The sequence below is a fragment of the Xenopus tropicalis genome, chromosome 3, assembly GCF_000004195.4.
Source record: "Xenopus tropicalis strain Nigerian chromosome 3, UCB_Xtro_10.0, whole genome shotgun sequence".
Taxonomy (NCBI): domain Eukaryota; kingdom Metazoa; phylum Chordata; class Amphibia; order Anura; family Pipidae; genus Xenopus; species Xenopus tropicalis.
In genome coordinates this window covers 21069192-21131121 of record NC_030679.2, presented here as the reverse complement: position 1 = coordinate 21131121, position 61930 = coordinate 21069192, and the positions used below count along the sequence as shown (strand labels likewise).

General features: G+C 39.6%; 1 protein-coding gene across 1 annotated transcript; it reads left to right on the top strand.

Moving 5' to 3' along the window:
* Positions 1-11837: 11837 nt before the first annotated feature.
* slc6a7 (solute carrier family 6 member 7) lies at positions 11838-61278 on the top strand. The gene is made up of 14 exons (XM_002940085.5): positions 11838-12131; positions 19708-19891; positions 20664-20795; positions 22301-22535; positions 23422-23560; positions 25720-25854; positions 26947-27050; positions 27749-27873; positions 39957-40069; positions 40159-40290; positions 43813-43912; positions 44993-45093; positions 55120-55287; positions 59098-61278. Exons 1-14 carry the CDS (start codon positions 12099-12101, stop codon positions 59299-59301), a joined length of 1905 nt encoding a protein of 634 aa, XP_002940131.3. The 5' UTR covers positions 11838-12098; the 3' UTR covers positions 59302-61278.
* The last annotated feature ends 652 nt before the right edge of the window (positions 61279-61930 follow it).

Here is a 61930-nt window from a genome sequence, read left to right as displayed (position 1 = left end):
TTGCAAAATGTCAGCCGACTTAATTATTATTTGTGTTTCAGAAACACATAAGGGGAAGCTAAAAATAAAGGGATAGTACCCATTGATATAAAAACAACTAGTAATGAGCAAATCTGCCCTGTTTCGCTTTGCCAAAATATTTGCAAATTCAAAAAGCCAAAGGACATTTTTTCATGGCGACTTTTTCAAACCACACAACTTTTTTTTGTGAGCACATTAAAGTCCATGGGCATTTTATGCCAAAACCTGGTGAAAATTTAACTTATCACTAATTACAACATGACATTTTCAACAACATTTTTCACAGCATTGTACATAAGGGTTAATAACAAACAGCCATCTACCTCACAAATATTGTCATATTGTGATATCTCCTATTTTTAGGAATCTTTTAGTAACCAAAAAAACGAATATGTCTTAAAGGAGAACTAAAGCCTAAAAATGAATATGGGTAGTCACATTTTATATACTGAACTTACTGCACCAGCCTTTAAACATTAATGATCCAGGCCTTCAAAGTTAAGACAAGAGCACTACATCTTATTTCTTGTTAGAAGTGTCAGTGACACGCACATGCTCAGTGTGTTCCGGGTGGCTGTTAAGAAGCTAAGCTTAGGGGTTGTCACAAATGATCAAGCAGAAAGTAAGCATTTTAAGCTTTAGTTCTCCTTTAAAGGTAAGTTCACATTTAAATCCAATCCAAAGCACAGCTGAAGGCCATAGGTCAAACAACTTAATTTATAGGACCCTGTTCTTTATATAATGTTTGCCCTGACCTCCACAACTACTAAAGACAGACCTGCTTTCATCTCTCATACTCCCAACCCAAGGAGAACCAATGGACCAATTAACCAATTCAGTACCAATGTAATGCCTCTCAAATAATGAGCTGTAATAGTCGTATTCTACAATATGTTATAAAAGGCACACAAATGCCTAGGTCTAGTAACCTATAGCAACCAATAAAATATTTACTTTTAAACAGTTGACTATTATATTGTACCAGCTGACTTGTTGCAATAGGTAAATAGATCAGTGGTAAACTTAGCACCTTTTTGTTACATAACCCTATTCTCTGTAAATTCCCCTTCCAAAATGGTTGTGCCCTAGACAGTAGCCTCTGCATTATTCATGTACTATACATTATTCTGGCCCTGGTAACCTATTAGCCTATGGCTTCCTGCTTTAGAGGTAGGTAAATGGTGTTGGATCTCAGTGCTTTGTGGCCTGTAGCCCAGTACCCAGCACCTTCTGACAGGCTTTGGTTGAAATGAGATGCTGGCAGATGGAGATCAGCAACAGTTGAACTAGATCTCAGCAACAGCTGAAGCACTACTGTACAGGCACTAGGGTTACAAGCATAGAGAAGCATTTATTAGATAAGCTATTCTTTTTCAGCTTGAGACAATGTTTGGATATAGCCTTCCTCTCATAAGCAATGCTGGGTAATAGATTTAAATGGTTGATCTGGACCAGTGATCCCCAACCAGTGGCTTGTGAGCAACACATTACTCACTGCTCCCAGTGGCATCAAACAACATGCCTGTTTTTTAATTTCTGGCTTGAAACAACTTTTGAAGCATAAAGAACACAAGAGAGCCTCCTGAAGCTGGCAGTCCACTTGCACTAAATAATTCCTTATTTAGCACCCCTCAGAAATATTTTTTAATGCTCGTGTAGCTCCCAAGTACTTTTTATATTTAAATGTGGCCAGTGGTTACTGAACCAATCACAAAACATTTATGACATTTTAGGTTGCCCCTAAACATATATAAAACTGCTGTGCCCAAATGCAATATAAGTAAGGCATTGAAAGTATAAACACTCAGTCTCTGGTCAGTTGGTGCTGGGAGCTGTAGTTTAATTCATGAGTCATGGGAGGGACACTTTTATATAAGGTATGACTGTAGCATACATCCCGGCTATACTTTCCCCTCTCTTCATACCTGCAGCTAGTGCTCTGTTCTTCCCTTTCCCACTCCAAATCCAGCCATTTTTCTTAACAAAAGTTAAAATGGCAACTAATGTACAATTTGTTTGCATGAGGATTGGGACAGGTGGGATGTGAGCACTGGTGAACAAAAAAAAAGAAAAGGAAAGAAGGCAAAGAACAAGGTCAAATGCTAAACTGTTGGGATTCTGATCAGTTTCCCAGAACCTCATCTAATCAGTATTTATGGCTCTTAACAAACTGAATATCTCAGTGCCATAAACATAAAACATTCCAAGATATTGCTGGGAGCAGCTGGCAGAGGGGAGAACATCCCATAATAGATAACGGTAAGTCCCTGCAGGTGGATCTCTCAGCTGGCCTCTAGGAAACAAAATGTTTCTATTGATATCCTGATATACGTAAGTAACAAAAAGAATAGCCATGATGATAAAAAGAGTAAAAATGGCACAAACAATTAAAAGCAACTATATTGGGGGTACATTCCTTAATTATTAGAGCAAGATGAGAACTGAAACTCTATTTATTATTGCTGGCCAACTTGTGGTTGGGACTAGTGATGAGCGAATCTGTCCCATTTTGCTTTGCCAATAAATTTGCGAATCTTTCAAAAGATTTGCGAAACAACGAAAATGTCACGCGGAAAAAAATTGTCGCCCGCGACTATTCTTTTGACACCCGCGACTATTCTTGTGAAATTTTTGGTCAAGCAGCGAATTTTTTCATCCGTTTTGCAAAACAATCCACTAATGGCGAAACACGGAAATTCGCCGTGAATCCATGCCTGGCAAAACATTTCGCCCATCACTAGTTGGGACGTCAAACTTACGTAACAAAAATAGCGAGTCCCATCTCATTTGCCTCGGGCCACACCCTGCTTGTGAAACTGTGTAAAAAGGGAATATTTGCTATGGCCTCAATCCAATGTATTTCACCATATACAGTATAATATATATTTTTTTATATAAAGAAATGTTGCATGTTTAATGGTCACATGTTTGGCACTGATTTTTGCAAATTCTTTCTATCTTGCACTTTGCCCCTGTTGGGCAGTAGGGGCAATGTTTTATTGGTGTGCTTGGATGATGATATTTCAGTTTACTACATGGCCTGGAGGCTAATTGTGCTTTTCATAATAAAAAAATATATATTGGTGGCTTGCTGGCGGAATTAGAAGACATGGTGCCCAGAGAGAGGAATTGTACAATGCTCCTTAGGACCCTGTCTATGGACGCATCAATTCTAGAGGGGGACCTGGCCAGTCATAGCAACCTAGGAATGGGATGATCATTAGTTGTGGAAGGCCTGGGGCTACACCTTAAGCAAGCTAGCATTTTGGCCCCATATATGGACCAGTTGCTGAAACAGTGTGGAGGTGGCAAGTCAGAAGTTAAAATCAGCCCTAGTATAGCTAACATTATACAGTAGACCTTCAGCTTTTGGTGGCTTACAGCTCCAAAACCCCCAGACAGCCTTTAGGGGACATGCATAATCCAGATCACATTTAAAAGGGGTCTCCGTCCTAGCAAAAAATTACATTCTAAGCAACTTTCCAATATATAGTAAACATTTTCAAAGTTTATTCCTTTCTGTTTTCTGGTTCTGACCCTTGAAACACATAGCTGAAGTCAGGGGTGCTGCTACCATGGGAAACTCACCTTGGGCGGCAGGGCCCCCAAAGTTACCAGGGGCGGCAAAAAGGCGTTCCTGATAACTTTAGGAGCAGAATTTCTGTTTACTAAAATGGAAATTCGGCTCTGATAATGTAGAGAGTGCAATTGCGCTCTCTACACTGGGGATGCAGCCCCCCCTGACCCCCTTCAGTGCTGTAGAGGTAAGCACCAGGGGGCGAGGGGGGGTTAGGATGGCTCAGGGGCTGAAAATGCCCAACTGAAGTTTGTTTTTCATGCAGTTCTGTTGGTTTCTTCTGCTTTGTTGTTTCAGGAGTCAGAACCAGCAGAACAGAGAATATATAGATATACAGGTATGGGACCTGTTATCCAGAATGCTCGGGACCTGGAGTTTTCCGGATAAGGGATCTTTCCATAATTTGGATTTCCATAACTTAAGTCTGCTAAAAATCATTTAAATATTGAATAAACCTAATAGGCTTGTTTTGCCTCAAATAAGGATTAATTATATTTTAGTTGGGATCAAGTACAGATACTGTTTTATTATTACAGAGAAAAGGGAATCATTTAACCATTAAATAAACCCAATAGGACTGTTCTGCCCCCAATAAGGGGTAATTATATCTTAGTTAGGATCAAGTACAGGTACTTTTTTATTATTACAGGGAAAAGGGAATCATTTAACCATTAAATAAACCCAATAGGGCTGTTCTGCCCCCAATAATGGGTAATTATAACTTAGTTGGGATCAAGTACAGGTACTGTTTTATTATTACAGAGAAAAGGGAATCATTTAACCATTAAATAAACCCAATAGGGCTGTTCTGCCCCCAATAAGGGGTAATTATATCTTAGTTGGGATCAAGTACAGGTACTGTTTTATTATTAGAGAGAAAAAGGAAATCATTTTTAAAAATTAGTATTATTTGCTTATAATGGAGTCTATGGGAAGTGACCTTTCCGTAATTTGGAACTTTCTGGATAATGGATTTCCGGATAAGGGATCCCATACCTGTACCAAACATACTGCTTTCTGTAAATACATTAAAAAATAACTTCTGTGCCCCCTCTGTTGGCATCCAGGGGAATAACAACAGAGACAACAGATGCAATTGGATTATAGCATTATCTCATTAATGTAGAATTAGTGGATATGTTTATATAAAGAGTTGTTATATATTTTTTTCTTCACAAGCGACAAAGGAGACAGACTTGTCATTTATTTCCTTCAGTTAAACAAGGAGCCAAGAACCGTGGCACAAGGGCAGGGGAATATCACAGTGAACAGTTGGTGCTGCTGATAAACTATCTGCCCCTTTGCTGTTTAAACAATCAGGGCAAAGGTCCATCAATTTGCATGATCTTCACGAGGTGTGTGACAGCAAAGGCTGCTGGGAAAAGCAATAAATATATTTACACTAATCCTCTCTTTTTCATCTCCACCCACAGAAAAATACCCAGGTCATTCTGGGAGGGGGTGGAAGGTTGACTTTAACCTACCAGTCACCAGAAACACCTGACGTTACCTGCGATTAGCATCAGGGACCTTTTATCAGGTTTGCATGATTGCCAATGACCTGCTGCTGAGATACCTCAAGCCTATCACTCATGAACTCAGTCGGTCAGGCTTCCTTGGGGAGGAGATATAAACAACCAAGGCTACACGCCTCAGTCACTGTTGGGTGGCATCTATCAAGCAATTACTTAGTTCAACTCCATAAACTCAAGTGGATTGCCCTCCTAATCAGGTCCTTTAAATTGAGCTGGATTATAAAAGTGTGCTTGACAGGGATAATAGACACAGGTATAGGCACTGATTGTTGTGTTTATTGTTTTTTAAACACTAAAGCTCAGTGCGTCATGCCTTGTGTTTCCACGGGCGGCCGGTAGATAAACTGCAATATGCAATAATAAATATAGGTGAGAAGAATTAGGCCTGGGATCGTATCAGTCGGTGACTCCCTGCTCACTCGCCTCTATCATGCTTATCTTTTCTCTTTTACAGCGATGCTGATACTGTCTGTCTGTATGTAAGCCATTCTACTTAACCCCTGACTGATATAAACACAGTGAGCAATGGGCTATAAGGTGCAGGATAATACATACTGTTAAATAATCACTGGGGGTGCCAAAATACTAGGTACCCCCAGTTATTGTAGTCATTTACACGAGACCCCAAGCTGGTTAGTTGAAAGGTGCATCAGCCCAGGGTCCTACTGTAGGAGCACAAAGCTATCACCTTCTACTTTTTTGACCTTCTCTACGTTCTGGGCCTTGTGTCCGGGACACAAAAACCTTTAAATTTGTCTTTGGCTGAACTTAGAAGCAAACATCTGGCTTTTTAATCTACTGTAAATGTGCACCGGGCCAGGGCCACAGCTAGATAGAAGCATAAAAAGATTGCTATGTGGTACTCCTATAGAAGTACACTGGGCTGGTGTAGTTGGAACACTGGCCTTGGGTATAGGTAAGTGATTATAATCACTGGGGAATGCCTAATGTTTGTCAACCCCCCCAGTGATTATACCTTTCCTCTATTAAATGAGAACTAAAGCCTTACTCTACCAGCAGAGAGGTTCAACAGCCCCATGACAGGAATAACCAGGATGTCCAAGGAGATTGCCATCTTGGATATTGTAAGACTGTAAGACTGGCTTTTGACTGGCAGTGACAGTATACATGCTCAGTGTTCTTTGGGTGGCAGTTGATGCTGTTCATGGGTGTCAAAGTACACATTTTAATATATTTTAATTGCATTGAACATTTGAAGGTAAAACATTTATACAGCTTAGTCCTATCAAATTGAAAGGCATTTTTGGCTGCGTTGTCTCCCATAGGGAGCAGATTTTCTGTGGAGAGCAAATCACCCCATCTACCATCACCCTAAAGGTCTTCTTATTATATCACTTTGACCGTCTTGCTGTTTTCAAAAGTATGGAGATTACTGTAGAATTTTATTTCATTTTGTCATACATCAAGGGGGGGGGGCTAGACAAATAAAAAACAAGCCAGACTTGGAAGCTGCCATACTGCTTACTTCTGCTAATTATATTCTTCATATGTTTTGGTAAAAGAAATGTTTATGAATGAACAAGTTATATATATACATATCTATTTTAAGGATTATTGATGAGCCAGAAATTCCGCTTGTTAATAGGCTATAATAAATACGTGCTATAAATCATTCCTATTGATTTGATTGCCTTTGAAGACTGAACTTGGGGAACCTTGCCCTACATTTAAGTGGCACAGACATCTCTGTGTTATTTATCATCACTTGTGTTTTCCTTATGTAATGGCAGCAGCTTATAACCTTTGCACGTTTCTTATTTATTTATGCTATGAGCTGATCTCCAAGTCCCATAAGGTTAAGATAATGCAAAATAAAAGAAATTCTGCAAATTATGTTGCTGATGGTTTATGTTTTGCCAATGAAAAGCAGAAATGAACCTGCCTTCCCTTTATATCCCATAAAGATTAGGTATTGGTAAAAATAAATAGATCCCAAATATCCCTATATCCCTATCTCTATAAGATAGAAACATGGTGAAATAGCCTCACACATTTATTAATGGTGTGGAATAGGGTTGCCACCTCTGCCAGCTATTTTCTCCTGGCGGGGGGTGATGTTACGGGGGTGGAGAAGAGACGGGTCGAGTTGTGATGGCACTGGCATAGGGAAGAGGTGGGGTGGCGACATCACTGGGTGGGGATATAATGCGACAGTCAACGGTTGGCCAATCGCCGCGTCAATCACAGTGAGTCCTGCCCAGTTTTCCTAATTTGGAAAACCGGCAGGAGGTCTTGACCCGGCAGCCCTTCCGAAAACTGGGCTGTCCAAGTCAAAACCAGACAGATGGCAACTCTAGTGTGGAACATTAGTGATAGTCATTTGTTTATTATTTGAAATGGCTCATTTACAATGCCCCACACAGTGTGCAAAGTGCATAAAAAGGCCACAACCACCACAGAGACCTGCAGACTGTACCCTGAAGGGAACACTTCCTGCATTAGGCAAGCTTTACAGGGACAAACTCCACTACCCCAATGAACTGACTGACTTATTAGCACATTCATTTTAACTATTTATATGAACTGCTTATTAGTGAGTTACATTGGGATCTATTTACAGAATTATATCCTACATGAACTTTACAGCAGTGGAATGACTGGTTATTGGGCCCCATTTATGTAACTTATGCAAAAACTTGTCCACTGACCCCCCAATTAAAATACTGACTTATTAGCACATTAATTGTTTTTAATTTTTATGGGCTATTCCTGACACACAACAATATCAGTGGGTCCCTAAACTTACACAGTATATATAATTTATGCAAAAACTTACGAAACTTCTATGTTAAGCAATGATAGCACAGAGCAGGGGCAGGTATGTATGTATAACTTTATTTATAAAGCACCACAAGGGTACGCAGCGCTGTACAATCTTACAAAATACAAAATTACACACAGGGAGGACAAGTGATATAATAAATAAATACAATAAATATATATATATATAAGTGCCATGTGGTATGAGACACAGTAGGAAGGAGGTCCCTGCCCCGTAGAGCTTACAATCCCAGGTAGGTGGGAAGGGGTTAAACTTAAGGCAAACTCCACTGATCCCACTGATTAGCACATTAATCAATGGGGCTCTTTATATGAAGTGCTTATTATAGAGTAACATGAGCTGTTTATATTGTACACACAAGGGGAGCAGACAAACTCTTGGTACTGCGAGCTTGTGCTCATGGGGGGCCCACATAAATAACTTGTGCAGGGCCCCAAAGTTTCTGATGGTGGCCTTGTTAGCTGTAGTTCAGATAATAAATCACTCCCCAAGCTCTCTGGGAATCAAGATAATTTCCAGAGCTGTCAACTCCCCCCCCATTTCTTCAGGAGTTACCCATTTTTTGTGGCTCTCCCCTGATCTCCCACCCCCCAGCAGCATTCTCCCAATTTAGCCCGCTGCACTCCTATGCCCTGCTAAGTAGATTTTCCCAACACTACAGGCTTGCCCTGCCCCTGATTTACCCTAGCCACTTCCTGTTGCCCAATCATGACCAACCTATCACTGGATAGTTCTACAAATCAAGTCTGTCTATGGGGTAAAGGAGTAAATTAACCATACCTCCCAACATTTTGAAAAGGGAAAGAGGGACAAAAATAAATGATGCCACACGAGCATATTCTCGCCATGTCAAAAAACGCTTGCCGAGAATACGCTCCGTCAACTTTTTGACTACGCCCGTTTTTTTTTACAGCCACACCCCCTAGAAACCACTCCCATTTGACTAAATTTGGCAGGTTGAACACATTTCTGGGGGGTTTTGGGGTCTTGTTTTATGTGTTATTACAGTTTTGCTGAAAAAGCTGAAATTGCCCTTTAAGCTGTGAGTCTCAGTTCCCCCAAGAGACCTGTTTAGCTTATTAGGCTAATGCCACACACATCGTCTGGCGTATATCTTCAGCAAGCGGAAAAACACTTGCCGAAAATATCGCCATATGCTCCTACCTGTGCCTGCACCGGAATGAATGAAATACGCTCGGGTGCAGGCACATGTAGCCAATATCCGCCGAAGATACGAAGTCTTGCGGTTTTTGGCGGATATCGGCTACATGTGCCTGCACCTGAGCATATTCCAATCATTGTGGTACAGGCACAAGGTAGGGGAAGTGAACAGTACCGGGGCGTATTCTCGGCAAGCATTTTTCAGCTTGGTGATAATACGCTTGTGTGGCATCCGCCTTAGTTACAATTGTCTCAGTCTCAGTGCAGGGGGGCTTTTTAAATTTTCTGGGCTCTCTGCCAAAAGCTACTTGTTTAATTAAATGTGAGAAACAATGTATCTAAGTGCAGATGATGCTTGGTATGATTTCTGGGCTCCCTGAAAAAAGTTACTTTTAATTCAATTTGTATCTTTTCAGTAAGAATCTGGGACTGTGGGCTGAGTTGTCAAAAGAGGGACAGTCAGGATAGTTGGGAGGTATGAATTAACAGTTACATTTAAACATGATGTTTTCTTTCTCCCTTTGCTTTTTCTTTGATGTGTTATATGTTTAAGTTTCTTGCAGGAAGAAGAAGTGCTCTGGCCATTCTGTCAGTGTGTTGTTAGGGGAAGCTTAGGCCGAGGGTCAATGCTGCCTGGGACTAAGCTGTGCTACACCCACAGAGTGTTAAACTTTCATACACGTTACTTGTTGCAGAAGTTTTCTGAATAAAATTCACTAATCCAGTTTGTTTGAGTCCAAACTGCACTTTCTACATAAGGCCCTTGGCAGAACCCCTTCCTGGCCTCACTGATGGTAGCTGGCCATGGTCCTTGTTCTTCTATAAAGCTGTCTAGAAGCAAAGCTATAAAGATGTTACTTTGTGTTATTCTGGGGGGGGGGGGGGGGGAGTGGGGGCTATACACACCTGTATGCACAAATATGTACAAGTCCTTCAGTACAAGTATTTCACCAGCAGATGGAACACTGCAGCAAAGCTCCATATGTCGGGTAGCAGGATCCTTCAGAAGGTGTTAGGAGTCACGTCATTCACAACTTCTTTAATTAGAACTTTCATGCAAATCTCCCTGGTACTGGAAAAGCATGAGGCAGGGACCAATGGAAAAAACAAAACTAGAGGGAGAAACCAGAAAAAGATAAGGAGAATATAAAGGGCTCTGCTGTCAGACAGGGCAGCATCAGTGAAGTGATTTAGCAGAAAGAGGGGCAATTAATGGGCAAGGTGAAGGGTGCAGGATTTTGATGATCTGGACAAACATAGCACATTTTCCACCAAACAAGCCAATAAGGTGAAGCAGCAGCCTGCTTAGGTCTAAAAGGGAGAGCAACAATCAATTGTATTTGTTATATGCATTCAAAATTATAACTTAAGATAAACATACAATTATCCTGAACTGGTAGAAACTGTGTAAATGCTTCAGAGGCATATATCTACTGTATATCTGACTGCAATATTTCTGGCCTCTTTTGAGGTATTGTCCCAAGAAGTTTTCCCACTCTTTCCCTAAAGTTCCCTGTAGCCATCCTTTTCCTGCTATGAAACCATTATTTTAATACATTTCTGTGAAGGCAACTATAGTTTACAGGTTATTTTCTAACCTGGACAAGTCCAAAAGTACCCCGTGCTCTGAAAAATAAAGCCTAAAGGGGAAAGCATATTTGAGAGACCAGACCTTTGGCTTTAACACACTTCTAGCAGCCACATACAGAAGTTGATGAGGGCCTATATAGAATGGTTCAGCTTGAGATGTTCAATATGGCAATATGGCAGCTTCTGCTCACAGAGCTTTGTGCAAACATAGATGACCAAACCAGGCCACACTCTTTTTCTGAACTCAAGCAGAGAATATTCATCTGTACACATATGCATATGCTTACATAAACACACCACACACACACACACACACACACACACACACACACACACACACACACATATATATATATATATATATATATAAACGCACAAACAAGAAGCACAAGACTGAGAGTGTTGTATCATTCATCTATAGAAGATTTTCATAAAAAAAGATAAAGGTCTGGGAGTTACAAATTACATTCACATATACTGGAGACTACAAAGCAATATCTGCACTTACTGATATGATTTCCTTGGTGCTAATACTCATGCACATACATTTGGGGCCACAATGAGTATCCAGGCTCCTTGTTATAGTTATATTTGAGGGATTATAATTCCCTTGTAATCACCCGGGTACCTTGTTCAGCACTAGTGATTAAATTGTCATGAATAGACCTCAGGGTGAGGAGAACACTGGGATGAACCAGAAGGCTTACATGAAAACTGTGGGGTCTCCTAATTTGGGACCATTGTAATGTTGATATAGTCATATGTTCAAATTAATATTGTGGCTGTGAAAAATTGTGACCAAAGATGTGTATTTGCATGAGTTTGTGCTTGTATGTGCTTATATGTGTTTGTAAGTGTGTCTCAAAGCCAGGTGTACATAGCCTTAGACTGATACATTTTAATTTGGGTGATACATATTTTGGAGGGACTTTGCTCAAATTTGCACATGCAAGTGAGCTTTTAGTACAATAGAATTCCCAATTTTTTGTGTTAAGCCAAATCTTATGAATATGGGAGGCACCAAATCCATAAATAAAAGTACACTATATATGTTCTTTGTGTGTTTTCTGCTGATGAGATGCTACACATGCCTCTTGGATCTGGGAGCAATATGTGTGTCTCTGAGCATCAGTACATAAGCGAGTCTGGCTATTTGTGCACTGAGACCCCTAAGATGAGTCTTGTTATATATACGCAGGCCTCTATCTAATCTCCCTTTTTCAAGAAGGGTTAATAGCACAAGCTCATCCCTACTGTGTGCCAATCACCTGAGTGTGAGACAGGGAGAGACAGAGGAGAAGGAAGGAGCAGGGAGCGAGATCATCTCCCCGGCACTGAGATCTCCCAGGCGCTGGGCTGTGAATTACAGGGAGACAGAGAGAGAGAGAGGGGAGAAGCCAAGAGCAACAGGATGAAGAGGTACCAGGAGCACCATCTGAAGCAGGTAAGGATCTGTTCCGTCTAATGCTAAACACAAGCCTGGGGGTTGTTAGAGCATCACTGCATCGCTCTGTATATAATGAAACAAGGAAGCAAGTGTGATACCCATGCATGTGTGATGAGCAATGACATAGGGGGATAGGAAGAAGGAAATAAATTATTGTACATTGTTAATTAGTGATACAACAGAACAGCCTTGATGTAAGTGTATAAATGGGAATTAAGATGTGAGAAACACACACTCACCAACATTAACATCACACAGATAAGAATAACATACATGTGAATAAACATGTACTGATAATCACATACATGTAATACATATAATAATCACATATATATGAAACATTCATACACAAATGCCTTTCCACATAAAGGATGTATCTCATATCTCACACAAATAAACACACTTGCATTTATATACTAACTCACATGCAACAGAAGACAGTGGACATGAATTATACAGCTTGGAATGCAATATGTGAAAAAAATACATGAACTCACAAACATTCACATATTATTACACATGCATGCATGAACACATATACATGAAAACCTGCGCACAAGGAACAGTCACACTCATATACAAACCCACAATCTTACACATTCCCACACGCATATACACAAACATAGACAAATCTCTCAAAAAGAAGGTTTAATTTTGTAGTTCACCTAGTTGACAGGGGTGGAAGCTTTTGGACTGATAGAGGGTGGGTTGTGGCTGCATTTCTATTCTCTTTAATAAAGATCTGCAAATACTGACAGTTTAGTTTGTTGCAGATTTATATATATTTGGGTCACACACTTTTCTATTGACTTAGTATCATTAGCCAAAATATCTCTCTGGTCAGATGCTGATCCTGTAATTATTGTAGAATTATTTTTGATTTGTCTATTGCTCTGGCAGCAAGACTTTATAAATCAAGTTTCAAATGAACCTGTTCCTTCATCGTTAAATTTCGCCGACTGTTATTAAACCCAGAAGTGTTTTATGGTGCAGGAAGGAGGCAATGCAAACCTGGGCCCAGCTTAAGGGAAAGTAAAGTAACCCATTTAAGCCCCCCCAATTTTTTTTTCTGAACATGAATATACCTGTAGAGTAGCATATAGCTCTCCTCAGTAATCACTGTACCCCTGTTTGTATTGTAAAGCACTCTATACACTTGTGGTGCTATCTAAGCAAAGCACAGTGGTGTCAGGGGAAGGAATTATAACTGTGGGCCAGTACATATAGCAAAGTAAAGATGCTGTCAGGGGAAGGGGTGGTTACTGATGGGTAGTATGTATAGTAAGGCAAGATGATGACAGGAATGGCTGTACCTATGGAATAGTGTATATAGTAAGGTGAGATAGTTACAGTTTATCAATGATACCTTACCTGTAGTCTCCAGCTGTTGTTGAACTAAAACTTTAAACATCCTCTTCTAGCAATACATTTTCTGAACTGTAGGTAAATAACAGATGGAGAAATGCAGGAAGGGTTGCCACCTGGCCGGTAAAAATTAAGCTTGATTCCAGGTCCAGATTGGGATTCAAAATAGGCTCTGGCATTTCAAGTACACAGTGACCAAAACAGCCCCCACCAGCCCAATAAATAGTGACTGTCGCATCTTACAGCAGCCCCTCTGGCACTAGCCAAAATCCACAGATTCCACAGGTTCAGGCCTGCTTGATGCCAATGTTATTAAAAGTGTATAAAGATGCACGGGGCATTGAACGAAAGGTTTTAATTTGCAGTTGGTGCTATAATGCATTTATACAGTATATAGAATGGCGCTACCAAGCAGAACAGGCCTGACTGTGTGTCTGCTGCTTAACAAATACATTAAGGAAAAGGCTTAAAGGTTTTGGCTTATGGATGAAAAACTGCAGCGAGTTCAGTGCCTTGGGGGAGGTTTAGTTTATGTGTCTTCATTAGACCAGTGATCACTGTCATCCTTCTTTATTTCATCTCATTCTGAGCTTTCTTGTGCAATTTGTCATCTATCACCCAGTGTATGGAACGCTCCCGCTATTGCTGGACGCATTCCCATATCTGGCATCAAATGTTTGGAATTGATATTCAGCAAACAATGGTTTGATTTCTAATGATAAGACTGACAGAGCATGCTAAAAGTAGATTTTTGCAGATATCTTGGGTAAAATCATAGGATAGAGGCTTATTTATAATAGGGGTTATATTCAACTCCCTTCAGACAGGAGCATATGCAGGAATCAGTCCATATTTTTCAGTGCTACCATATTTCTTTTCTTATCAGATGTATTCTCCAAAATTAGTAATAATATACCTTACTTGAAAGAGTTTTTTTATGTGGTTCATTTTGGCATTAACAAGAAGTGATTTCACACATTTTGATGCCTCTTTTTGAGTGAGAAAATATGGGGCATGATATAGGTATGGGATCCGTTATCCAAAAACCCGTTATCCAGAAAACACTGAATTACGGGAAGGTCATCATCTCCCATAGACTCTATTTTTATCAAATAATTCAAAATTTTTAAACATATTTCCTATTTTTTATAATTATGAAACAAGTATCTTGTACGTGATCCCAACTAAGATATAATTAATCCTTATTGCAGACAGAACAATCCTATTGGGTTGATTTAATGTTTAAATGTTTTTTTTTAGTAGACTTAAGGTATAGGGATCCAAATTATGGAAAGACCCCATATCCAGATATCCCCAGGTCCTAAGCATTCTTGATAACAGGTGCCATACCTGTACTGGGATTTTACAGTAATGGCAGATGTGCCAGATCAGTGTTGTGTTTTCTCCAGAGGAGAACCCCCAAGGTGCTGTAGAATTAAAGGGGAAGTTTATCCAAGGAAACCCCAAAGGTTATGTTTCCTATGAACCAGTTGCCCTCAGGAGGCCTCTGCACCAACAGAATATTGAATAATGCTAATTATTAAGAACGGAAAAGAACAAAATATGACTAAATTTAATTAATTCATTCAAATGTAATTAATTGTATTCTCCCCTCTTATAAACCTCAGTTTAAATTTCCCTTATGATCTTGTATTATAGATTTAATTGCATTTTGAAGGCAAACAAAAGGAATAGGAATCCGTGTTATTGGTTTGTTGTTGTCATAGCAACTGTATATAGTGTTCTATTTCCTAGTAAACACAAGGGCACTCAAATCTGTAAACAGTTCCGTCTGCAATCAAGACCAAATACTATTTCTTTCCTTTGCATCTGTGCAGGAATGCCTTAGTCAAATTAACGTGTCGGATCAAATGAAATAAAGTCTCTGGAGCTCAAAACATTCATGAATCAGACTGAAATGGTCACGTGGATGGGCAAGATGCTACAATTTTCATAGAAAGCACCCATATAGAGACACAATATAATAAGCCCTAATATATAGGATTCCTGGACATTATAAATGTCTATAAAATAGCATCAAATTGTCTGTTTATTTTAGCATATGGCCCACTTAATTTTCAAGTTTTACAATATAAAAAAGCCATGAATAGACTGTAATATATGTGGCCAATTACCCCTATTGAGGTGGTTTTCAGGCTTTTTTGGTTTAAGCCACCCTTGGTGGACCAATCATTGTCATTTATGTATCAGTCATTCATACAATAATATCTAGGGAAGTAAATATATTGTTCACCCAAAATCTCACACAACGTGACCTTTTAGCTGGGCTTTCAGGGTTACCTAGGATAGCAAATAGAGTTTTTCTTCAAATCTCAGCCTAACAACACAACATTGGCATCTACTGCCCTATAGTATTGTGTATATGGAGTTTATAAACAAAATCAATGCAGTCTGGGTCCTTTTGAACATGTCATGGAACTCTGAGGTGACTTTTGTTTCTTAGACACCCTTATATTTTACAACAAGGGCATGTTATATTTTATAATACACACATTTCAGTCATGTGACACATTGCTAAGCACATATTCTAACTGATGGCATTAGTAAGCTCCATTTATATACCTTTGGTATAGGAAGTGCAGCAGTATAACATAGAACAGGGATCCCCAACCTTTCTTAATCGTGAGCCACAGTCAAATGTAAAAAGACTTGGAGAGCAACACAAGCACCATAAACGTTCATGGAGGTGCCAAATAAGGGCTCAGATTGGCTATTAGGCAGCCTCTATGCACACTATCAGCTTACTGTATATACTCGAGTATAAGCCTAGTTTTTCAGCACCCAAAATGTGCTGAAAAAGTCACCCTCGTCTTATACTCGAGTCGGGTGCCATGGGTCCCTCTAGACTAGCACCCTCTCTCCTTGTTGTGTGCAAATTAGGCATTCGCATTTTAATGGATCAATAAAGATGTATTTTTAATCTTTGGAGCTCGGAGTGCTTGGAGCTTCCTTTTGCGTATATACAGAATTTTTCCCCTTGGCTACGGGTTCGGGGCCCTGAGCACCCGGACCACTTTGGGACTTCGGTGAGTGGACTTGACTTTCATTAACTTCATGGGCGTTTGCTTTGATTCCAGCATTGGTGTTAGGTTTGGGGTTTTTACACCCGGACCTTATGATTAACTTGGTATGATTTAATGATTTATAAAGCCCTGTATATGTTTTTGTAACTTTCTGTTTATTTTCTTAATTGGTTATAATTTGGGTGTAAGTCATTTTTGTTTTGATATTTAGCAAATTAGGCCACCTGCAACCAGACCCTCCAGTGCCCTGGCCTAGGCTCCCACTAGCAATACTTATTTCTCCTTACATCCCTCCGGGACTGGGTCTGCTGCCAGTTTGCCAATGTGCAATGAGCGTGGGGTAGTACTCATATTGTTTTTGTTGACCCTCTTCTCCGCTGAGTTTACGCTAGTTTACTGCTAGTTTACTGTTTTTCTTTTAAATAAATATTGAAAACATATACCCCACTGATGCCTCAATTAATGTCATTTTATTGGTATTTATTTTGATTATTAAAACTTAGCAGTAGCAGCTGTATTTCCCACCCTAGGCTTATACTCGAGTCGATAAGTTTTTCCAGTTTTCTTAGGTAAAATTAGGTACCTCGGCTTATATTCGGATCGGCTTATACTCGAGTATATATGGTACATGGGGTTTTATTTGGTAGTAAATCTTGTTTTTATTCAACCAAAACTTGCCCCCAAGTCAGGAATTCAAAAATAACTACCTGGTTTTGGGGCACTGAGAGCAACATCCAAGGGGTTGGTGAGTAACCAATTACAATCTTTTCTAAAGATCGCTCGTACCCTCCACTAATGTTCAGAGCTGAATCGTCAGATACAGAGGTAGAAACAATAGGAATTCTACCCCATCTGACATGTCAGCCCTAAATTTGCTGTCCCGCCCGATTGCCAATTCCAAGGCTTTTGTGATATTGGTTGCCTCATCAATCCACCACACATGCTCCAAATATTGTATGAAACTTTGTTTAATATAAGTAACAGAGACAATCTTGAAATAAAGCCTGGACAGCCATTCCATTATACAAGGCTTTTTAAAAGCTGTTTTCTAGGAAATATATTTAACCAAATTAAGAAAAAGAGAAAAAAAAGTGCCAGTATAAAACTAAGGCTTGGAATTCCCTAGAGCGTGATGCAGAGAAAGCCAGGCTTTGTTTCTGCCTGTTTGAAAGGCAAGTGATTTAATCTAATAAACCCTGCAGAGAGCTATCAGTCATCTTATGCCTCTCATATTCAGGAAAGCCGCCAGCCACACTTATTGCAGCCTCAAATTGGGACTTAAAGATAGAACAATAAAGACATAGCATAGGTTGAACTATATCATTTTACAGTGCATTTTTCTTGATTGATTTATTCTATTATTGTATATTGTAGCAAAAACAGCTTTTTGGTAAGGATGCCATTGATTTTATTTTTTTGGGCTGCCAAAATGCACTTTATTGATACAGAATGGAAATACACAATAGGGATAATTTACTAAATGGGAGAAACACAGCCATGTTTTTTTGCCTACAATGCAACTTGCTTTAAGGTATTTGCACCTGCAGGTATCGGGCCAATCTTTGCACCAAGAAAGGGGTTCCACAAGGGCTGTCCATAGACATCCACTTACGCAGCCCTTACTAGCACACCATTTATTAGTGTGTAACTAGGTGCATTTCAGACTTTTCCTTATGTGGCATAGAATTCCTGATGTACAAAGTCAAGTAGCCCCGGTCTGACTCTTGAATATTGATTTGGAGGAAATGTATCATCTGTGTAGGGCAGCGGTTGCAGCATGGAGTATATTGGAAAATCTCTGCTCCCTGACAAATTAATAAAGTGCTACAAAAATATTTTAAATGCAAAATGTAATATAAATATTATACAAATATTATCACAAATAATAAACTCAGTGTCAGAATTTGCAGCATGCTTAAATATAAAAAGGATTCTAACATGGGGAAAATAGCTGTAAAGCAAAATGTATAGTTATGCTACAACTAAATGGTACAGTTGCCCTTCAATTTTTGCGTGCCTCTATGCAGTTCCCTTAACCTGTGCAAGGTTGCGGGTGCGTAATCAGGAATATAGCCATACAATAATTTTCTAGGCTCACTACATGAGTTATATAAGCTGTATAAGTACAGTATGTACCATGTATCCATGGTAACAGTGCAGCCAACTGCTTAGCTGTGGTACAACCTGCTGTTTAAAGGGCAGTCCAACAGGCAGAGCGAGGAAATAATGTGGCACTGAGCATTTCCTGTTGGGATGTCAGCATGCTGTGACCTGACACAGGGCTGGAACAGGAAGAAAGAGAGGTCAAATCTCTAGATCTTTGAATGTGAGATGTCTCTAACGTTATTTTTAGAAATGCATGTAGTTCATAACAGAAAAAACACTCTGCAGGCTGTCTCGAATATAACTGCTTGCATAAAGCATAAGATGAATGCTTTTACCTTCTCATTGGTATTGGGGTATGTAATAAAAGGCACTAAGTTTGCCCAGGAGCAGTAACCCATAGCAACCAATCAGCATGTGGAATTTACTGGTTACCTGTTTAAAAGCAAACATCTGATTGGCTGCTATGGGTTACTGCTCCTGGGCAAATTTAGTGCTTTTTTTTTTACATATGGGGGAAGTAGTGTTTAACAAGTGTAAAGTTTGTCCCAGGTTCCAACCTATAAGAAACAATCAGATTTGGGATGCACCAAATCCAGGATACGGCCAAAATATGGGCTTTTTTAGCAGGATTCAGGTTTGACCAAATCAACGTTACAGGCCAAACTGAATCCAACTTTTTATCACATTAACAGGTTAAGTTAAAAAATTCCCTGGATTTGGATTCAGTTCAGTATTCGCCCAAATCTTCCACGAAGGATTCAGGGTTTTGCCAAATATCAAAATAGTGGATTGGTACATCCCTAAATCAGATTCCCTCTGGTTCTAAGTGTAGTATATATCTTAGTTATGGTGACTAGGCACTTTTTTTGTCTTTCCAGATGCTCCTACTTCTTTTCTTTTTTTTTTTTTATTAGCCAGACCAACGGGGTATAAGTCCAAAGTTTACTTGTAAATCCCAATTCAATAGCCTGAAATACAAGCATCAAGCTACTGCAATGTAAATGTGCACTTATGGTCTCTTTTTTCTGTATTGCTGATGCCTGACATCTTATTCCTAGCCCGTCACACCGGACCTGTTGATGAGTCCTAGTGATCGGGATGACACAGAACTTGATATAGAATACCCAGAGGACAGAGGAAACTGGTCAGGGAAGCTGGATTTTCTCCTCTCCTGCATTGGATACTGTGTTGGCCTTGGAAATGTTTGGCGATTTCCATATAGAGCCTACACCAATGGAGGAGGTATGTAAATTCAGGGTTGGATTGGCCGACCACCACACCCAAGGATTCCCTAGTGGCCCCCAACCTAAGAGAATTCCTATCAGCCAATCCTTATTTCCATCATGGGGCTATATAAAAACCTACACTGTTTGTTGTAAGAGTAGGTCTAGCATGAGCTTTGGTGGTCCAGCAGGTCCAGGAGATCCAGTGACATTTTTTTATTGTCATCAACAATTGCCATCAGCTATTTATTTCATCAGTCAAAATTCATTAGTAACCGGCATCTGTGGCATACCCTAGCAAATTTGGTTCTGCACCCCCTCCTTAACCAGACAGCTATTCTCTCAATATACACACTATTATACTGTCATTGGACCCAGGGCTCAGTAGAGGTTGTGGCTTGAAAACTCCTAAATATTTGTTTACATAATGCCTGCAGTTCAGTGTAAGGGTAATGACACATAGGCATTTTGACTGTCACCACTCTTCCTGTAACCACTTTTAATGTACTAAAATAGAAGGCACCTGGTAGTTTTTCCAGTGCTATTCCAGTGGCAAAACTGTGTGCCATCTCCCTGTAGGATAGTTTGGAAAAAAATAGATGCAGACATGCTTGGAATTACAATTAAGGCTTTCAGGCACTGGTTTTTAGGAGGGAAATGGGTACATGCCAATCATATCCTAGCTAATATCTAACAATCTGCCTAACAATTAGAACTTTTTTTACTACATTACCCACTTTGAGCACTCCAAGAATTGCCTTAATATTCACATGATGTTTGCTCTCCTTTAGGAGCCTTTCTTATTCCTTATTTCATCATGCTAGCCATATGTGGCATTCCTCTCTTCTTCATGGAGTTGTCACTTGGACAGTTCTCAAGCCTCGGCCCATTGGCTGTTTGGAAGATAAGCCCTCTTTTTAAAGGTAAGCTTGTATTCACCTGTATCATGGCTGGTTTTGCAACAGAAATTATTAATAATCCCTTTCTTGTTGTTTTGCAAATAAAATAATTTAGTAGACTAGACTGTTTCATGGGCAAGATGTGTCGGAAGACTCATTAAAGGAGAAATAAACCCTAACAATTAATGTCATATTTTATATACTATACTTACTGCACCAGCCTAAAGTTTCAGTATCTCAATAACAGCAAGGATCCAGGACTTCAAACTTGTCACAGGAACTCCCCATCTTGGAAAGTGTCAGTGACACTCACATGCTCAGTAGGCTCTGAGCAGCCATTGACAAGCTTCTGAGCCTTACAATGTGACATTTACATCCTATATATACAGTATATTGTGCATCAGTCGCTAAGTTCAGTAACTGACAGGAGCACAGAGCATGTGCAGTGAAGAAGAAAAGAAGATGGGGATCTACTGGGGCCTTTACCATAATTATGTGCACCAGGCATAGACAGTCTAATGGGGCCTCTTCTCCATAGTAAAAGACGATTGGTCAGGTCCTGTACTGATATGTCCTGTATTAAGATATGCCAACATAGGTATTCCTCTCTAGTGATGAGCGAATCTGTTCCGTTTCGCTTCGCCGAAAAATTCGCGAATCTTTGAAAAGATCCGCGAAACGGCGAAAAATTCACGAAACGGCGAAAATGTCGTGCGACAAAAAAATCCATGCCACTTTTCGCCCATCACTATTCCTCTCTACTAAGCATGGTTCTGTTGAAAAATCTGAAGTTATTGTGGCCCTTTGATCATATACTTTTGTAGATTATCTAGATATACTATGCCTTCTATTTCTTTGCATGAGATTGTTAGACCCGCAGAAAGGATCCCTGCTACTTCCAAGCTGTTGATAAATTACACGCCCAAATACCCTTCCTAATTGTAGGTCAGCAACAGCTGCAGAACTACAGGCTCCCTGCTCGTGACCTAAACCAAAGCAGAAATGCATATAATATGATTGCTCTGAGTTTTCAGCAGGCTAAGATCAAGTATTTGGTAGAAGGTTATGGGTACCAGAAAAAATATTGGAATACGGTTACCTGAAGCCTTTGTTAGATTCTGCTTATAGAGGGAGTTCTTTAGCCAAAAATGGTTCAACCCCAAAGAAGGCTTGATCAATACACACTTGTTTAACTAATACTTTGCCAGCAATTCTTTTTATATACCTGGCTAGGCTCACATACCATGAGCACAGTGAGCCGAGCCAAAGGTTTGATGACAAAGAAGTCTAGGAGAAACATATGCATGTGACGGCATGATGCAGCTTGCTTCCAATCCAATTGGAACTGGCACCAACACCTTTCAATACAAGAAACTGTGTAGGAGGCATGAATCAAAGGCAGCACTTAATCTTTAGTGGACATTAGCCCACTATCCACACAATTATATGCGGATTGTTTACAGATAATATCCAGGATCACATATCCATACATGCAAATTTCTGAAGTGTCTTCCCTGTGTGTTCCACAGGTGTTGGGATGGGCATGCTGTTAATTGTGGCCCTGGTGGCCATTTACTACAACATGATAATAGCCTATGTGCTATTCTACCTCTTCGCCTCTTTGACCAGCAGCCTACCATGGGAACATTGCGGCAATTGGTGGAACACTGATCTTTGCCTGGACCATCATGTTATTCGGGCCAGCAACTCTGCCTTATTAGTCAACATAAGCAACACAGTTAGCCCCAGCGAGGAGTACTGGAGGTAAGAAGGATGGAGAGACAGGAGAATGTTATTTATTTAGGAATGCAATAGGAAATAGTGAGGTGTCATGTTTTTCCTGGGTAAGCAAAGGTGGTTTCACACAGACTTCAGCAGCTGCTACTTTTAGATGGCTAGAAATGATTGGTTTAGAGCTGTGATCCCCAACCAGTGACTCAGGAGCAACATGTTGCTCCCAGTAACCTCAAACAAGGAGCTTATTTTTGATTTCCTGACTTAAGGAAAGTTTTGATTGCATAAAAACCAAGTATAATGCCAAACACACCCTCTTGTAGGCTGCCAGTCCATATAGTGTCTACCAAATAACCAATCATAGTCCTTATTGGACACCCCAGGTACATTTTTTTGCCTGCACAATGGTAATCTCGCATGTGCTTCCGAGATTACCATTGTGCACGTTTTTGAGGCCCATCCAAAGGGGGGTTTGTTTGTAGGAAGCAGCAGATCATCATTTATCAACACAGCATTGAAGATTCCATTCAAATGTAATCACCAGGAAGCCCTGAGTATTTAAAAACCGCTTTGGTATTTTGTTCTTTACATTTTTTTGCTTGTGTTGCTCCACAACTCTTTTTATATTTGAATGTGGCTCACTGGTAAAAAAGTTTGGGTCCCATGATTTAGAGTAATAGGTTCTAGCAAATGTAATAATATTCACTCTTCATATGTAGTTATACAGGGCAACTAAGTAAATGTCTGCTTTCAAACAGCAGAGGTGATTGGTCAAAATGTGTTACTACTAAAACTGGACAAACTTTACACCTATTATTATATGACCCCTGTTGTTTTCTATAGTGGTGTAAGGGGCTTTTTGCCCAACAGAAAGTAATGAACACTGGTGCTCATATAATCTTCCGTCTGATTGCAGTCGCTACGTCCTACACATACAAGGAAGCTCTGGCATTGGGGATCCAGGGCAACTTCGATGGAAGTTGTGCTTGTGTCTTCTACTCTCATGGACCATTGTGTATCTCTGCATCCTCAAGGGAGTGAAATCCTCCGGCAAGGTAACTGGTTGTTAGGATATTTTCTAGCATAGACAGGGGCACCCTGTTGGTATAATAAGATCAATATATACATAATTTCAATGCTTAGAATCACATTATCCAAAATTTGATCTCCCCTTTTTTGCTAGTTTGCTTGTATTTTTTACCCTAATATTAGTTTTAATTTATTCTGTTCTAGCAACAAATTGTATTGCAGGGATATCATCTTCAGAGCTGAGAGGTTTATTTGCACTTGAAAATAATGGCTTAATAATTGGTTCAATTGCCATCTTGGAGGAATGAATTTTCTCTACCTTCTGAGACAAATTGGAGAAGCTTAAAAAAAATTTACAAAACACATTAAAGTCAATGGACATTCTTTCACGGCTGTGCGGCCATTATTTTTTTTTACCACACAACTTGTTTTTGTGGCCACTGGAGTCTATGGGCTTTTTCTCTCATTTCACTCATCACTACAGGTAATGCAGAAGCATGCAGCCCTGCCTTGCCTTACTGTTACAGGTACAGGTATAGGACCCGTTATTCAGAATGCTCGGGACCAAGGGTGTTCCGGATAAGGGGTCTTTCCGTAATTTGGATCTCCATACCTTAAGTCAGTTAAAATATCAATAAAAGATCAATTAAACTCAATAGGATTGTTTTGCATCCAATAAGGGGTAATTATATCTTAGTTGGGATCAAGTACAAGGTACTGTTTTATTATTACAGAGAAAAGGGAATCATTTAACCATTAAATAAACCCAATAGGGCTGTTCTGCCCCCAATAAGGGGTAATTATATCTTAGTTGGGATCAAGTACAGGTACTGTTTTATTATTACAGAGAAAAGGGAATCATTTAACCATTAAATAAACCCAATAGGGCTGTTCTGCCCCAATAAGGGGTAATTATATCTTAGTTGGGATCAAGTACAGGTACTGTTTTATTATTACAGAGAAAAGGGAATCATTTAACCATTAAATAAACCCAATAGGGCTGTTCTGCCCCCAATAGGGGTAATTATATCTTAGTTGCGATCAAGTACAGGTACTGTTTTATTATTACAGAGAAAAGGGAATCATTTAACCATTAAATAAACCCAATAGGGCTGTTCTGCCCCAATAAGGGGTAATTATATCTTAGTTGGGATCAATTACAAGGTTCTGTTTTATTACTACAGAAAAAAAAGGAAACCAGTTTTTAAATTCTGCATTATTCGATTAAAATGGAGCCTATGGGAGATGGCTTTCTGTAATTTGGAGCTTTCGGGATAATGGGTTTCTGGATAAGGGATCCCATACCTGTACAGCGTTTTGATAAGAGAGCAAAAGCCTTACAAAATATATGGAAAATTCAATGGTTGTTGTTTTCAACTATATCTATATCTTTTATTTACTTCTACACCCTTGCAGCACTGGAAATTTTGGGTGTTTTTGCTTCCTTGTTTTAGTTGCCCAAATGTCTAGAAGCCATAGGGCGAGAGATTATCCTCCATTGCCTTCTACTACAAATGGCTGAATACTAGGTCAGGAGTTTGCCAAACTACTCACATAAAAATGTACAGCTGTGGTCACAACAACCAAAATCACTCTCTGCCCATCATTCTTTTAATAAAATAGTTTAAAGGCATCTTTCTGTAAATGTTAGTTGATGCCCCTGCTATGGAACATTTTCTTTAAAGCTGGCAACATCCCCAATTATGCCATCTGTGTCCCCTGGACAGTTACCCTAGATTAGTCTTGGATTTTAGTAAAAGGATAACCACATTATTATTAGGCTATGGGAGGAAATAAGGAAAATTGTGGTCAGTTAGCATGAGATAACTTCTACTTAGGTAAGACAAAAAACTACAAACTGACGCTGGAATTGAACACAGGGCTCCTTTGCCTCTGAGCACATGGTATATTGTGCCTTGCTTTTATTCTGCCAACATAGCTGCAACAGTGCAAGTGCAAAGTTTATAGTGCTTTACTGCACCTTGGACCTGGACATACCTATAGTAAATAACTACTATACATAGAATTTAAATAGTAACATTGGATAACATTAGAATTAAGGAAGGGACATAAAGATATATATATAAGGGTCAATGAAGGACCTCACCAGTGCAAAGATATATATGGCAAACAAAATGGAGACAAATATTGAAATAAACAATACAATATGCTTTATTTCACATAGGTTGTTTACTTTACGGCTACCTTCCCCTACATTATACTGGTGATGTTGCTGATTCGCGGGGTAACGTTGGAAGGAGCTTGGATAGGAATAAAGTTCTACCTCACCCCTCAGTTTGAGCACTTGTTGACTTCAAAGGTAAAATGACTAAATATGTGTGTTTAGCCAATTTGTTTGGATATAATTCCTCTGCAGGGCACATAAGGTTAATAAAAACTATAGGGCATTCAGAAAGCTTTGTAGCAGTTCAATTTTTAGGTAAGTATAATGTAGTGGATGGCCAAATTGGCCTGGCTGATGCTTGAGCACTTTGGGATTGCCTAATTACCTCAAAGAAGTAGAAAACTGGGTCACTGATTCTTTAGGTTTTTGTTGTAAGATCTTACCACAGTTTAACTGGCCAGACTCCTTATTAATACCAATGACCTCATTTGTACCAAAGATGACCTTATTATTTGAGAAATATCTCTCTTTGTAATTAGTATTTCCCCTGTTGAAGAAATAATGATCTGATAAAAGCAAAGTGTAAAGCAAACTATTTTAAATTTATTACCAGTCAAACAGTCAAAATACATTTGTGCTACATTTTCTATGTGTAGGTTTTCTAGACAAATTAGTTATTCTGCAGCTGCAAAATTTGACGATATTTCCAAATTCATGTATATTTGCCAGATTTGGCTTTGTTATTTCGGGGCCATTGGATTAATATGATTATTTTTTGGTCTTTGGACCAGTGATCAACATCAGAATAGGGGGTCCAAGGTCCTTGTCACTGCATCAGTCAAAGACCTTAGTATTGGTTCTTACGATCCTCTGCCTGCAGTTTGCTCAGTGAATAACCAGATATTGATCAAGGGGTTAGATCATTTTGGGTACATACATAAGACCTATTCATATTACACAGAGGTGCGCAATAGTTACAAATGTGGGGTAAAATTACAAAATCAAACTTTGCCAAGCCACTTTTTATAAAAATAGAATGGGGGTGACTGTGGCCTATACTTTGTGGTGTCCTAGTTAGAAGCTCAGAATCTCAGCTCAGAATCTACTGATCAATATTCCTTTTTGAGTATCTTTGTAAGGGAGGATGGAAAGTAAGATACAATTTGCACATTGGAAATAAATATATGTCTACATTTAGGCCACTCTAGTAGCCCCCTTGTCTATACCTTTACATGCTTACCTTTATAAATAACTCTTACACGCATTGGCTTTTTTACTCTCTTTTAGGTGTGGATTGAAGCAGCCTTACAGATCTTTTATTCCCTTGGAGTTGGATTCGGGGGTCTTCTCACCTTTGCCTCCTATAACACTTTTCATCAAAATATTTACAGGTAATATCAGCAGTAACAGTATCCACTGATACATTTATCCCATGTGGAATCATTTCCTTTGACAATTAAAGGAAAACTACACCACTTGAATAAATACTTTACATCATATAAAGTGGCCTATTAAAGAATCTTACCAAGCTGGAATATATATCAGTAAATATTGGCGTAGAAGTGTGTGAGCAAAAGACAGAACTGTCCATTAATTGGCTGATGTGCCCTAACATGTATGTTGCCCTTGGTCTGTTTGTTCACGTGAATCATATGATCCCAGGGGGCGGCCCTTAGTACTTGAAATGGCAATTATCTATTTAGGATTAGCCAATGGCGCATACCACTAAAAAAGTATATATTTATGAATATGGTTTATTTATATGAAGCAGGGTTTTACATATGACTTCTTTTATGCAGTACATTTTTTAAGAGACCTTCATTGTTTTGGGGTATAGTTTTCCTAAGCAAAAAGTTCATTTTTTAAAAAAAATGTAACAGTGTATAATTGTTGTTCTTTACCTTGCTTACCCATGTTTCTATAAATGTACTTCTGACCTGGAATGTTCCTTTTATCTGAGATGCCATTGTCTTTCATGCTGACTAGCTACAACCATCCTTATAAGCTTCCATAATCTTCTTGTTGTTCCATGATTCTTTTATTTGCAATGACTCACTGGAAAAAACAAAATCTCTTTTTTGTGACCTAGGGACACATTTATTGTCACCCTTGGGAATGCCTTCACCAGTATCCTCGCTGGATTTGCAATTTTCTCAGTTCTGGGCTACATGTCACAGGAGCTTGGGGTCCCTGTTGACCAAGTTGCAAAAGCAGGTTTGAATATATTAATGCTTTTTTTTGTTTATTGTTTTCTGCCTGCAGTATATTCTGTTTGTTGAATGTAGTTGATTATCATTACGGTAATGTGTTGGGGTTGCATCATAGTTATTAAAAAAGGCATTTTGTAGATCAGCTTAGAGTTTTGGCCCTTCACCCCTTTGGTCTGAATGGGGCACTGTGGTGCTCTGCACATACATACACACATACTTGACTGGCTGTTATTGGTTACTGCCCAGGTGCAATTTAGCCCAATGTTAGTAAATGAGCCCTATGTTTTCAAAGCAGTGGTTGGGTCTGAGCAAACACTGAATTATCTGTGCATACAATATTTTCTGTTGTTACTGCATTGTGTGCCCAAGATAGAACCAAGTTGGTGAGCACAATTTGTTGTTTGAGGCTATTAGGAGTGGGGCTCACAGGAACACTGCCCAAAATAAAATCAAGCTTCAGAATCATCAGCTTAGGCCCATTTTGAGTCAGAATTCATCATGGTGGTGCTCAGCACATTATATGTAAAAAATATAGGGGCAGGAATGAGTGAGACTTTCCTCAGTTATGGATTCATGGCAAAATTCTGCATTGTGGCATGGGCTCATATTGTGGCACCGGCACATTTTTTCCTGACAACACCATAGGTGCAATGTACTATTCCTCCAACAGATGTGTGTGCTAAGGGGTGCAAAAGTGCCTACAGGCCCCACCCTATTTTCCCCCTTTGAACAGAGCACTGCTGAATGCAGACAGTTCATGGCTCAAGGGGGTAGCCGCAGGTGCTCTGAGACCCATAGCAGAATGCAGAACAGTGTGCACTTTAAAAATAGGCCAGACAGTAGTAAATGAGCCCTATGTTTCAAGGCTGCACTCTTCATCTGTAAAGTTACAAGTGTAAAGACTTAAGGAGACAGAGGTTTTCTCTAAAGAATTTTTAGTTTTTTTTTAAATCATTATTGTTATGAAATGAGAGAACTGCTCATAGTTTATTTCACCAAACAATCAGCAGTAATGTCAGTTTTACCAGAAAGGGGGAGGGATTTGATATAGTAAGTTGTGCAATGTGAAAAATGATCCCTTTGCGGTACCAATTTTTCCTCTGGGTGAATAAAATATCGTTTTTGGGAGAGGTTGTTACAGTTTTCACTAGTGCACCGTCAATATAAAAGAACTTAAAAAAAGACAACATGCAGAACGCAGAATAAGCAGACCTTGTAAATGTACTTTAAATCATTAAAACTCAATAAGCATGACATCGAATGAAGAATATCAACATGCAAATCACAAATTGCAAATGTACAAGGTCCATTTCAGGGGAAATGAAAAGTGTGACCTTTTCACTCATCATTTGCCCTATAGATTATTTATTTCTGTAGGGAAAATGAAAGTACCAACTCCATCCCCTTGTCCCTGTATTAATTTTGCACCTATCAAGTGCCAGTTAACGGGGAACTAAATCTTAATATAAATGTCACAATATAGAGTTGATTAGTAAATAATACAGATTAATAATGCATAGTAGCTTTGAAACCAGTGCAATTAGCACAAGAAATGAATAATCAGCCCTGTAGCATCAGTTTATATGACAAGCCAACATTATTTTCTGCTTTATAATTTGCATCGACCCCTAAGCTCAGCTTCTTAGCAACTGCTTGGAGCACATTGAGCAAGTGAGTATTACTGTAGCTCCTAACAAAATCCAAGATGGGGAGCTTCTGTGAAAACTTTGAACTACTGGATCATTACTGTTATAAAGATGTTGAACCTTAAGACTGGTTCAATAAGTTCAGTATATATAATATAGCATTTCTAGCCATATTCATTTTTAGGGTTTAGTTCTCCTTTAAAAATCACCAGTGCTGCAGTGTTTAGGTGGTTCTGATTGGCGGGGCATTTCTGAGGGGAGAAACTTGGACATTACCAACAGCGTACAGTGGATTCCATTTAAAAAATGAGGATGAGGGTAATGATTATGATAACATCTGAACATAGCAATGTGTTCAAGTTTCTCAGTTTGGAAATATTTATATATACAGGTATAGGACCCGTTATCCAGAATGTTCGGGACCAAGGGTATTCCGGATAAGGGGTCTTTCCGTAATTCAGATCTTCATACCTTAAGTCTACTTAAAAAAGCAATTAATTAGTAATTTAACCCAGTAGGATTTTTTTGCATCCAATAAGGATTAATTATATCTTAGTTGGGATCAAGTACAAGGTACTGTTTTATTATTACAGAGAAAAGGGAATCATTTAACCATTAAATAAACCCAATAGGGCTGTTCTGCCCCCAATAAGGGGTAATTATATCTTAGTTGGGATCAAGTACAGGTACTGTTTTATTATTACAGAGAAAAGGGAATCATTTAACCATTAAATAAACCCAATAGGGCTGTTCTGCCCCAATAAGGGGTAATTATATCTTAGTTGGGATCAAGTACAGGTACTGTTTTATTATTACAGAGAAAAGGGAATCATTTAACCATTAAATAAACCCAATAGGGCTGTTCTGCCCCCAATAAGGGGTAATTATATCTTAGTTGGGATCAAGTACAGGTACTGTTTTATTATTACAGAGAAAAGGGAATCATTTAACCATTAAATAAACCCAATAGGGCTGTTCTGCCCCCAATAAGGGGTAATTATATCTTAGTTGGGATCAAGTACAGGTACTGTTTTATTATTACAGAGAAAAAGAAAATCAATTTTAAAAATTTTAATTATTTGATTAAAATGCAGTCTATGGGAGACGGGCTTTCCGTAATTCAGAGCTTTCTGGATAACAGGTTTCTGGATAACGGATCCCATACCTGTATATATATACAGTATAATTCACAATTGGTCCGCACTCCCTCCTTGTTCACGTGTCTGGTAGTCTCAATGGGTGCTGCATCTGGTTGTTCCATGTATACAATACTCCATGAGTTATGCGCACTCCACTTTTCAATACTTTATTGTAGATAGTTACATATTTATTACATCAACGTTTCGGTCCTGGTCTTGGACCTTGTTTACGATGTTATACCCTCAATACACAGTTTGTTCAATAAAACCTTATATACATAATTAACCCCACCCACAGTATATATATATATATATATAATTATATTTTTTAGTATAAAAATTCGTTGTCGAGATGCTGAGATCACCCACCAGAAGGAAGGGGGGGGCAAAATTGTGTTTTTTACTGTATGCTTTATATCTATTACAAAACTATTAGCTTGGGCCACTAAATACATCAATTTGATTGTAATATATATATTAGATGACATTGACTATGGGGTTTTTCCACAGCTAAGTCTTTAATGGAAAATTTCCCTCTGACTCGCAGAGCCCATTAAAATTTGAGCAGTCTCAAAAAAAGAGCAGAACCTCAAATATAATGAGCTGTGTGCAAATGGCTGAACACAATGGAGAAGCATCTCACAGATGCTTTACAATGAAACACTTTAGATATTCTGCTCAGCCTCGATCAATACTTACCCACTGGAGTACAAGCCAGGCTCTTCCTGTGCTTTTTTTTAATCTCTGAACAAAAAAAAAAAATCATCACATTGTTAAAAAGATACATCTGTCCATAAAATCTGAATAGCCAGACTGAGAGGGCTATTCTAGAACCGTTTCCAAAAAACAGCAGGAATTGAGTAGTCAACACTTCTATAAAATCAACTTTAAGCACATTATTAGGCTCATCAAAGGTTTGGATCATTAAGCATTTCCTAATAGCACAACTTGGCCATGCAGAGCCCCAACTGATGCGTTTCCTACAGGTTTATCTGAAAAAAAATGGTCAGGTCTCAAAGGCTGAGTTTCAAGGAGTCTCCTGCCTTTGTCTATGAATACTGCATAGCTCTGCAGAACATGGAAATGGAGTAGAAGCAGCATTATAGAAGCAGGATTTATAAATGTATATGAGCACCCTTATCCTGAAACCAGTTATCTAGAAAATTCCTAATTATGGGAAAGTCATTTCCAATAGAGCCCACCTTAACTAATTAATGTTTAAAAAATGATTTCCTTTGTCTCTGTCATAATAAAACAGTCCTAACAAAGCTGCATACATTTGTATTGGTAGCAAAGCAATTCTGTTGGGTTTATTTAATGTTTAAATGGTTTTTAGTGGTTTTTAGTAGATAATATATGTTGATCTATATTACAAAAAAAAAAAAATCTCCTATCCAGAAAACTCCCAAGCTCCCTAATATACATTACATTAAGATTACATTACCTTAAAATAAGGTTACAAATATAACAAGTATAACAATAGTGTATAAATGTATTCGGAACAACTCTGTATAGGATGGTTGTGTTAATACTAGCTGTTGCAATCCTTCTATCATTGTGCACCTAATGGTAAATATATATTGGGGTTTGGATGTTCTTTAGTAATAGCCTATGGTCAACTGTTGTTCTTCTGTATTTCTATTTGTTGGTGTGAGCCCATTCTTATAAACTGGAGTAGCTATGTCATGCTTTAAAGGGGAAGGAAAGGCTAAGTCACTTGGGGGTGCCAAAATGTTAAGCACCCCCAAGTGACTTAGATCGCTTACATTGTACCCTGGGCTGGTGCCCCTGTTAGGAGAAAAAAAGCACCCCCAAGTGACTTAGCCTTTCCTTCTTCTTTAAGTCCCTGTCCTGAGATGTCACAGTATGAACAGACTCCAGGTATTGGAATTTCCATTACTGTTGAAACCTTGGTTTTTTTTTGTTGTGCTTGAGTCTTCTGCATAAACAAAGTATATGTTTAAAATGTTTACATGGGTTGTTTACCTTAAAATTAACTATTAGTAAATTGTAGAGAGTGCTATTCTGAGACAGTTTGCAATTGGTCTTCATTTTTTTTTACTATTTGTGGTTTTTTAATTATTTAGATTTTTGTTCAGCAGCTCTCAAGTTTGGAATTTTAGCAGCTATCTGGTTGCTAGGGTCCAGATTGCCCTAGCAACAAGGCAGTGCTTTGAATGGGAAATAAGAATATGAAGAGAAGAGGGCCTAAGTAGTAAAATGTAATAATAACAATAAACCTGTAGCCTCACAGACCAATAGTTTTTTGGCTGCCGGGGTTAGTGACCCCCATCTAAAAGCTAAAAAGAGTTGGAAGAGGAAAGCAACATTGTTATACAACAAATAACACTACCAGTTACCATAAAGGTGAACCACCCCTTTAATAGGCGCTACAGGTACTCTGTGTAAAACTTTGTCTCTTAATTAGTGGATTTATGGGCATCTTTAATTATGTATTTGTATGGTTCGTTTATGATGAGCTCAGGATGCTCAGTCAAAAAAACGTTCAATAATAGTAATATTATAAACATCACATAGAAGCCAACCAAACGTCTCATTGCAAATGAAATAAAGAAAAGGAAATGCTTGACCTGGAGGTGAAAATGAAAATCATGAAGTAATAGACAACCAAGAAAATCCTGGCAAGTCCCGGTTAGCCAGATCTCTATAATAATGTCTTTCTGGAACACATTGAGTCATTCCTTGTTGAGCCAACGGAGATCAAAGGGCTATGGAGGCTGGTTAGATCACAAACTTCATGGCTGAATTCCATGCAGAACCAAATGATTACTTTACAATTTGTCTGCTGGCAGAAGCATAGAAAGTGAGCTCAGAATGACCAAGTCAGACATTTCTATTTTGATGATCTGGCAACTATTGGTCCCAGGGAGGTTGCCAGAAGGATGGAACAGACAATGTGGTTTTATTTTTATATAAAAAAAATCAGAGGACAAACCAGCAACAGACGAAGAACCAGGAAATGATTCACTAAAGCCGAAGGATGTTTTAGAAACTCTAAATCTGCATAAGGCAATGAGAGCAGGATTCCATGCCCTGCAATAAATTATTGCCGCCTTACTTTTATGAAGCCTTTTAATTTTATAGAAACAAAAATTTCCACAAAAACCTTAATTCAATTAAAAAAACAGTAAAATAAAACTTGTGGACTTTACGGTACAGGCTTGTTGTCTTGGACACAAGAAGCTCCCTATTTAAAGTTTGGTTTCAGCCCTTTATTTGTTGTGTTTAAACATACAAACCATACAGTTGGAGCCCCATCGAGCAGCACCATCGAGCAGCACCAAGCACTCTACCTGAATGAAACCTAATTAAAAAAAAAATGTGCAACATTTGTTCTATGCCCCAGTGTGCCACTACTCCTGTGCCAATATGGTTGCCCTGCTGCAACACATTGAGCCTGTAACCAGGGCTGGATTTTAAATATGTACACCTCTAGGCCCCTCGCCCCCTCTCCACCCGCCGCAAGCTTGCACCCCTTCCCCTCTTGCCATACCCCCTCCCAACACTCACCACACCCCCTTGCCGATTAGCTCTATTTTTTTTATTATGCATTAACATTTATTGAAACCATGAAAAACACTAATACAAAACTTTTCCAGCTAAAAGCTGTCGAGGCCATGTAGAAGTCAGTAGGAATTGTCCTGGGAAAATTGTAACAATCTATATTTAATTCGTGGTTTTAGAGGTTTTCAGGGTTTTTGTAAGTCCATGAAGATTTGTAGGAAAACATAAAAACCACGTATTCATGTTCTTTTCATTTGCATTCCGCATTTTAATTTGTTCCCTCTTTTTCAATTCGGATCTTTTAATAAATGACTAATTATTTGTGGTTTTAGTGGAAATGAGTTTATTTGTCGTTTCAAAAACTTCTAAAACCTCGAGAATCAGACTGTTGATAAATGTGCCTCCACGTATTTACTTTGCCTTGGTGAAACATATAAAAATGGGGGATATTGCGTTGAAATCAGTAAATGTAGTTCTGCTATACCTGCTTTACCTTAGGCACTGACAGCTTGATGGGGTTGCGAGCTTTCAATGCCTGTAAATATTTTTTGTACAAATCGGCCCACAAGTTAGTATTGTTATATAAGGATAATGAAGTCAGATCTGGTGACTGCTAAGGAAGTTATCTGCAGGCAGCATCTGTCTGTGCCCTCCTGCAGTGCTGAGTTGTTATGAAATTAATGCCATATAAATTGGCCTCACAATTACAGGCTGTGCATTCATGATCTTCATGCTGAGAGCAGGGAAATACACACAGCTTTTCCAGGCTACTGGAGCCGGTGGGTAATCAATGCCGACCTCTACATATTCCCTACCGGAAAATAGGGACAGACGACATAATGACATTGAGGAGAGAGCAGTATGTTCATTTAGCTGCATCTTTGCAAGGGGTGTAAAGGGTAACAGAGGTTTAGTCCATTTTTTTACCCTTAACACAATTCTTGCCTGAAAACTATTGATCGTTTTGATTCCAAATATTATGTTATTTGATTTTAAATAAGAAATGTTTTCAGTGGGAGTGTATATTATAAGAATTATTAGAGAATATATTTGTGATGTACAAAATTGCTCCTTTTATAGGACCTTTTGTGTGAATTCTGTGGACCAACTTATTTTGTGTGTCCAATAACACATCTAATGACTTAGTGGCTTTGTATCTGTGCTGTGTCTTGGCCATTCCTCAGTGTGCCCAACCCACACCTTGCTATATCCCTATATCCCTGGCCATGCCTCTATTACAATCTTAGCTGTGCCTGTTTCTGAGGTGTTCTGGGATATATCTGACTATTATTTAATTATATTCAATGGTGGTGGTTAATAATAATTCAGGTGCAAATCACAGGGAGCAGGAGACTTTGGGTGACCAGATTAAGGAGGATGACTTCCGAAATATCCGTGTGAGTTGACAGGTCTGAACATCCAATGGTAATGAAGAATTAAATTCCAGCATTCCCTAATCAGCATTTGGAATAAGCAAACTCTGGCTGTCAAATGGAAAGTTAATTAGGCCTCCATAGAACTACAAGTATAGCATCTGTTATCCAGAAAGCTCTCAATTACGGGAAGGCCATCCCCCAAAGATTAAGCAAATCATTTTTTAAAGCAATTTATCTTTTCTCTGTAAAAATAAAACAGAACCTTGAACTTGAGGCACTAAGGTACATGATTCCATATTAGTGGTAACACAATCCTTTTTGGTTTATTTAATGTGTACAGGTATAGGACCCATTATCCAGAATGCTTGGGACCAAGGGTATTCCAGATAAGGGGTCTTTCCGTAATTTGGATCTCCATACCTTAAGTCTACTAAAAAATCAATAAAACATTAAACTATAGGACTGTTTTGCATCCAATAAGGATTATTTATATCTTAGTTGGAATCAATTACAAGGTACTGTTTTATTATTACAGAGAAAAGGGAATCATTTAACCATTAAATAAACCCAATAGGGCTGTTCTGCCCCCAATAAGGGGTAATTATATCTTAGTTGGGATCAAGTACAGGTACTGTTTTATTATTACAGAGAAAAGGGAATCATTTAACCATTAAATAAACCCAATAGGACTGTTCTGCCCCCAATAAGGGGTAATTATATCTTAGTTGGGATCAAGTACAGGTACTGTTTTATTATTACAGAGAAAAGGGAATCATTTAACCATTAAATAAACCCAATAGGGCTGTTCTGCCCCCAATAAGGGGTAATTATATCTTAGTTGGGATCAAGTACAGGTACTGTTTTATTGTTACAGAGAAAAGGGAATCATTTAACCATTAAATAAACCCAATAGGACTGTTCTGCCCCCAATAAGGGGTAATTATATCTTAGTTGGGATCAAGTACAGGTACTGTTTTATTATTACAGAGAAAAGGGAATCATTTAACCATTAAATAAACCCAATAGGACTGTTCTGCCCCCAATAAGGGGTAATTATATCTTAGTTGGGATCAAGTACAGGTACTGTTTTATTATTACAGAGAAAAGGGAATCATTTAACCATTATATAAACCCAATAGGGCTGTTCTACCCCAATAAGGGGTAATTATATCTTAGTTGGGATCAAGTACAGGTACTGTTTTATTATTACAGAGAAAAGGGAATCATTTAACCATTAAATAAACCCAATAGGGCTGTTCTGCCCCCAATAAGGGGTAATTATATCTTAGTTGGGATCAAGTACAGGTACTGTTTTATTATTACAGAGAAAAGGGAATCATTTAACCATTAAATAAACCCAATAGGGCTGTTCTGCCCCCAATAAGGATTAATTATATCTTAGTTGGGATCAAGTACAGGTACTGTTTTATTATTATAGAGAAAAAGGAAATCGGTTTTGAAATTCTAAATTATTTTATTAAAATGGAGTCTATGGGAGAAGGGCTTTCCGTAATTCTGAGTTTTCTGGATAACGGGTTTCCGGAATAAGGGATCCCATACCTGTAATTGATTTTTAGCAAACTTGAGCCAAATTACAAAAAGATCCAGGAAAACCCAGGTCCCAAGCATTCTGGATAACAGATCCTCTACTCAGTTCCATATTGTGGACCAATGGATCAGTGCAATGAGTATTCTTTATTGATCGCAATACCTAAATTATACTTACACAGTACTAATCCTTATCAAGACACAAATGCTGCAAGAAAGGTGTAATTTAGCATTCTGTTGCCCATTTGATTTGTGGGCCAAAGTCAGAAATCTTTAATCTGTGTCAAACTGCAAACCCCAGCGTCCCTAAGAGCCCTAAGGCAGTACATTTTTTGGCATTTGCTGCATGTAACTGTCTGCAGCCCACATGGGATACGTGTTTTTATACACATAAACCAGGCCAGATGGTTTCTTTCCTCCTTGGTCTCTTACTATTGGGAATGGTGCCGGAATGCTTGGCAGCCTCCGCATTTCCTTTCCTTTAATTCTACTGCCTGCGCTCTAATCATTAAGGGTGCCACAGAGCACTGTATGATCAGCGCCATGGGAGGGAGTAATTCTCTTTGAAAAAAAAGTTGTTTTCCAAAAGGGGTTATAAACCAAAATATAATGAAAGCAATTTAATTCTAAGAAGCTATCCAATAAACATTCATTGCAAATGTTCAGCAATTTGCAATTAGTTATTTGAGAATGTAATTGTCATTCAAAGCAGTATCTGTTTGTTCTTTGCCATACTCTGCACTGGTGGTCCTGACTACATGATCCACTAAAACAATTTAGCAGTAATCAACTTGCCAAGGGATGCAGAGATACGGCTTCATTCAATTTTTTATTATGTGTGTTCTTTTGAATAATTTAGCTTTTTGTTCAGCAGTTCTCCATTTCTAAATTTTAGCAGCTGTCTGGTTGCTAGTATCCAAATTACCTTAGCAACCAAGCAGTAGTTTAATGAGAGACTGGAATATGAATAGAATAAAACTGAATAGACAGATAAGGAATAAAATATAACAATAAAATTGTAGCCTCACAAAGCAAAAGTTTTTTACTTCCGGCATCAGTGACCCCTATTTGAAAGCTGGAAAGAGTTGGAAGAAGGCAAATAATTCAAAAACTATAAAAAATGAAGACCAATTGAAAAGTTGCTAAGAATTGCTCATTCTATAACATACTAAAAGGAAACATTTGAAGGGGAACTACTTCTTTAAAAAGAATGATTATGTAGAAGTACCTTTTTTTGTAGGTTGAGTTTATTTATAAGAAACTGATGGGCCTGAAAGAGTTAATTGTTTTATCATTGTTCGGTTATGCTGGAATGTGAGCTGTTTCTAAATCCTCTTTGGAGGGGTTGTGTAACATGTGCTCTTACCTTATATAGAAATCGCTGTGTAGGTAATGAAAGTAGTGAAGACACAATTATTCAAGGATATACAGGAGAGACCTTCCCTCCCATGCTCTCTCTTTCTCCTTGTAATGAGCAAATGCATAGGCTTAGCATAGGCTCACACACTCCCAGACACCACTGAGGCAAACACACAAATTATGCTTCAATTAGGCTTATTATATGTTGTAGGTTGTAAATTATTTATTTAACTATATAGTTTGTATTTTCTGTTAGTGAGATTAACACAATAAAGATTAGAGCTGTGCACACAGTCCAGGGTTTGGTTTTGGATTTGCCCAAATGTTAGCACTTTTTTTGTTAGAACCAAATCTAAACTTATAAGGTCATGTGACTTTACAATTCTGGCCAAATGAATGTGACAATTTTTCATTTGCAGATTTGAATACTCGTCTTAGGGTTCATATTTGGCTCGGTTTCTCCTAAATCTGTTTTGGAGGATTTGGTATATTTGGCCAAATCCAAAATTATGGCTTTAGTGCATCTCTGATAAAGTTACACTCTACGGACTATGAGTAAATTTACTAATGATAGACAATTGGTTCCTCTGGCCAGGCAACCCCCCTCCCTGTAATGCACTGTTCCTGGGCCAAGTCAAGGCTGTACAGTAGGTATGTTAGGAAGTATGGCCTGTGGGGATGTGTATGGCGCTTTAGGGGCAATGGGGCTGTGAAATATACTGCTGGGTGAGTGTGCTGTGTCCATAGCGGCATGGGCATTGTATGCAATTTATTCTGATGTATTGATTGGCTTTGTAGTTTAGGGAAATTTGAATAGTATGGAAAGTAGGAATGCACCAAATCCAGGATTCGGTTTCGAGATCTGGCCAAGATTCACCCTTTTCCAACAGGATTTGGATTCGGACAAATCCATGCTCCCGGCCGAACCGAATTACTTTTTGTCTTAAACCTTTCTTTTCCTAATTTATATACGAAAATTAGCATTTGCATTTATTTCGGTATTCGGACGAATCTTTCATGAAGGATTCAGGGTTCAGACAAATCTCAAAATAATTGATTTGGTGCAGTGTCGGACCGGCCCACCAGGATACCAGGAAAACTCCCGGTGGGCCCAGGTGTCAGTGGGCCCTCCTGCTCCTGACCATTTGGCCTGTTTCATGGTCATTCCCTATTTATGAATGGGAACAAATACGAATAATAGATGGAAAAATATATGCTAGCATCTAGTAGGAGAATAAAGTGGTTGAGTGAGGAAAGGGGGAACAATATTTTGTAGAGTGGGCCCATGTTCTAAGGTTTTCTGGTGGGCCCCTGGGGTTCCAGTCCAACACTGATTTGGTGCATCCCTAATTTAAAGTGTATTTGGAAGTATAAAGCACAGACAATTTATTCAGGGGCATTGGAAGCTGTGTTATATACTACAGGGGTGCATTTGAGTTTAAGCATTTTGGGGCTGTATATAAGGTCCTCCATTATGTTTTATGTTTCTTACAGGTCCAGGCTTAGCCTTCGTTGTGTATCCGCAAGCTATGACAATGCTTCCTCTATCTCCATTTTGGTCTTTCCTCTTCTTCTTCATGCTTCTAACCCTTGGATTGGACAGTCAAGTAAGCATTGTCTGTAATGGACATGGCTGATTAATAAGCAGAAAAGCAATCTGAGCATATTCGTATCTGAATGATTATTTCATCTGCAGTTTGCGTTCATGGAGACTATTGTGACAGCCATTACTGATGAATTCCCTTACTACCTGAGGCCAAAGAAGGCTGTCTTCTCTGCAATAATCTGTGTCGCTCTGTTCCTGCTAGGACTAATACTTGCCACTGATGTAAGTTGTCTCAATGTAGCATAAAATAAAATTAAAAAAAATCTATATATATAGTTTTATATATATATATATATATATATATATATATATATATATAGTTATGCCCCTGGTTCAAGGTGTCTTTTAATTGGGCAAACTGGAGGGCTTACCCTCAGGGCATTATATTCTGACAACCAGAACAGTTTACTTTATAACTGGTTGTAACCAAATGATGTCCAAGGAGCATTAGTCTTAGTATAGCCTCTTGGGCACAAGAGAATAGGTAAAATCTTCATATTGAAAGTTTTTATTAAACATGGACTGGACTGCAAAATAGGATCACTTCTCCATACATTCTACATTAATAATATTAGCCACTGTAATTAAATGTAGCTGTACAGCTCAGATTTAAGGACAATGCTAAGGGAATTTCTGTTTATGAAGAAATATGTGAGCAGCAACAGATGCATCCAACCCTGTAGCATGGTTGGTGAAGAATAAACCAAACCTGCATCAGAATTTTACACAAGCGATTGATTTCTTGAGAAATTGTACTGATCCCGAAATTGGGCTTAATTGCCTGAATGTGGCCATATACTGGCAATAGGGCCAAATGATCGCATTAGCATGGTATCGCCCACCCAAGGGGAAAAAATTCACTCTTTGGTGGCCATGTCAAATGAGTGAATCTTATCATGTATGGCCACCTTAACTGTGGATAACCAGCTTGTATTTGTATTTAGTTCAGATTGTTATAAGCCTGACAATTCTATGACAAAAGTCACCAGTAATGGGCAGATTTAAGCTTTCAATATGTATTTGTATTTAGTTCAGATTGTTATAAGCCTGACAATTCTATGACAAAAGTCACCAGTGATGGGCAGATTTAAGCTTTCAATTCGGCCTCTTCAGACCCACTCAGCAGCTTATCTCCCTGTGTATGGACTCTCCTCGACAGATATCTGACTGAAAATCAGCCAGATATCTATTATCAAGTTTAAAAATCCTGACAGACGAGGGGTGCATTGGCACATAGATGTAGCAGTCTCCATATAGGCCTGCAGTGGCCTCCATTATAATCTGATCCTTGGTTCAGTGGCCAAACGATCAGTAAGGAGTGGCCCAGCATGTTGGTGACCAAATCAGGCAAAGATTAATTTGTTTGGAAACCTTGTATATGGCCAGCTTAAGACACTACCCCTATATTGTTTTTAATTATTACTACAGCAAAAAATGATCGTATTTAAAGAGATCTAAAGCTCAGTAAAACTCTATAAACCATGCCTAAAACTTTATATTATGCAATAATTAACAACCTCATAAACTGTTGCTCATATGCATGTCTAAATGCATATTGCTGATGTACGGTGTCCTAAGTAAAACAGCACTAAACAGCCCTACAAAGACCTTCAAACTCCCCTGTTCTTTATAATTACTGTGCATGGGAAACAGTTTAGCAGCCCTGGGACTGAAAGCACTTTTTTGCCCTTTAAAGTTAAATAAAAAACAGATGCATAAATACTAGAGGTTAGAATGAGTAAGACTTGTCTGCACGTTGGTCACCATTAACATTTGTCCAGAGCTGGATCCCAGAACAGCTTTAAACAACTCAGCAACAAACACATTGCAGCTGCCAACAATCTTGCCAGCAAAAAGTCCCTGGCTCAAAATAATCTAATATGTTATTTCCTCCAGAGCCTCTTCCAGTGTTACAGTGTCTCGCTGAGCTGTCTTTGTGGGAATATAACTAGGGGTTCCTGCCTTGGAAACCACACATATTAAGGTCCCGCTGAGCAGCCGCTGTATGTAGGATTAGCACTGTATGACAAGATCTCATTTATTTTTTAGATCTATTTTATACTTGTTGCTTAATGCAAGACCCTTCTGTTGTTGTGAAGAACAATTTCCTTAGATAAAGGATGAGTGTTTAGACTTCATATATAACTAGGCCTTGTAGAATGTGTTGTGGTCTATGTCCCACTACTAATAAATCATTCCTGTCACTAACACTATTCTATTAGTGCTTGCTTGGAACACCTTATACTTATAAATGGTTTCTTCTCCATACAAAGGATAAAGGAACTTAACATACAAATACATTTATATAAAAAGAGTCAGTGGCATTTATAAATTATGCAACATTGGATGTGACATCAACCATTGACCCAAAGTGTATCTGAAAACTGCAATTTTTTGTTGGGTTGGATGAGTTCAGTAGAAATAGTATAAATGTATAATAAGCCAACAGATTGGTCCATTGACCTATTGGTTGTATATCCAGATACTCTTAGGTATATTGCCAACATTTGCTTAATTGAAATGAATCTGATGTTCAGATGATGATGAATGTGTATTTAGGCAAAGGGCAGATCTTCCTGTCTGTACCAATACAGAGGTGCTTAAGCAGGGCAGCTGCAAAAGACTTTGTTACGTTAAGGCTGAAGTCCATTTATCAGGCAATTGCAAAGGAAAAGTTGAAGCAACTTACTCAATATATCATCATATGGGCTATATGCAGTGGCATAACAATAGCAGAAGCAAACCTAATGGCTACCAGGGAGTGGTCAGGAGTACTGGGGGCCTATTGAGAGCCTTTATCAATAAGCAAATTGTGTGTATAAATCTTACCTAGAATATAAGTAATGGGGTGCAAAAACAGATTTTTTTTTAAGTCTAATGAAGTTCTAATAAGCTTTAGCTCAGGATGATTCAGTCTAAGCCTCAAACTACTAACTAGTAGAATGCCCAGATGGCAGATGTTAAAAAGCCATAACTCGAGTAGTCTTGAATAGTAGAATGCTTGATATCATAGGAGCTTTTAGCTATAGTTATGGCCCTGTTGCAGTTTTAATTCAGGCATCCCAGATGAATTAAAGCGGACCTGTCACCCTAAGAAATAAGTCCAAATTATTTTCTATATTGTTAGTTGAGCAAAATAAACTTTACTTACTCTATATAAATAATATAAATCTTGTTTCCTTCTGTCTTGGAATAACTCAATCAAAGCAAGCAGGCAGGCGCCATTTTGTGGACACTGTATAAAAGCAAACTTTGTATCATGCCAAAATCTTGTTTATGTGCCAGAATGGGGGACCAGATGCCCATGCCCTAGTACTGGCTGCACAATTATATGATGAGGAGGGACGGGGATAGTGAGATGTGCATTGACATCTAGTTAGTGCTGAACGGAAAGCTAAAGTTATTGCCTGCCCCGCCTCTATGCCTAAGGCATAGAGGTGGGGCAAGCAATATATGATTGACAGCTGTGATTTTTAAATGCCTTTATAATGTGTTTGGATGTGATATTATAAAAATGAATTTGGGTTTCAAGTTTAATTTGAACAGGACTTTTATTATACAGCTTTTCATGTCTGGGTGACAGGTCCACTTTAAATGGGGTTTTGGTGGAGCCAGTACGCTCGTATAGGAAATATTCACAATTAACTTTCAAGAAATGTCTCTCATTGGACAGACAAATAAGTTGAATTTAAAAGTTTATGGCATTGCAATCATGGTCTGAACATTTGATCTCTGTGTCCACAGGGTGGCATGTATTGGTTGGTGCTGTTGGATGATTACAGTGCTGGATTTGGCCTCCTTGTGATAGTGATTACATTTTGCCTTTCGGTGTCTCGGGTGTATGGTAAGATCAGTCTCACTACCTTTGCATTTAAATCTGTTTGTGGAAGGGAACTTATTTAAATTTAGTTTATTTTGTCAGCGACTAGAATACCAAGACTGCACAGCTCCAGTAATAGGAATCTGGGATGAAGGGGATTATCACTTTCAAGTCAGTGGGAGGGTTTGCTTTATTTTTTGCTAATTTTTTGTAGAGGTAGTTACATAGTTACATAGGGTTGAAAAAAGACCAGTGTCCATCAAGTTCAACCCATCCAAGTAAACCCAGCACACCTAACCCACACCTACCAATCTATACACTCACATACATACACTATATATACAACCACTAGTACTAACTGTAGATATTAGTATCACAATAGCCTTGGATATTCTGATTGATCAAGAACTCATCCAGGCCCCTCTTAAAGGCATTAACAGAATCTGCCATTACTGCACATCACTAGGAAGGGCATTCCATAACCTCACTGCCCTCACCGTGAAAAACCCCCTACGCTGCTTCAAATGGAAGCTCCGTTCCTCTAATCTAAAGGGGTGACCTCTGGTGCGCTGATTGTTTTTATGGGAAAAAAGAACATCCCCCAACTGCCTATAATCCCCTCTAATGTACTTGTACAGAGTAATCATGTCCCCTCGCAAGCGCCTCTTTTCCAGAGAAAACAACCCCAACCTCGACAGTCTCACCTCATAGTTTAAATCTTCTTGAAGTTCTGCAAGAAATGCATGTACATAACTTTATCATTGGTTAGTATAAGCTTCTACTAAGGAAAATTATATGAGGCAGACAAGTGACAGTGTCTGGATATGTTTGGACATAGAGGGGGTTATGTAATAAAAGGCACTCAGGTGCAGTTACCCATAGCAACCAATCAGCAGGTAGAATTTACTAGTCACCTGTTGTAAAGCAAACATCTTATTGATTGCTACAGGTTACTGGGCAAACCCAGTAAGCCTTTTATTACATATGGCGGGGGGTAGTATAGGTTCAAGTGAAGGCAAAATATTTTATTAGTTATTTCAGACAGGAAACAAATATTTCTCTTCAACTTGCTGCTCAATTTGTTGGCTCGATTTACTCCTCCAGGAATCAAGAATTTTTGCAGAGATATTCAAATGATGCTTGGGTTCAAACCAGGTCTCTACTTCAAAGCCTGTTGGATATTTCTGTCACCAGTGACACTCATGGTAAGTTATTGCTGGGTTTCATGATGATTTATTTTAAATGCATAATAAACTTAAGGTTATATTGTTGCTGAGATATAAAAGCTGCTTTTATGTAGTCACTTATGTAAACAACAGATATATGATAAGGGTTAAAGAATTACCATTAATGTTAAAGAAAATGAAAATAAAATGAGAAGCTTTTAGAATTAAGTGTATGATGAGCTTTGATAAGTTCCTTCTGGTAAAGTGAAAGTTCGGTGTTGGGGTTCCCTTAGTGCAGGGGCTCTTTATTGCTATTAGTTCTCTTTTAACCACTTGCTCTCCATGTTACTTACTTTGCTTTTAACTGAGGGCTATAGCTATGCATTATACATGAAATGTTGCATACATTGCTGAAATTCTATTCCTCTTATAGTATTTTGAAGAATTTGCAACAAGTGTGGAACCTTTGATGGGGATTTTTACTTATTGTGGGAAACAACAGATATTGGCAGGAATGCGTTGGATTTCACCAATATTTCTGCTGAAAAGCTGGTAGAATTTTTTTACCAAAATAATCACGTGTCCTGAATATTTTATAACTTGAATATTCCTGTTCTTTGGTGATATTCATCTGTTCAATTATGTCAAATCATCTTTCCTACGCTGCTAGGTCATGCTCCTTCTGCTTTATTGTCAGGCCAATATTTGGATTTCTGGGGGCTTATAAGGGGTCACAAGCATCCTTTAAATCTATGATTGCTTAGGAAAAGCTACAAAAATTATAACATCCCATTCAGCAATCAGGAAAAAGAAAACTGAAAGATATAATGGCTTATTTGTTTAAAGGTAGCCACAAGCACTGCCCAGGAGCAGTAACCCATAGCAACCAATCAGCAGGCAGCATTTACTGGCCACTTGTTTAAGAGCAAACATCTTATTGGTTGCTGTGGGTTACTACACCTGGGCAACTTAGTGTCTTTTATTTCATATGGGGGTTAGAGTGCTAACTTCTGCCCATAACATGCTGTATACCTAGCCCTTGTTATACCAAGCCCTTATGGCCAACCTTGCTTTTGTAGCATGCTTTCTCCTTGTACTGGTTGTGCTTAGCTTGACACATAAGGTACAACATACCTTGCACCTTTAGGTGCTCATTCTTGTGCCTACTGCACAGTGAGAAGGTAAGAGACATCCAAATAGATCCAAATAGATGCCCATATCTTGCTCATGTGCCACCCCAATGTGCACACTTTTCATATATCTTGGTTAAATTGGTCCACTATACAATATTATGGGAATCTAAATTAAATTTGCTCTGGAGCCCATTAACATCTAGTTACACCACTGATCACATACCAATATGTCCTTATTGAGATGGCAAAGAATGCCAACTAACCCTTGTCATCTTCCCATTTAAAATAAAGAGCAATTACCGTATATACTCGAGTATAAGCCGATCCGAATATAAGCCAAGGTACCTAATTTTACCTAAGAAAACTGGAAAAACTCGAGTATAAGCCTAGGGTGGGAAATGCAGCAGCTACTGCTAAGTTTCAATAATCACAATAAAAACCAGTAAAATACATAAATTGAGGCATCAGTGGGGTATATGTTTTTAAACATTTATTTCAAAGAAAAACAGTAAACTAGCTCTGTAAGTGGAGAAGAGGGGCAACAAAAACAATATGAGTGCTACCCTATGCTCATTGCACATTGGCAAACTGGCAGCAGACCCGGTCCCGGAGGACACGTATGTATGTATGTATGTATGTATAACTTTATTTATAAAGCGCCACAAGGGTACGCAGCGCTGTACAGTCTTACAGAATACAAAATTACACACAGGGAGGACAAGTGATATGATAAATAAATACAATAAATACATATATGTATATATATATATATATATATAAGTGCCATGTGGTATGAGACACAGTAGGAAGGAGGTCCCTGCCCCGTAGAGCTTACAATCTACGTAAGGGGGAATAAGTATTGCGTGGGCCAGGGCACTGGAGGGTCTGGTTGTGGGTGGCCTAATTTGCACACAAAGGACAGAGGGTGCTAGTCTGGAGGGACCATGGCACCCGACTCGAGTATAAGCCGAGGGTGACTTTTTCAGCACATTTTGGGTGCTAAAAAACTAGGCTTATACTCGAGTATATACAGTAGGTTTTAAAACTTCCAGGACTGGGTCATTATTACTATAATGACATGGGATTAGCTGACATCTCTAGTAACTTTGCAGGTGCAACATGGGAGCTATGCTAGCCACAGGTTTATGAGTTCACACTTTGGTAGCACCTATTACCTTTATTACAGTGAGGGAATACAGGGTTATGGGAGATAGCTCTCAGTACAAGTGAGGGAATACAGGGGTAGGGGAGATAGCTCTCAGTACAAGTGAGGGAATACAGGGGTAGGGGAGATAGCTCTCAGTACAAGTGAGGGAATACAGGGGTAGGGGAGATAGCTCTCAGTACAAGTGAGGGAATACAGGGGTAGGGGAGATAGCTCTCAGTACAAGTGAGGGAATACAGGGTTATGGGAAATAGCTCTCAGTACAAGTGAGGGAATACAGGGGTATGGGGGATAGCTCTCAGTACAAGTGAGGGAATACAGGGGTATGGGAGATAGCTCTCAGTACAAGTGAGGGAATACAGGGGTAGAGGAGATAGCTCTCAGTACAAGTGAGGGAATACAGGGGTAGGGGGATAGCTCTCAGTACAAGTGAGGGAATACAGGGGTAGGGGGATAGCTCTCAGTACAAGTGAGGGAATACAGGGGTAGTGGAGATAGCTCACAGTACAAGTGAGGGAATACGGGGTAGGGGAGATAGCTCTCAGTACAAGTGAGGGAATACAGGGGTAGGGGAGATAGCTCTCAGTACAAGTGAGGGAATACAGGGGTATGGGAGATAGCTCTCAGTACAAGTGAGGGAATACAGGGGTAGAGGAGATAGCTCTCAGTACAAGTGAGGGAATACAGGGGTAGGGGGATAGCTCTCAGTACAAGTGAGGGAATACAGGGGTAGGGGGATAGCTCTCAGTACAAGTGAGGGAATACAGGGGTAGTGGAGATAGCTCACAGTACAAGTGAGGGAATACGGGGTAGGGGAGATAGCTCTCAGTACAAGTGAGGGAATACAGGGGTAGGGGAGATAGCTCTCAGTACAAGTGAGGGAATACAGGGTTATGGGAGATAGCTCTCAGTACAAGTGAGGGAATACAGGGGTATGGGAGATAGCTCTCAGTACAAGTGAGGGAATACAGGGGTATGGGAGATAGCTCTCAGTACAAGTGAGGGAATACAGGGGTAGGGGGGATAGCTCTCAGTACAAGTGAGGGAATACAGGGGTAGGGGGGATAGCTCTCAGTACAAGTGAGGGAATACAGGGGTATGGGAGATAGCTCTCAGTACAAGTGAGGGAATACAGGGGTAGGGGAGATAGCTCTTAGTACAAGTGAGGGAATACAGGGTTATGGGGGATAGCTCTCAGTACAAGTGAGGGAATACAGGAGTATGGGAGATAGCTCTCAGTACAAGTGAGGGAATACAGGGGTATGGGAGATAGCTCTCAGTACAAGTGAGGGAATACAGGGGTATGGGAGATAGCTCTCAGTACAAGTGAGGGAATACAGGGGTAGGGGGGATAGCTCTCAGTACAAGTGAGGGAATACAGGGGTAGGGGGGATAGCTCTCAGTACAAGTGAGGGAATACAGGGGTATGGGAGATAGCTCTCAGTACAAGTGAGGGAATACAGGGGTATGGGAGATAGCTCTCAGTACAAGTGAGGGAATACAGGGGTAGGGGGGATAGCTCTCAGTACAAGTGAGGGAATACAGGGGTAGGGGGGATAGCTCTCAGTACAAGTGAGGGAATACAGGGGTATGGGAGATAGCTCTCAGTACAAGTGAGGGAATACAGGGGTATGGGAGATAGCTCTCAGTACAAGTGAGGGAATACAGGGGTAGGGGAGATAGCTCTTAGTACAAGTGAGGGAATACAGGGTTATGGGGGATAGCTCTCAGTACAAGTGAGGGAATACAGGAGTATGGGAGATAGCTCTTAGTACAAGTGAGGGAATACAGGGTTATGGGGGATAGCTCTCAGTACAAGTGAGGGAATACAGGGGTATGGGAGATAGCTCTCAGTACAAGTGAGGGAATACAGGGGTATGGGAGATAGCTCTCAGTACAAGTGAGGGAATACAGGGGTAGGGGAGATAGCTCTCAGTACAAGTGAGGGAATACAGGGGTAGGGGAGATAGCTCTCAGTACAAGTGAGGGAATACAGGGGTAGGGGAGATAGCTCTCAGTACAAGTGAGGGAATACAGGGGTAGGGGAGATAGCTCTCAGTACAAGTGAGGGAATACAGGGGTAGGGGGGATAGCTCTCAGTACAAGTGAGGGAATACAGGGGTAGGGGAGATAGCTCTCAGTACAAGTGAGGGAATACAGGGGTATAGGAGATAGCTCTCAGTACAAGTGAGGGAATACAGGGGTAGGGGAGATAGCTCTCAGTACAAGTGAGGGAATACAGGGGTATGGGAGATAGCTCTCAGTACAAGTGAGGGAATACAGGGGTATGGGGGATAGCTCTCAGTACAAGTGAGGGAATACAGGGGTATGGGGGATAGCTCTCAGTACAAGTGAGGGAATACAGGGGTATGGGAGATAGCTCTCAGTACAAGTGAGGGAATACAGGGTTATGGGGGATAGCTCTCAGTACAAGTGAGGGAATACAGGGGTAGGGGAGATAGCTCTCAGTACAAGTGAGGGAATACAGGGTTATGGGGGATAGCTCTCAGTACAAGTGAGGGAATACAGGGGTAGGGGAGATAGCTCTCAGTACAAGTGAGAGAATACAGGGTTATGGGAGATAGCTCTCAGTACAAGTGAGGGAATACAGGGGTAGGGGAGATAGCTCTCAGTACAAGTGAGGGAATACAGGGGTAGGGGAGATAGCTCTCAGTACAAGTGAGGGAATACAGGGGTAGGGGAGATAGCTCTCAGTACAAGTGAGGGAATACAGGGGTATGGGAGATAGCTCTCAGTACAAGTGAGGGAATACAGGGGTATAGGAGATAGCTCTCAGTACAAGTGAGGGAATACAGGGGTATGGGAGATAGCTCTCAGTACAAGTGAGGGAATACAGGGGTATAGGAGATAGCTCTCAGTACAAGTGAGGGAATACAGGGTTATGGGAGATAGCTCTCAGTACAAGTGAGGGAATACAGGGGTAGGGGCATAGGCGGATTTTCCATAAGGCTAGGGTAGGCTAAGCCTCCCCAAACCTGCTTGGCACATTAAAAAAAAAAAAAAAAAAACCACCTTACTCCGTTTCTGCACTGTCCTGGAAATGAGTTCCTCAAGCCCGTTTTGCTGTGCTCCGATTGGATCTTTCTTTTTCTGGATTCTTTAATCAGAGCACAGCTTCCTTGACAGACAGTAAAATTGACCAATCAGAGCACAGATGCACACAGGGATCGGGAAACAGTGCAGAAATGAAGACTGAAAAGAAGAATCTGCAGCTGTAACTTTACCTAAGAACCAACTCTCAACTTTTGCTGCTTTTTTCTCAACTTTTTCATCCCCCTCCCACAGGTATTATACCCAGGCACTATACCCAGGCACTATACACAGGCACTATACCCAGGCACTATACCCAGGCACTATACACAGGTACTATACACAGGTACTATACCCAGGCACTATATACAGGCACTATACCCAGGCACTATACACAGGCACTATATACAGGCACTATACCCAGGCACTATACCCAGGCACTATACACAGGCACTATACCCAGGCACTATACACAGGTACTATACACAGGCACTATACCCAGGCACTATACACAGGCACTATACACAGGCACTATACACAGGCACTATACCCAGGTACTATACCCAGGCACTATACACAGGCACTATACACAGGCACTATACCCAGGCACTATACACAGGCACTATACACAGGCACTATACACAGGCACTATACCCAGGCACTATACCCAGGTACTATACACAGGCACTATACCCAGGCACTATACACAGGCACTATACACAGGTACTATACACAGGTACTATACCCAGGCACTATACACAGGTACTATACCCAGGCACTATACCCAGGCAGTATACCCAGGCACTATACACAGGCACTATACACAGGCACTATACCCAGGCACTATACACAGGTACTATACACAGGTACTATACCCAGGCACTATACACAGGTACTATACCCAGGCACTATACAGGGGCACTATACCCAGGCACTATACACAGGCACTATACCCAGGCACTATACCCAGGCACTATACACAGGCACTATACCCAGCTACTATACCCAGGCACTATACCCAGGCACTATACCCAGGCACTATACACAGGCACTATACACAGGCACTATACACAGGTACTATACACAGGTACTATACACAGGTACTATACACAGGTACTATACAGTTCTAAAGAATCACTAGCTGACATTAAATTGTTTTTTGCCTGACCTGACATCTATAATAATTTATAATCTATCCCCTACCCTAACACATGGAGGGTAAGTTAACTCTTTCCCTCTGAAAAAGCTCATTGTGTGTTTGTATATTTGTTGTTGTTTTTTGCACTTATTATTTTTTTTTTTTTTTGTCATTGTTTTGTTCATTTATAGTAAGTTACAGTGGGGCCAATGCTGTGTATCAGTGCCAGTGTTATAGTGCCAGGGCCTGAATATCTGCCATCTGTACCCACTGCTTCTCACTGTATATAATGTGCTGGGTTTGTAAATAAGGACTGCGTCTCACTGTATATAATGGGGAGTCAGTACCCACTGCCTTTCTTGCTATAAAACTAACATTAACACATCTAAAGGGGTGGTTCACTTTTAAGTTAACCTTTAGTATGTTATAAAATGGCCTATTCCTAGCAACTTTGCAATTGGTCTTCCTAATTAATTTTTTTGAATAATTTGCCTCTGTTCTGCCTCTTTCCGGATTTCAAATGGGGGCCAAAAATATTGCTCTGTGAGGCTACAATTTTATTATTATTATAATTTTGTATTACTTATTTTTCCAAGTAGGCCCCTTAACTATTCATATTCCCATCTCTTGTTTAAACCACTACCTGGTTGCTAGGGTAAATAAGACCCTAGCAACCAGATAGCTGCTGAAATACCAAATGGAGAGCTGCTGAAAAAAAAGCTAAATAACTGAAAAACCATTAAAAATAAAAGTGAATTCGAATGCGAACTACCCCTTTAAGCTAACTGATCACAAACACAAATGTTTGCAGATCCCCTAACAGAAGTGCACGTATGAATACTTTTACATCCTAAGCATTTTAGGGTAAAAAAAAAAAAAGCACCCCCACCCGCACTTTTGTACAGTATCCCTGGGAGTCCGTGGGAACGGCAAGAGGTAGTTGGGAGGTTAATTTTTTACACCAGCAGCGAATCCACTAAGTGTCACATTAGCTGTAGGTCAGTCTGTGTATGGGCCATCTTTAGCCTCCCCAAACAAAAAAGTCACCCTCCGCCTATGGGTAGGGGGGATAGCTCTCAGTACATGTGAGGGAATACAGGGTTATGGGAGATAGCTCTCAGTACAAGTGAGGGAATACAGGGTTATGGGAGATAGCTCTCAGTACAAGTGAGGGAATACAGGGGTATGGGGGATAGCTCTCAGTACAAGTGAGGGAATACAGGGGTAGGGGAGATAGCTCTCAGTACAAGTGAGGGAATACAGGGGTAGGGGAGATAGCTCTCAGTACAAGTGAGGGAATACAGGGGTAGGGGGGATAGCTCTCAGTACATGTGAGGGAATACAGGGTTATGGGAGATAGCTCTCAGTACAAGTGAGGGAATACAGGGGTAGGGGAGATAGCTCTCAGTACAAGTGAGGGAATACAGGGGTAGGGGAGATAGCTCTCAGTACAAGTGAGGGAATACAGGGGTATGGGAGATAGCTCTCAGTACAAGTGAGGGAATACAGGGTTATGGGAGATAGCTCTCAGTACAAGTGAGGGAATACAGGGGTAGGGGAGATAGCTCTCAGTACAAGTGAGGGAATACAGGGGTAGGGGAGATAGCTCTCAGTACAAGTGAGGGAATACAGGGGTATGGGAGATAGCTCTTAGTACAAGTGAGGGAATACAGGGTTATGGGAGATAGCTCTCAGTACAAGTGAGGGAATACAGGGGTAGGGGGGATAGCTCTCAGTACATGTGAGGGAATACAGGGTTATGGGAGATAGCTCTCAGTACAAGTGAGGGAATACAGGGTTATGGGAGATAGCTCTCAGTACAAGTGAGGGAATACAGGGGTATGGGGGATAGCTCTCAGTACAAGTGAGGGAATACAGGGGTAGGGGAGATAGCTCTCAGTACAAGTGAGGGAATACAGGGGTAGGGGAGATAGCTCTCAGTACAAGTGAGGGAATACAGGGATATGGGAGATAGCTCTCAGTACAAGTGAGGGAATACAGGGGTATGGGAGATAGCTCTCAGTACAAGTGAGGGAATACAGGGGTATGGGAGATAGCTCTCAGTACAAGTGAGGGAATACAGGGGTATGGGAGATAGCTCTTAGTATAAGTTGATCCAGGGACTGGTTGGATTACCATCAGGAATTATTTATTTTCCTCCCTGAGGCAAAGTTGAGAGACTTCAGAGGGGTTTTTTTTGCCTTTGGATCAACTAGCAGTTAGGGAGGTTTCATAGGTTGAACTTGATAGACTTGTGTCTTTTTTAACCTAACTTACTATGTTACTATGTAATCGTTTGGAAAAATGTGCAATACAACTTGGTTTAGCAAGAAAGAAAATGTTTGTATTCCAATTCTTATGATTTTATAAAATCTGAAAGAATACATTGAAACATGTAAACATGATTCAAATAACAATGCTCAGGGACATTTGAGGATACAGGAGACCCAGCAGTCGAGGGAAGCCCTGATGCAAGAATGTGCGACAGATTGCTGCAACCCCAGGGCTATAGGAACCTTCCTCCACACACAGCAGCATCCCCCTAATAATACATTCTGCTTTGGACAGTTGGTTAATCATATCATTTACACTCCATAACTTGTAGCAGAGCTGCACCCACTCAGTTATAGCTCAGCTGCATGGTGCCATGTTTAACATCTCATCTATATTGAAAAGGCATTCATCAGATTTATATGGAAATGATGTGTGTTAAAGGGAATACAAATTACATGACACTTCATTGTGGACTAACCAGACATTGCTGGTCTACATCTCCTATCCTACTGCTGCATATTAACAAGGGATATTACCATAATAACACTCTGGGAGATGTTAACCCTGTGCATCAGGGATGGTTTTTTAATGGATTGTTAATATTTTTCCCATTTTTATATAAAAGGAATCTGTAATGGAAATTCTGCCTGCTATTTGTGTATCTTCTGTAGTGGTGCATGAGTTAGAATGAAACCAACAGGCCCCACACATTTTGGGCTAACAATTTTTCTTGTAGCAGATCACAGACAAGTGGTGGCCAAACCCTTTCCTATTTATGATGTCAACCCCGTGTCCCAGTCCCTCCAGTAATGCAATAACCCACCCATGTCTGGTAACACTGAGGATAGGGCAGGGCAGTAGCGATGTCTTTAAGGAAGTTGTGAGTGATGTCACCAGTGAGGAAGGGTTAGGTCCACCACCCACCCAACTCTCACTCACTCACCACTCACTCTGGAGTAATTTGTTGACCCAATCCTGCCTTATGGGTAAAACTATGGGTTCAGTTAGGTTTGGGCCAGATCATGCACCACTAAGCAGCATACACACAGCCATGATACGTATCAGTGGATCCATTTGCTTTAAATCATAAACCGTAGGGGGGAGGTGGGGCTGGGTCAGGAGGGGGTGGGTTAGGGTTGGACATTACTAATCCTGTTCCCTGGCATTAAACATATTTTTTACCAGAATGAGATTTCCTAACATAAACAGCACATTTCCAGTAGAAATTCAGCATGGCGCATCAGCCACATGTATAATATACACTAAACCTACTCACTAACACATTTCTCTTGGTTTGATTCCAGTGCCTGCTAGCCTACAGTATATTGAAATATCAGCCATCGCAATATGGAAGCTATAAATTTCCCCTCTGGTCGGAAGCACTGGGAATTCTAATGGGGCTTCTCTCCTGCATGATGATTCCAATTGGAATGCTGGTTGCCATTCTAAAGGAAGAAGGGTCTCTTTGGGAGGTAATGAAGGTTTAATTGCTCTAACAGAGACTATATGACAATGATCTATATATTAAATATTTTCGTAAAAGCTTGTTCTTTAACCCTTTGCGTGCTGCAAATTTTTAACCCTGAAATGGTAAATCTGAGGTGCTTGTACATATATATATCACTGACACTCAAGTTACAATCTATAAATATCTATAAACATTATTACACACACAAATTTTACAATTGATATACTCTAATATATAAAAATCTAAGGGACTTCCTAATGAGGACACAGGGGGTGGAAAGCTAGTACATTGCTTAAGGACTGCTTAGGCAATCATTATTCTGCCATCAGTAAGGCCTTGAAAGAAGGTAAAGTGACCTAATTATTTGCAAAACAGCCCTTTATATATATGGTCCTCACTCTTCCCACTTTCACATGCATGGCTATAGACTTTCAGTCAGCTCTAGGGGAAATGTAACAGTGACCTGACAATATTTACAATAGAAGTCTTGTTAGAATATATAAACTAGATACTGTGGCCACTATGGGACCTAATGAGACATTACCCCTTGGGTGCTTCATGTGACTGTGTATTTAACTTTGGACTTTGACACATTGGTCTTATCTGAACTACTATCTTGTACCCAGGAACCCTAGGTCCTTCACTATACAAAGTGGTACTTTGATAACACAAGCCTTGCTCTCTGTCTCTGATGCATTCTTTTTCTTTACAGTACTGGACCTCTGGGGGGTCCCCCTGCATGGTCATTAAATGCCTTGCATTTTCCAGTGGTTGAAGTGTGGGTTTTTCATTGTTCTTCCCCAGCTCTGGTTTCCTTGAGAAATGTTCCTGTGTAGCAGTTATTAAAACCTCTTATATACCTCTATACATTATAAATCTTGCGAATATCATCATTTGTTACCATGCAGTCAGGGCTGTTGTAATAAATGGGCAAAAGGGGCATTTGCCCAGGGCCCACCAGGATAAGGGGCCCATGAGCACACCTTTCATCTTGGCTAACATTTGGCAGAAGCATTCTACAGAGATGGCACATCCCTCATTTTAATCAACTGCTGGAAGAGCTGTACAATATGGTTATTTTAATTTCTTTGCCTTTTTTTCTTGTGGCATCAATCATTATGTTGGCCCTGGGCAGCACAACTGGGGATTATGTGTAAGCTACTTTTATAATCACCACCACTAAAAGTCACAGCTACTTCTCCCTGTGCTTTGCATATCTTACATGGAGGTTGGTCGCTGTAATTAGTGACCACAACTGGGGTTTTCTTAAAAGTCATGGCAACTAATCTCCCCATCTGTCTTTGCCCTAAAGTTGGGGATGAGGAATCTCTTTTTTTGCACTCTTCTATGTGATTCTTGGCAGGGCCCTGTCTGGAAGGAATTGATATAATCTCCCCATGCTTGTGTGGGGTTTTTTCCCCAGGTTGTCTGGTTTCTTCCCACACACCTAAAACATACAGGCAATTTAATTAGCTCCTGATAAAATAGGCCATAGTATGTGTGAACATGATGAGGACCTTAGACTATAAGCTCTACTGGGGCAAGGACTGATGTATGATCTCTGTAAACGTGCTGCAGGATATATTGGTACAGGTATGAGATCCCTTATTCGGAAACCCATTATCCAGAAAGTTCCGAATTACGGAAAGACATCTGTCATAGACTTCATTATAAGCAAATAATTCTAATTTTTAAAAATTATTTCTTTTTTCCCTGTAATTATAAAACAATACCTTGTGCATGATTCTAAGATATAATTAATCCTTATTGGAGGCAAAATAAGCCTATTGGGTTTATTCAATATTTTAATGATTTGTAGCATACTTAAGCTATGGAGATCCAAATTACAGAAAGATCCCTTATCCAGAAAACAGATAGCGGTGTATGCATATCACCAGGGGCAATAGGATGACTATCTGCTGGGAAAAAAACTGTTTATTTAATTTCTGCAGTACTGGTGGTACGAAAAGTTATTGTATCAGGTTTTCCTCCTGTCCCTAATAAAGAAAGCATCTTTATCCCCCACACAGGAATCACACTGTATCTCAGCATGCTGGTCTAGCCTCTGTGTTACTATGGTAACCACACACAGAACAAGAGAGACTATTTTGTTATTTTATTTTTTAATTAAATATAATGGGAGTGTGACTTACGGTGTGAATCACCCCTTATTTCCTCCTCTGGAGAGAGAGAGGACAGGTTTAACAGCACGGAAAAGTGACACCTTCCCCTCTCCAGCGCTATTCACATGACAGGCTGAGAATCATACACCAGATGATACTGAGTCACTATTAACTGTTCTACTGCCGTGCTTATCATTTCACAGTATAAAACAGACTGGTTTCTTCAGAATCCTGCCCCACACACATACAGACAGGTTAATTGGCTTCTGATGAAATAACTATATTATGTGTGAATGGGATAGGCACCTTAGATTGTAATCTCCACTGGGGCAGGGACTGATATAAATGATGTATAGGATCTGCAGTGCCCTCTCCTGAAAGCAACATCCATGCATATTGACTAACAACAGCTCCCTGCGTCCCCCCAAAAAGACAAACTGAGAAATATAGTAAAAGGTTTTACTCAAGGCCATATTTTTATATAGGCACCCGGGGGCCTTGGGTGCCTATATAATCTTTTATGGTCTAAGTAAGGGTTCTAAAGAAAACTGCTGTCACGTATCAGTTCCGGTAGAAGCAACGTCACAAGCAAAGGGAGTCACAAGCACACATACGTCACTTGTGTGCATTCAAGTACTAGTTCTACTGGTCACCTATAAGAACCAGCATATGAAGTATTTACTGGTAAAAGCAAACATTTTATTGGTTACTGCCCATCAGTGACTTATGTTACAGATAGGTGAATTGCCCCAGTTTGCACACATGCAACACAAAACTATACTCCTTCCAAGCTTAAAAACTGGCAAATTTATGATAAGGCAATATTATATTTCCACAGTAACAATTACAATTTTTTGTTATGGACTTTCTAGATCTATAAGGCCATATTACAGATTCTTTTGTACAAAAAGGCTGTGCTATGCCAAAACAGCCTTCCCCCATTCACCAGTAATGATGAAGTATATGCCGTTCCTTTATTATCTCTTTACTTCCTAATATTGTAGCTCAGCTGATCAGAACAAAGGTCCCCTATCATTAGCATGGTACACACTGTAAAGGTATAAGGGATAAATATACCACAGGATGTTTAATATTTGGTTCTGTAGGCTGAGCAGAAAAGGTGAGTTAATGAGGCTGTGTGCTAATGTGCCCTATTTATAAATGCATTCAGCAGAGAGTGGGAATAGGCCATAGCCTCTTGTGTCACCAAGAAATGATGCTATTTTGGAGATGGGTACCCTAGGTTTTTCCCAGCATCTACCTCCTCTGTGCCATATGTCAAAGCAACTCCTTAAATTTATGACAAAACACTTCCCATACATACAGGACAGCATTAAGTGCAGATCTGTTACTCTGGATACATAGATAGTCAATCAAGTGTCTACATGGGGGAACCACAGGAAAAAAAATTGAGTGCATTTGTGTCATTAATAGTCCTGATTGGCTGCTCATACCTGAACTGTTGGGTTAAATTGGCTTCTTGTAAAATGATTATAACACGGCAGTAAGCTAATATAAAGCTTTTGGCCAGACAGCTAGCTATTAAGTCAATGAACTCTTTGGCAAGGCTAAAACTGTAAAATTAATCGAGGCCTAATCGAGGCCTATTCATTCTATGAAGCTTCTTACTTCTAATCAAGTTGTGGGTGCAACTCTAATGCTATTTCTTTGCTCTCTCCAACATTAAACAGCGAATACGGCAAGCAAGTAGACCAGCCATGGACTGGGGTCCTTCTATGGAAGAAAACAGGACAGGCATGTATGTAAACACCCTGGCAGGAAGTCAGTCCCCCAAGCCTTTGATGGTCCACATGCGGAAATACGGTGGGATCACAAGCTATGAAAACACAGCCATTGAGGTGGATAAGGAGATTGAAGAGGAGTCCATGATGTGATGGGACTAAATGGATTGAGGTGGACTCTCTTCTGCAGGGCTTAGACATGCTTCTGTGGCATGGGACTTGGCGGTCATTGTTCCAGTGTCCAATGAGGATCTTAAAAACTGAGGCCCTAGATTACAATGATTGGTAGCTCTTTCTGTGGGACTACCTTCTGAGATGTTTTTGTGGATGTCATGTTGTTGGTATTGTCACACTCCATGGGACTCTTTGTATACATGTCTGTGTTTGGGAGACTGATTACTTGTTTCTATTAATGTACCTGGTGGGAAATTCACCATACAGGCTATAGGCTAATTAACAACCATCAGTTTGATAAGCTGTCATTGGCAGATTTCCTGCTAAACAAAACATGGAAGTCTTTGAAATATATGTTACATTATTGTGTTTGCAGCGATGATGGTTTCTAGAGTTAAAAAAAATACTGTTGTCAAATAATTTCCCTCTTTTAATTTTTGTAAATTAATTTGATTTATTTTTTTAAACAGGTTTAAATATGGCTGCTTTAAAGTAAGCCAATTTCCGTAAAAGTAAATATATTTTTTAAAAAGAATAGCATCTGACCAGGGTTAATGATATGGCAATCCACACAGGCATGGGTAAGAGGTTCCTCAACTTTGGGACTGGTTCCACTACAGGGGGCAGTCTGAGGACCAGTTATAGTGGCATTGTTGTGTCCATTAAAAGATATTGCTAAAGGCCCATCTTGAAAATCATTTAGGGTGAGATTTAGGGTAAATATTTATTTCAGGTCCCAGGTATTAAAACTGAATTGTGGGTTTAACATGCATCAAAAGGTACTGCAGCTTAAATGCCCCATGCCTCATAGTCTGCTATGAATATTTCTACAAAGCAGGAGATGGTATTGTTTCTGAGTATATTGTTTTTGGCAGTAAGGAAGAAGATATAGATGCACAACCATAGAATGCAAATTTGTCTACACAAGTATAAAAATGAAGTCATATTTTTATACAAACAGCGCTAAAAACATTTATTTTGAAGACAGTATTGCTTCCTAGCACTATTAATATTAAACCAAAAGAACATATATATATATATATATATATATATACAGTATACAGCATGAATGTCCCATAGCAGTCAGAGGTAAAGGGCTCAAATAGTTGTTTTGAAAAAAGTGCTATTAGTAGAGAAAAATATTTTTATAAAAACAGAAGAATAAATATATAATACATAGATACCCTGTAATAATAATCATATGTAATAACATAAAAATATACCCTAGGGCCAAACGATTGCATTAGCACAATATCACCCATGTTGGGCATATTGGCGACCCCGCCAAATGAGCAAATTTTACCATGTATGGCCACCTTTAGTTTATTATTCCAAGTACCCCAAGGTCCATCTCCATCAAGAATTCACTTAACCCATTAAGGATAGAAGAGGGCCGCCAGTTGTGATGGAGTTGATCTGCCAAGATGGTGCCATCACTATGTAACTACCTGCCCTAGATTATACAAAGGATATGCACAGGATGGGTGACAGAGATTAGTGCCTGTAGTCACCAGGGGGTGCCTTAAAAAGTTTCACTCCCTGGCAATTTTGACTTTCCTTATTTTGAAAAGGTTTAATGAGTTTTATTTGTTTTATTTTTCTATGACTATTCAGTTAACCATAAAGATATGTAATCCATTCCTCAATTAATATGGGTCGGAACTACCAGACTGTCTCAAATAAAACGCAACAGTGCTCCTCATTGGAAAAATTATAAAAAAAAATGGTATAATTTTTGACTTCACCAAATTATACCTTTCGAATACAACATCTTTCAGACACAAAGTTTTATTCAGATCTAAAAGCCATAAGACTTGTGATAGTCTCAAAAACCACTGGTCAGTATAATGCAGGGCTTGTCTTCCAATCATAGTCATCAAATATACATTTGCTGTTTTCCCTCAGTTCTTTTAATTGTATATTTTTTAAATAAAGTAAAATAATGCATACATTAAAGTGTGACCCCAGATATATGTTTTAGATATTTACCTGGGCATTAAAACATATATTTTTGTCTTAAAGGTACAGTAACCCAAAAGGAAAAGTTAACTAGTTTTCATTATGTAATACAAGAGCCATAAATGGTGCTTTGTGTTGCCATAATTTACAACTGGCATTTATGGATTTCATCTGTTTATATTATAACTTATTGGTACTATACTTGAAACTTGTATATTATAAAAAATAATGTACACCCGTTGTAAAATATGAGGATATTTAAGATTATCTCGCTGTGCCAGGACCTGTTAATCACTCAGGCTGCTACCCCTGCCCCTGCCCTGCTCCGTGTGAACCCAAGCAGGGGCGCTTCTGCCATTAGGCGAGTTGAGAAACTCGCCTCAGGCTGCAGAAGCGCCCCAGTTACCAGGGGCGGCAAAAAGCCGCTCCTGGTAACTTTAAGAGCCGAATTTTCGTTTTTTAAACTGGAAATTCGGCTCTTCTAGTGCAGAGAGCGCAATTGCGCTCTCTGCACTAGCGATCTCACCGCCCCCGGACCCGCTCCTGCACTCAGAAGGTAAGCGCTGGGGAGCGGGGGGGGGGGGCGGCATCCAGGAGCCGCCTCAGGCGGCGATATGTCCAGAATCGCCCCCCCCCCCCTGCAAGGCAG

Bases quoted from the DNA above. Each gene is read 5' to 3' on its own strand.
- slc6a7 (XM_002940085.5), top strand. From the start codon at position 12,099: ATGAAGAGGTACCAGGAGCACCATCTGAAGCAG. The intron at 25,855-26,946 runs GTAAAATGACTA...ACTCTCTTTTAG, and splicing joins AGCACTTGTTGACTTCAAAG to GTGTGGATTGAAGCAGCCTT. The intron at 45,094-55,119 runs GTAAGTTATTGC...GTTTGATTCCAG, and splicing joins TGTCACCAGTGACACTCATG to TGCCTGCTAGCCTACAGTAT.